The 68,886-nt window shown below is 40.3% G+C and overlaps 9 protein-coding genes and 2 pseudogenes across 12 annotated transcripts; 1 reads left to right on the top strand and 10 right to left on the bottom strand.

The window, feature by feature from the left end:
• Positions 1-13,046: 13,046 nt before the first annotated feature.
• LOC121797022 (uncharacterized mitochondrial protein AtMg00810-like) lies at positions 13,047-13,556 on the bottom strand. The gene has a single exon (XM_042195763.1). The coding sequence runs from the start codon at positions 13,554-13,556 to the stop codon at positions 13,047-13,049; it is 510 nt and encodes a 169-aa protein (XP_042051697.1).
• A 7,502-nt stretch (positions 13,557-21,058) lies between these two features.
• Positions 21,059-24,252, bottom strand: LOC121797457 (50S ribosomal protein L3-2, mitochondrial-like). The gene is made up of 5 exons (XM_042196219.1): positions 23,830-24,252; positions 23,021-23,230; positions 22,552-22,656; positions 21,560-21,673; positions 21,059-21,447 (listed from the first exon to the last, which is right to left on the bottom strand). The coding sequence occupies exons 1-5, from the start codon at positions 24,151-24,153 to the stop codon at positions 21,274-21,276; spliced, it is 927 nt and encodes a 308-aa protein (XP_042052153.1). The 5' UTR covers positions 24,154-24,252; the 3' UTR covers positions 21,059-21,273.
• Positions 24,253-29,075: 4,823 nt separating this feature from the next.
• Positions 29,076-30,363, bottom strand: LOC121795450 (late embryogenesis abundant protein, group 3-like). The gene is made up of 2 exons (XM_042193989.1): positions 29,454-30,363; positions 29,076-29,391 (listed from the first exon to the last, which is right to left on the bottom strand). Exons 1-2 carry the CDS (start codon positions 30,238-30,240, stop codon positions 29,201-29,203), a joined length of 978 nt encoding a protein of 325 aa, XP_042049923.1. The 5' UTR covers positions 30,241-30,363; the 3' UTR covers positions 29,076-29,200.
• A 471-nt stretch (positions 30,364-30,834) lies between these two features.
• LOC121796036 lies at positions 30,835-34,071 on the bottom strand. 2 transcript variants are annotated; one of them, XM_042194733.1, is made up of 4 exons: positions 33,930-34,071; positions 33,323-33,721; positions 31,349-33,205; positions 30,835-31,211 (listed from the first exon to the last, which is right to left on the bottom strand). In XM_042194733.1, exons 2-4 carry the CDS (start codon positions 33,676-33,678, stop codon positions 31,118-31,120), a joined length of 2,307 nt encoding a protein of 768 aa, XP_042050667.1. In that variant the 5' UTR covers positions 33,679-33,721; positions 33,930-34,071; the 3' UTR covers positions 30,835-31,117. The 2 variants fall into 2 exon arrangements, with proteins under 2 accessions (XP_042050667.1, XP_042050668.1); XM_042194734.1 differs by lacking the exon at positions 30,835-31,211 and having other exon boundaries at positions 31,345-33,205.
• A 538-nt stretch (positions 34,072-34,609) lies between these two features.
• Positions 34,610-37,373, bottom strand: LOC121796035 (protein TRIGALACTOSYLDIACYLGLYCEROL 4, chloroplastic-like). The gene is made up of 5 exons (XM_042194732.1): positions 36,888-37,373; positions 36,607-36,820; positions 35,986-36,337; positions 35,329-35,654; positions 34,610-34,989 (listed from the first exon to the last, which is right to left on the bottom strand). Exons 1-5 carry the CDS (start codon positions 37,157-37,159, stop codon positions 34,795-34,797), a joined length of 1,359 nt encoding a protein of 452 aa, XP_042050666.1. The 5' UTR covers positions 37,160-37,373; the 3' UTR covers positions 34,610-34,794.
• A 279-nt stretch (positions 37,374-37,652) lies between these two features.
• On the bottom strand, positions 37,653-44,185 carry LOC121796034 (cytosolic purine 5'-nucleotidase-like). Of its 2 annotated transcripts, XM_042194730.1 has the most exons (17): positions 43,818-44,185; positions 43,650-43,747; positions 41,864-41,983; positions 41,191-41,280; positions 41,011-41,126; positions 40,658-40,757; positions 40,154-40,225; positions 40,018-40,065; positions 39,865-39,942; positions 39,631-39,750; positions 39,352-39,457; positions 38,751-38,914; positions 38,535-38,669; positions 38,238-38,368; positions 38,102-38,164; positions 37,932-38,010; positions 37,653-37,857 (listed from the first exon to the last, which is right to left on the bottom strand). In XM_042194730.1, the coding sequence occupies exons 1-17, from the start codon at positions 44,068-44,070 to the stop codon at positions 37,813-37,815; spliced, it is 1,818 nt and encodes a 605-aa protein (XP_042050664.1). In that variant the 5' UTR covers positions 44,071-44,185; the 3' UTR covers positions 37,653-37,812. The 2 variants fall into 2 exon arrangements, with proteins under 2 accessions (XP_042050664.1, XP_042050665.1); XM_042194731.1 differs by lacking the exons at positions 43,650-43,747; positions 43,818-44,185 and adding an exon at positions 42,442-42,468.
• A 2,202-nt stretch (positions 44,186-46,387) lies between these two features.
• LOC121797456 (TITAN-like protein) lies at positions 46,388-49,478 on the bottom strand. The gene is made up of 7 exons (XM_042196218.1): positions 49,026-49,478; positions 48,786-48,912; positions 48,038-48,338; positions 47,827-47,903; positions 47,647-47,683; positions 47,124-47,542; positions 46,388-46,728 (listed from the first exon to the last, which is right to left on the bottom strand). Exons 1-7 carry the CDS (start codon positions 49,307-49,309, stop codon positions 46,687-46,689), a joined length of 1,287 nt encoding a protein of 428 aa, XP_042052152.1. The 5' UTR covers positions 49,310-49,478; the 3' UTR covers positions 46,388-46,686.
• Positions 49,479-49,898: 420 nt separating this feature from the next.
• On the bottom strand, positions 49,899-53,164 carry LOC121796032 (annotated as a pseudogene).
• Positions 53,165-53,872: 708 nt separating this feature from the next.
• Positions 53,873-55,859, top strand: LOC121796033 (ALA-interacting subunit 1-like). The gene is made up of 8 exons (XM_042194729.1): positions 53,873-53,946; positions 54,074-54,132; positions 54,237-54,311; positions 54,423-54,533; positions 54,612-54,682; positions 54,770-55,070; positions 55,415-55,704; positions 55,799-55,859. The coding sequence occupies exons 1-8, from the start codon at positions 53,892-53,894 to the stop codon at positions 55,848-55,850; spliced, it is 1,014 nt and encodes a 337-aa protein (XP_042050663.1). The 5' UTR covers positions 53,873-53,891; the 3' UTR covers positions 55,851-55,859.
• A 598-nt stretch (positions 55,860-56,457) lies between these two features.
• On the bottom strand, positions 56,458-58,358 carry LOC121796031 (annotated as a pseudogene).
• Positions 58,359-58,502: 144 nt separating this feature from the next.
• On the bottom strand, positions 58,503-64,109 carry LOC121796030 (mucin-17-like). Of its 2 annotated transcripts, none has more exons than XM_042194726.1 (5): positions 63,896-64,109; positions 63,027-63,233; positions 62,678-62,911; positions 59,451-61,865; positions 58,503-59,291 (listed from the first exon to the last, which is right to left on the bottom strand). In XM_042194726.1, exons 1-5 carry the CDS (start codon positions 63,933-63,935, stop codon positions 58,729-58,731), a joined length of 3,459 nt encoding a protein of 1,152 aa, XP_042050660.1. In that variant the 5' UTR covers positions 63,936-64,109; the 3' UTR covers positions 58,503-58,728. The 2 variants fall into 2 exon arrangements, with proteins under 2 accessions (XP_042050660.1, XP_042050661.1); XM_042194727.1 differs by having other exon boundaries at positions 62,678-62,905.
• Between the last annotated feature and the right edge of the window lie 4,777 nt (positions 64,110-68,886).

Genomic DNA, 68,886 nt, shown 5'->3' with positions numbered 1-68,886 from the left:
AGTTTTTTCTTTGCTCGTTTTTTCTACGCCGAAAGCGGACATTCTGAACAAACACGCCAGTCCCGTTGGCGTGTTTCAGCAATAACACGCCATTCACGTTGGCGTTTTAAAGTGAAAAGACGCCAATTAAGTAGGCGTCTCTTTAAACACGCCACTCACATCGGCGTGTCCTATAAAAAAACGCTCCCACAGTTAGAGTTTTTAATCATTTCATCATTATTCAATATATAAGTACATACAAATATTACCCTATACATTAGTCCAAATCTTGCTAAATACAGAAATCCAATATTACACAATGCATACGTTCAATTGTCTCGCCTTTTCCGCGTAAAAAAGCTACGGATCCCCTTCCCGATTCTGGCGGTTGAGAGTTTAGACGGAGGAGTCTCTCGCACAACGACATTCTCTAAATCAACCCCAAAATATTCGTCTCGCACAGAAGACCGAGGTGGAGAATGTGGGACATCACTGAGACCGATGTGTTCGCCTGTACCACCAGTGTGGCTGACAGAGTGACGACCTCGAACTGCAGATCTTGGTGGAGGTGGAGGCATAAAATTGTGATCGACATCATCAGTGTGACTGACAGAATGACGACCTCGAACTGCATATCTTGGTGGAGGTGGAGGCAAAGAATCGTCAGCGGCATCATCTATCAACTGAGTATCCATCCTTGGTGGAGGTGGATGCATAAAATCGTCAGCGGCATCATCTACCAACTGAGTATCCATCCTTGAATGAGCATTCGGGCAGTTGCGCCTGTCGTGACCTGGTTGACGGCAATGTTTACATCGGCGTCGGGCTCGTGGCTGGTCAGCTTCACGGACATCCATCTGATTAGGAATCCTAGTAGTACGGTATCGACCGCGACTTTTAGGCATTAACTGAGCTCGTGAACATTGCAAAGTCCATTCAGGCACGGCCCAATAATCTTGGTGTCTGGGTGGATTGAACACCGTAGAATATTGGTGTACCCAAACACTTGTGCGGTATACGGGATCAACAAGCGACAGCATGTTGTCGTTTCTAAAACGCGCAACTGCCGCTGCATGTGAACATGGAAGTCTCCACATCTGCCACTTTTGACATTTGCAGTGCGAGTCCAAGTACTTTACCTTCCACTTATTAGCGCCCTTTCCACCAATTCGACGCTTTGTTCGAACCACATAATGCCCTGCAATTGTGTTGGGTGCTCTCACATTATGCAATTGACCTTTTGCATCATTTTTGCACACCTTTTCATGCGCCCACGGGGTAAGTGGTGTGGCACACTGTGTTGATGCAATTGACCGGTCATTGAAACATTCTATTGTCCTCCAGAATATCATATCAATGCAAGCTTTAATTGGGAGTTGTCTTGCGCCTCTCAACACATTGTTGTAAGATTCCACCATATTTGTGGAAACCTCACCCCATCTTTTGTGTTTGTCATACGCCAGATTCCATTTTTCTAACTCCACGGCATCAAGGTACTGCAAAGCCTCGTTGTTGACGTTTCGAAGTAAACGACGTCTGATCTTAAACTTGCGCTTCTTGGTAGCAATACCAATTTTCCAAACAAGTCTTTTGACCATGATACCTTTGTGATTCTGCAAAACATTCTTTCTAACATGTACCAAGCAAAATCTGTGATGACCCACATTGGGTTCTTCTTTCCATATGAGAGAATTCATTGCATCTATGATTCCCACATGCCTATCAGATATGACACATATTTTATGCTTTGCTACATGAAGTCTAATGCGTTCCATAAACCAATTCCAACTTTCTTTGGTTTCCTCATCAACAATGGCATATGCAACAGGCAAACATTTCTTATTAGCATCAAATCCAACGGCAATAAGAATTTTACCTCGACATCGTCCACGTAGATGAGTTCCATCAACCGTTAAAACTGGTTTGCATAGTTGAAAAGCCTCCACAGCTGGTCCAAAAGCCCAGAATACGTACTTGAATACCTTGTTCATACCATTGCTTAATATGTCATCGTGCATCCATTCCACAATTGTGCCAGGATTTTGTCTTTGCACTTCATTCAAATAAGCTGGTAAAACTTTGAACGACCACTCCCATCCACCGTATACAAGCTCAATCGCTGTCCTCCGAGCATACCATGCTTTCTTGTAACTAACTTTGACATGAAATCTATTTTCAATATCCGCCACAATTGCTTTTACCTTGTAGCAAGGATCGTTTTCTATCTGATGGCGAACACTCAACGCTATCATACCCGATGAAAGATTAGCGTGGCCATTATAGTTACGATCCCCCATGCAAGTATGAGCAGTGCTGAACACTCTAATTTGCCAGTGTTCATCATGCTTCCTCAGTGTTGCTCGGCACTCCCACAAACATTTAGGTAAGGACGTATCTTTCGGATTTCCCTGTGGCCACTTACAAACTGCATGCCATCTCTTTCCTTTACTTTCAACAACTGTATATTGTCGGATTTTTTCCAAATGCCAATGAGTCACAGCTGCCTTCAATTCCAACTTCGTTCTAAATTTAGTATGCAAACCGACATTGGTAGGATCCTTTTCACTCCAATAATGCACACTGGGATCATCACGCTCAAAGTTTTTGGGATCAAAACTATCATATGGACCTGGTAAGGTGCGAAAGTAGTTGATTCCAGGCTGTGGGAACTGTGGAACTACTCTTCCTCCAACTGCCCTTCCACCAACTGATGTTTCTCCAACTGCTGTTTCTCCAAGTGGAATGGATGGTCTTGAAGCAACAAATTGTTCATCATCCGACGGATCACCATCTGAGTCTGTACTAACCGTGTCGGAATCTTCAGAATTATAAGGTGATTGTGGATCAAGAAAGTCGGCTTTATCAGGACCTATTATGTCCTCCACCACATCACAATTGTCACGATCCCCTAAATGCACGCCTCCAGCTTCAAAATCTTGTGTTGCAGCTAAATATGGTTCTTCGGCTCTCGTAGACGTACCAACATCAAAATCTTGTGTTGCAGCAAAATATGGTTCTTGGGCTCTCGTTGACGTACCAGCATCATAACTTATGACATGATGACTATGATGTTGAGTAATTGCCGAATACTCAACATATAATTCAATTACACCTCCAATAACCATACTCTCACTAAACATTAGTTGCATGCATACTTCTTCTAGTTGAACACCTATAAACGTGACTCCGGATCCAAAGCATATAGTACGTTTCCATATTATTTGAATATTGTTTTCATATATGCTTATCCCCATCCTTTCACAAATTTTTTCCACAAGGTCATCGTACGAAATTGTTTCATCCAACATAATGAATCCTTTAGCAAAAGGAGGATCATACGAAATAACTGCTCCGGGAATTATCTTTCCACCCCAATATAAATTGACACACCACGTCATACTATCTGCAATAATGTAAAACACAAATAAATATGTATTATTTTTACATTCATCATTATGTAGAGTCAGCCAAAAAATTGACAAAATAATTCTATTAAATACACTACAATATGTATTATCATAACAATCCATAAAATATACTATAACATATAATAGCATAACAATTGGTCAAAATATTTCCATTAAAATATATACTATCATAATAATCCATCAAAATATTAGTGTACCCATAATAATTGGTCAAACTATTATATTAATTACACTACAATATATATTATCACAACAATCAATCAAATATTGGAAGACTAATGTTTAGAAGAATGAGTCTAAAATTTGATAGACTAACCGATTAGAAGGACTAATGGTTGAAAGAATTAGCCAAATTCAAAATATCCACGCTTAAATCCACCACCGGGTCGACCCGAGCGAAAGGTTTTTATGCGTTTGGGAAGGGTTTTCGCGTTTTGGGGAGGGAAAGTGTTTAGGGTCGCGATGTTGGGGGAGATCTGATAAGGATATGGTTCAACAGAAACACGCCGCTCAAATTGGCGTTTTTAAGAATAACACGCCAACCTCAGTGGCGTTTTTATTAGTAAATACGCCTACTGCATTGGCGTTTTATTAATTAAACACGCCAACTACATTGGCGTTTTAGCTTAAAACACGCCAACTTCATTGGCGTTTTTTTCCGCCGCTGTATTTGGCGAAAATACACCTCCAATACGACGCGAAGATAAACGCCAATGAGGTTGGCGTTTGTACTAAAAGAAACGCCAATGTGGTTGGCGTTTTTCCCATTTTTGGAATAGATAACAAAATGGGTACATTTACGTAATCTTTAGTGTAAAGTGCCCCATAAACCCGATTTTCCCCTAATTCAATAGCATAACCTAAATCGAGCAAACTAAGGAACACTACAAACAGTAAAAATTCACATTTTTCAACAATTTATAGCAATTAAAGCATGAAAGAAACGCACCTTCACCCGACCATCACCGAGAGTGATGGCAAACAAGTCCAAATTCGGACTAAATGAAGTTAAAACATCTCTTATATTTGAATGAAGGAAATCAATAGCGGCTGCAACACACCACAGCGAGGTCTGCTATATTGGTGGGCGGAGAGACGGTGCGAAGGAGAGCCGGCGAGTGAGGCGGCGCGGTGGCGCCGGTAAGAGGGAGAGAGAAGGATTTTCAGGCGCCACGGGTTTGAGGGAATAGGGCCCCACCGTCCCTTAAACTACTATTTGAGGACCCCACTGTACTTTATTCCTTCATTCCTTAACTAAGACCATCCACAATAGCAATAGCCCAGCCATAGCCTAGCCAGTGCCACATCATCAACACTAAAAATCCTTCTGCCACATCATCAAAACAAGCAAATAGCCCAGCAATAGCCCAGCCATAGCCTAGCCACATAATATCCACATCACTATTAACAAATATATACAAAATGAAATAATTAACAATCACACAATATGCGAAATTTAATTTACGAGACATATACGAGAAAAGTTTAATAATAATATTAAAATTTAAAAAAGTACAATAATTTTAAAAAATACATTAATTTTAAAAAAAATACAATAATAAAAAGGAGTGTCAATTTAACGAGAGAGTACTCGTTAAAACAAGTGGTGCGAATGAAAATGACGAGCAAAGCGCGTATATATAGTGTTTCGGAAAAAATAATAATTAAATTTCGCGCTAGGCGGTGCGCTGGGCGATTCGGGCGCTGCAATAGCTCCGAGCGGACCGCCCAGCGCCACGCGACCGCCCAGCGCTGTGCGGTTTCTCTCTCCATTCGCCCGCTGGGCGACTGCAATAGACCGCCCCAGCGAACCGCTCAGCGCCGGCGCTCGGCTGGGCGGTCGGCTGGGCGGTCGGCTGGGCGGCATTGTGGATGGTCTAAAGGACGGAACCTGCAACCATCCATCCCTTAACCGTCCTATATTTCGTCCCTTAAATTACTATTCATTTAATTTAATTTTTTATTTTTTTTCCAACCCAATTCAATTAAAACAAACACACTTTATAAAAAAACACACAACATAAAAAACACACAACATAATTTAAAATACAAATTTAAAGAAAATAAAAAAACTACTCCGCCGGCTAATCATCCTCCGGAGGCGGTGGAGGTTGAGGGGGAGTCGGAAGGCCAAGTTGTGCTGCCATATGCACAATTCCGTTCCACCAGGCCGTGAATTGGGCGTGCGAGAAGCGGGAAGTGTCCGCCATTGTGGCGGTCATGTACGCCACCATAAGTGTGTCCAAGCCTCCCCGCGAGCCCGATCCCGAGGCCGCCTGGCTTGATTCGCCTCGGCCCTTCCTCGCTCTAGCCACTTTCGCCGCCTTCGTCCCTTGCGGCCGACGGCGCCCACGTCTGGATCCTCCAGCATCGCCGACCGTACCCGCAAATTCCTGCGATTCAGCCTCATGTGGGCTGATGCCCTCAACGGTGTCACCACCAGACGAGTATTGGCCACTCGCCGTATGCTTCGTGCTCTTCGAGTTTGAGCCCGAGCTGGAGCTGAAACCGCCGGCCCACCGTTCCTCCTCCTTCACGGCCTGACAAACATCAACAAATCTGAATTGTTGACGGGTGTCCTGGTAGTAGGCGCACAAAGCGGACGTCAAAATGTCGGTTCTCGTGGCGCCGCTTCGGCCGAGTAGAGGCCGCAGAATTTTTGACATGTCGGTCGACTCGGTCAAAGTGAGAGCGGAGCATTTTATATTTGCGCTTGCGGGAGCCTTTCGGCTTTATCTGGTGGTAGACCTCGCAGACCTTTTCCCAAAAACACTTCCGGGGTTGTTGATTCCCGACGATGGGATCGTACGAGACGGTGATCCAGGCTATGTACACCGCCAGCGTTTCGTGGTTGCTGTACGGATGCCGGCCTAGATCCTCTTCCTCTTCCTCTTCCTCTTCTTCCTCTTCCTCCTCCTCGCCCGACTGGGGTTGTACACCGCCTCGTCCACCTCCACCGCCTCGGCCTACTCCCGGCGTTGGATCAACGGGAAAAATCCTCCCGGATCTGGGATAATCCCTGAGAATACCGCTGGGCGGAGGGACGGGCATATGCATCAACGTCAAAGTTGGGTGGTTGGTACCCCCGGCGTCACCGAACCCTGGGTCCCCGGCGTCGACGCACTGTAACCGCCCAGTGTGTTGATCATGGTCTCCCAATCGCCGAAGGCGTTGAGATCCCACCCACCGGAGCCGGAGCCGCCGTAGTTGCCTTCGCCGGACATCTTGTGATGAGAGGAAATTTGAGAGGAAATTGAGATGATAGAAGAATAGATGTGTAGTTGTGTGTGAAATGAGGATGAGTGTATGAGTATTTATAGAGTAAAAAAATTAATTTAAAAATAAAAAAATTTAAAAAAAAACAAAAAAACAGTATTATTACCGTTAGAAATTTTTTTAAATTTTATTATATATTTTTTAAAAATTTGAATTTTTTAAAAAAAAAATATTTATTGCGTCAGCACGTGACGACTCCCACTCGCGGGCCGGCGAGTGGGCGTCACGCACGACGCCGGGTCGCGCCACGTTGCATAGGCGTGTGGCGAGACGGCCCGTCACTTGTCTCGTCGACACGGGATGCGGGACGGGACGCCGGCGCGCCGCGTAATGGATGCTCTCAGGACTTTAATTAGTTTGGGTTTGAGCCCAAAAATGGTTGGGCCATACATTTTAGAGGGAAAATTATGAATTATAGGAAAAAATGAATAAAGTTTTATTGTTAATTGGACACGTAAAAGATAAATAAAATTAATTTCAGGTGAATGGTTCTTCTTAATAAATTACTTATTTCTTAAATATGGTGGACCATTTACAAATTGTGGTTTAATGAAATAATTGGTTGACGGGAAAGTAAAGTAGCAAGGAAAATGATTCCCGAAAAAATGAATCATAGGAATATTATTCCTAACAACTTTAAGTTCTTGTGTTTAGAAAATATCAAAATTTTAAATTTTATATTTGATTTAATAATTCTTATTTTTATTAATATAATAAAATAATAATAGTATATTAAAATTTTCAAAATTATTAATTAAAAACATAGTGATAATAATTATATTATTATTATTTTTATTATTATGATTGATAATTTAATCATGAATTATCCATCATAATAACAATTAATATAATTATATAATTATAATTATAGTTATTTATTGATATTACAATCATAAATATGATTATTATTATTATAATTACACTATTAACTACATTTATTATTAACTAAAACTATGACTTTGTTAATTAGTTATTAATGTATAAAATAATACTCCTTCCGTTCTCTAAAAAGAACTTTTGAAACGACACCAGTTTAATAAAAAATTGGTAAAGAAGAGAGATAGAAAGAAAAATGTGTTGATGGAAAATGAGTCTCCCCTTATTAATGATAAAGAATTTCCTAAGAAAGACAATTTCCATTTTTAGAGACGGATTAAAAAGAAAAAAAATTCTATCTTTATAGGACGGAGGGATTAATAATTATTACTTATCATTATATTATTCATAATTTTATTAATTGTATTATCATTAATTTAAAAAATTATTAATTATTATTATGATAATAACCATTATGAATATAATAATAATAATAGTAAAATTAAACTATACTCCATTAAATAATTAAATATATAAGAATCCTGAAATTGAGAATACGAATACCTACTAAAAGTTAGGATTCAGAATCCTGAAATGTTGTACTACATTTCTTATTTTCAGGATTCTGATTACTTTCATAGTATGCTTAAAAATCTAAACAAACACAGAAATTTAAAATTTAAGGAATCAGATTACTTTTCCAACAAAATCCTGACAACCAACCATGGTCGTAAAGTTTTCATTTGATACACATGACAGGAAGCACCCGCACCATCAACAAAGGATAACCCCTCTGAAAACTCAGCGAATCGGGTATGCACGTTTGAAATGAAAATAAAGCGCAGATTGGTCAAGCAGACATTGACCAAATTGACACAGTACATACTTCAAACTGACATGCAATGACTCGTAGACTGATCAAGCAACAACAATCTAACTGGTCATGGTGACTCTCTAGAATCTATCCACGTGCCGTCGGGCGCGCAAACCGAAGCTGATTTCAAAACCTTAACCCACAATACTATTAGCTAGTAAAGAGAAGGTAATGATCGAATCCCACGAGGATGAAGGTGCAAGCACATGTATGATTGAATTCAATCATACATAGACTATAGTAAAGTGTATTTGAGACTTTGTGAAGTTTGGTTTTATAACCAAGATCATGACGAGAGGCAGACTATATAGTGATAAATTAAAACGAATTTAGTTAAAAGTAAATTACTAGTAATATTGAATTTTATATTACTATTATTTAATTATATAGATTAAATTTAAGATAATTTTAGTAGGGTCTGGTAAATAAGATTAAAACAATACTTATCTCATTTTATTAGTAAAAACTAAAAATAAGTAAAATTGATTAATTTTATTTTACGATGATTTATTAAATCATGAATAAATCAAATAATATTAAAATTGATTAATCATGTGTCCGCCCGACTTTGAGAATTTGCACGCAAGATTAATAAGCATGGTCTGAATTTGGTCAATTCGTACCATGCAAATCAAATTTGGTGTGTGCACGGTCATGACATTGCACACACACCGTTGGTACGTATGATATGAATAGCATCAATTATACTAACCATATTACACTATGTGCGTGCACAACCTTGGAGTGCATATGCAGAGTTTATGTTATGTATTGTACATTATTTGATACTATGCGTACCAAAATTGTGTGCGAATACGGTGATATGTGTGGTGTGAATTCAACCGATCCATCAACTTGTGTTTTTTTTAACTTAATTCTCGTTGATTCCATGATTGTTGGAATTTTTTTTAGATTGGTACTTCAAAATTTGAACCCATAAAACAAAAAAGTTTGTCTTGACAATAGTACAAAAATTACGGAGAAAAATACATAATAAATGTATTCAATTTTCGTGTACATTTCTTTAAAGAAAATTACATTTTATCTACAAATAAAAAATCAGAAAATTACAAATAAGTTATATGAATATAAATAGCATATGGGCTCTAAAAACTTGTTAATGACATTATCTCATACTTAATCTTCCTCCGTCCGCGAATAGGAGTTCTATTTTAGTCCGTCTGCGAATAGGAGTCATGGTTCACTTTTACCATAAATGATAATAGGATTCCACATTCCACTATATAATTCATTTCACTCACATTTCATTTAAAACTAATATATACAAATGAAACATATATTCCACTAACTGTTTTCAACCAAGAAATGAGATTCCTAATGGTGGACGGAGGGAGTACTTATTTGTTTCCTTATATATAGGGCACTTAGGCCATTAGCAATGGGGCGGCCTAAGGCGCACCCTATAGCGCGCCACGTTATCAGTTTTATCCTCCTACCCCCACCTGCAATGTGGCGCCTTAAGGCGCGTCCTATATGTTATACTATTGTTTTGTTAATTAATTTAAATGTTTTCAAATATGTAAAGCAAACTAAATTAAAAAACACAACGATTAACTAAAACCCGGCGAAGATTGAATTCATTAAACAAAAGTTACACGATTCGAGTTGGCTAATCTACGCAATTCCCAACCTCCGGCGCAGCTCATCGATCAACCCCCGGAGATATTCGGCTTCAGCGGGGTCCGTGCACTTCTTGAACATTTTGTGCGTCTGCAACAACGTCTTCGCCATCGAGGCTGTTGCCAACTGCTCGTACGCGGCGGCCGTCGGGTTCGGGGTCGGGACCGGGATCGGCAATGGGGCGGCGGCGGTCGAGGATGATGTCGCCGCCGCCTTCCCCTTGGCCTTCGCAGCCTTGACGCCTATGGGACGCAGGGAGGACATCGGTGTGCCAGAACTCTCAATGTCCTTGTACGTCAGGTTGAGGTCCACCGGACGAGTTCCTCTTTCGCTGCTCGTGTAACCACCAGCTTCGGTGGTCTTCGTCCTCTTTGTCGCCCCGGTATGCAGAATCCCGCCTTGGAACTTCTGCTTGTCCCTCAAGAGCGCCCAGATGGCCTCGTGCTTGAACTCACTGTACAGGGACCGGAACGACATCAGTGCTTTGGAGCGCACGTCGCTCAAGCTCTCGCCGCTCCCCTGCGCCCTCGCGCACTTCTCGTACTCCGACGAGAACAGGTTGATTTTCTTCTTCACCTGGTCACAGTGCTTGCGGAGCTGCTCCCGTTGGCGCTTGTACGCGCTGGGCGATGCGCTCCCAGTACGCCACATGCTTCTGGTTGTTCGCGAATATCGGGTCCTCCGATATATCCACCCAACACCTCGCCAATACGAGGGTTTCATCCGGCTGGTAGTTCGTACGGCCGGGGGCGTACTCTTCACAAGTTCCCGGAGGTGGCAACTTGTACGCGCGTTGCCAGTTCCGCTTCTTTTTGGCGGGGCCGGAAACAGCGGCGGCGGTCTCGGCGGTGGGAGGGCGCGACGGGTCGGTTTGGAGACGGCTCCATGTCATCCAAACCGTACGATTCCGTGCTGAATTCGGGATCGTACTACGTGTTGGCGTCGAATGGTCGATAATCGTCGGGTTTTGTACCCGGCCAACGCGCCTCCCCAAACATCGGACTCTTGGGACTTGAATCCATTTCGTAGTAATAATAAAAATGTGAGTTTCGAGAGTGAAATCGTGAAATGAAACGTTACAAATGAAGGTGGGGGTAGGTGTATTTATACAAAAAAACAAAAACGCGTGCCATCGTCCGCCGAGCCCACAATGGCGCGGACGATAGTGCGGATGATAGGCCATCGTCCGCGATGTAGGACGCACCCTATGCATCGGCTACGGACGTAGGGCGCGGACGATGGCGGCCACCCACAATGTGGGCATCGTCCGCGCCCGAGGACGATGGACGCCATCGGGCGCCCCATTGCGGGTGGCCTTAGGCTTAAAAAATTTGTAGATATATTGGAGTCGACAGTTATGGGTCCGCGACTATGATGTTGACTGTTGAAGAACAAAATAAGCTTGAGAGGGAAATTGGAAATAAAAGTAGGGTATATTATACTGAAAGCGAGTATTAGGATCAAAGTTTTATCAGATTCTGAGGGTTGAAAGTTGGCTATATATATAATTCAAATTTTGGTATGTGATATTCTAGAAAATAAGACAAAAACTGAACCAAACAAAACACAGATTTACAAAGTACAATCCAATTGTCTAGTTAGACTAATAGTAGTTATATTCAATAATATTCATATATTATTGCAGATTCATATTATGGTGGTAGTAGACCATCATTTCATTCTATAACATCAATGTAATTCCAATGTGGTTGAATATATAGATTGCAATTGCAAGTACTACGAAAAAATACTCATCCCTATCTTAATTCATACTACTACTACTATAGTACAAAGAAATATGATCAAGGCTTGCACACATCAAAACCATGCATGCATCTTGCACCAGTCCAAGCTTGAATCTTTCAAGAAAATGGGCATCGGTTGACTTATTTGGATCGTGGTAACAATATTTTCTGAATAAATTTTAGGGGGATATCTACTAAAATTAGCCCCCTTAATGTAAAATTTATCTATTGCCATGTTTAAATTAATTAGTAGTAGTACTAAATTAAGAATGTACGTAGGTACTAGAATTACACACCTCCTCATTTTAACTATCCGCAGCGCCACTAATAATTTGCAATCATATACATCTTTATATAGAGATTTTGAAGGATCAATAACACGAGTAATTAGTAAAATACAATTATCTCTTACTTAAAACAATATTCCAACATGAATTGGCGCAAGTTGATAATCATATGCGCGGTTGCAGCCTTCCACCTCGCCGCAGCTGCCGAAGGCGAAGGCGGCAACATCGACGTGGGCGCAGCGCTGCAGTCGCTGGGGACAGTCCCGGTGGAGAAAATCTGCTCGTTCACGAGCAACGCCGAGTCCTGCAGCGCGGCCCTGACCCCGGTGGCGAGCAACAAATCCGCGGGGCTGGCGGACTACCTGCTGGCGGCGATCAAGGTGGCGAAGCAGGAGGTAGATCTTGAATGGTGTATTAGGCATAATTTGGGAATAGAGAAATAATGAGAGGAATTATAGAATCGATAATTTGATGATATCTTATTACTGCAGAACTATCCCTTTATATAGGGTTGATACATGTGTAATTATGGTATAATATCAATCAAATATCAATCATCCTATTTTATTCTTGGAGTATAATTGTGGAGCATAATTGGAATTATTCTTTGGTATCTTTTCCTTTCTTAACACGCCCCCTCAAGTTGAGTGGTGGGATCTCCAAAGCTCAACTTGCCAAGTACGTTCATGAGGCTTCTTGAATTGACTACTTTGGTGAGGATATCGGCTAACTGTTCTTCGGACCGGACAAATGGTAGCTCCACAACTCCACTTTCCAACTTCTCCTTGATGAAGTGTCTGTCGACTTCAACATGTTTTGTTCTATCATGCTGGACCGGGTTCTCGGATGTACAGATTGCTGCCTTGTTGTCACAGTATAGTTGACTCTTGTCTTGTGTGAACCTGATTTCATCCATCAGCCTTCTAAGCCATAAAATCTCCATTAATCCACTTCTTATCCCTCGAAATTCAGCTTCAGCGCTTGATAATGCCATCACCTTTTATTTCTTACTCCTCCATGTTACCAGATTATATTCGACAAACGTGAAGTATCCGGCTGTTGATTTTCGATCGACTGGATTACTTGCCCAATCAGCATCGGTGAACCCATAAATTCCTAGTTGTTCATTCTTTCTGAACATTATCCCATGTACGGCCATTTCTTTGAGATACCACATGATCCTCAATGCAGCTTCATAGTGATCTTTTTGTGGTCGATGCATGAATTGACTTACTATTCCTACTGCATAAGCAATGTCTGGTCTAGTGAGAGAGAGATAGATGAGCTTCCCCACTAGGCGTTGGTACTTGCCTTGATCTGCTAACTCATCTCCATCAGAGATCTGCAGCCCGTGGTTCACTAGAATTGGTGTATCGGCGGGTTTGCAATCAATCAAACCCGTCTCTGCCAGAATGTCCAAGGTATACTTCTTCTGTCTCAAGAAGATTCCTCCCTCAGAGCGCAACACTTCTATTCCCAAGAAATATTTAAGGTTCCCTAAGTCTTTCATCTCGAACTCCTAGAATAAGCTCCCTTTTAGCCTCTCTATTTCGTCTGTATCGTCTCCAGTGATGATCATATCATCTACATAGATGATCAGGCATGTGATTTTGTCGTCTCTCTTTTTCAAGAATAGAGTATGATCCGAGTTACTTTGTCGGAATCCATACTTGGTCATGGCTTCTTTGAACCTCCCAAACCAAACCCACGGTGACTGTTTGAGTCCATAGAGAGTCTTCTTCAGTCGACACCCTTCTCCCTTTTCAAATCCCTCGGAGAATCACGGGGGAGCTTCCATGTGTACTTCTCTTTTCAGTTCCCCATGCATAAATGGGTTTGTTACATCAAATTGGTGAAGTGGCCAGTTCCTGTTTGTAGCAACTGAGAGTAATACTCGAATGGTGTTCATTTTCGCTACGGGTGAGAAAGTCTCATCGTAATCAACTCCGTAAGTCTGTGTGTAGCCTTTGGCAACTAGTCATGCTTTGTATCTCTCTATAGATCCATCTGGCCTTCGTTTGATGGTGAACACCCACTTGCATCCAACTGCCCTTTTTCCGTCTGGTATTTTGCATTTCTCCCATGTACCGTTTCTTTCAAAGGCTCCCATTTCTTTCAATATTGCCTCTCGCCAGTGTTTGTGTTTCCGAGCTTCTTCCACAGTACAAGGGATTTCCTCTTCTTCATACAAGGCGGCCTCGAATGCGTGCGCCATCTCGGAGAGGTGACCCTTGGCCAAGTTCACAACGGAGTACTTGGCTTTCCTGCCGATGATCTCAGGACTATATCTCTTCGGTGGGACTCCTCTATTAGGTCTCGGTGGTAGTTTATATCCTCCAAGTCCTTCATTAATCTGTTCTTCCAATAGCTCACAAACTTCTAATTCATTTTGTGAGTCCGAATCGGGCTCAATATCTGTCTCAGGGTCAGTCTCACCAAATATAGGCAAATGAATATTGTTATCAGGAGGACTTACATCAGATACTAGTAGGGGGGTCTTCTTGGATGGTGTCACTGTTTGGTGCGGGTTGTACTTCTTCAGAATCTTGTTCTGGGTGGCAGTGCTTTGGAAGGCCTGCTGGAGGGCCTGTGGCTGGTAACCGGCTTAGTGGGTCACTATGACTCTCCTCCCCTGACCACTAAGGTGATTGAAGAAATATTCCGTTTCAAGGAAGTCGCAGTTCATGGTAATGAGCATGTGATTGGTCTTTGGGTCAAAGCACCTATATCCCTTTTGTGAGTTCCCATAACCCACGAAGACACACTTTGTAGCACACAAAGAGAGTTTGGTTTGCTCATGTTTCGGAATATGGACAAAAACTGAGCATCCGAATACTCGAGGCTGGAGAGTCAACGGTAATGGTATGTGGGCTAGTGTCGAGAGGACTTGCAGGGGTGTTTGAAGATCAAGGGTCCTAGAGGTTAAGCGGTTTGTCAAATAGACAGACGCAGCGATAGCTTCGGGCCAGAAGTGTCTGGGGGTGTTAGATTCAATAAGCATGGCTCGAGAAATTTCTAGGAGAGTACGGTTCTTCCTTTCTGATACCCCATTTTGTTCCGGTGTGTATGTGCATGTAGTTTGATGGACACAGCAGATCCTGCAGAGACACTGTCTCTTCACTGTCTCAGACCAATCTCAAACCTTTTAGCTAAAACCCGGCAGATCCTGCAGAGACAAAAACATGTCAGACAACGACGAACCACCAAAACCAACGGAAACAGAGCAATTCACTCGAATGTTTGCCGAATTTATGCGTGCAAGTATCGCACAAAGTCAGAACCAAATAATACCCACCAAACCTCCAGAACCAACACCAGAAACCTACAGAATTAATTCTTCACCATTAGTTATTGCAGGGAAACTAAATGGTGACAATTACCCCCAGTGGTCTATCCTCATGAAAGCGGCAATGGGTGGGAGGGGGATGATGTCTCACATCACTGGAGTCCCACCCCCCGGCAAAGACCGACCAAGCTTTCGGAAAGTGGCAGCAGGCTGACCATTATGTATTCACATGGCTGACCTAGAATGTGGAACAGAGGCTAGTGAGTCGATTGACTCAATATCCGACGGCCAGAGACATTTGGGTTAGCATCGAAGTCACCTATGCCAGCGGGAGTGACAAAATCTAAGTATACAATCTGTATGCAAAAGCAATCACATTAAAACAAAAGGAGGAGCCACTGGAGGAAATATGGACCCAATTGAACGATTTATGGATCTCCATAGATCGGAGACATCCAAACCCGATGAAATATGCAGAAGATATCGACATATACAATACCGAGAAGCAAGAACAGGGATTGTTCCAATTACTTATAGCTCTAAATAGCAAGTATGAGAGCATCAAGAAGGAGATACTAAGAACAGAACCACTTCCCTCGGCTAAAGCGGCATAAGTCATCCTCCGACGAGAAGACGCCAGATCAAGCGTCCTCCAGACAGAGGACTCCGGCGCACAGGGAGTCGGGGCCGGTCTGGCCGTGACTCACCAATGGCAAAACCATCGGCCCCATCCTCAATGGAACGTCAGCGGAAAACGGATCGAAGAGGATAAATCGAAACTCATCTGCTCCCATTGTGGGAACAAAAAGCACACACGTGAATCCTGCTTCGAAATCCATGGCTACCCAGAGTGGTGGCAAGAGAGAAAGGCCAAACCACCACCGACATCGTTTAAAAATAGTGGCCAAGCAGCGGCGGCAGTAGGAAGAGGAGAATCGGTCGCCCCCATCGTGAGCAACAAGGGAGCCGCTAACAACCGAGGCGGCAACCCGGGGATGGAAGCTACAACGGCCGGAGTCGCAACAGTCGCCAAAGGAGAAGGCGGCGCCGCTTTGTCGGATAAGAGAGGTAATGAAATGGAAGCACCGAACTTGGGAGGTAATTTAGGGTTTGGAAATTTATTCCCAAACCCCCACACTTTCTCACTCCCTAATAAGGACCCCCCCTGACCCTGGAAAATTGCTAATTGGACCCCTAAAATTGCAAACCCACTCCATACTTCCGAAAAATCCCAAACCGGACACCACATAGCAGAAACTCACTAAAAATGCCCCTAGAGTGAGTAAAAAATTCAAAACAGCCCCAGTACTGTGTGAAAATCGGTTTCAGATACTTGAACATTTGCCTGCATCTTATGCCTTGTCCGTTACCTCTATTACATATGATATCCTGATATATCCAATATGCATAGGGCACCAAAAAGTCATATCCAAACTGCCAGTGGAGAATTTACATCTGTTGAAGGAGCGGGAACTGTCAGAATTTCATCTGCTCTGATATTATCTAATTGTTTATATGTTCCTTCTATGTCGCATAAACTGTTATCAATCAGCCATGTGACGAAAGAATTAAACTGTACTCTGCTGATGCAACCAAACTTCTGTCTATTGCAGGATATCAGGACAGGGAAAATTATTGGACGTGGCACTGAGCGGGACGAGCTGTATTATGTAGACGAAATAGCACAACAAGGAATCGCTTTGCTGACTCATGGGTCTACTGTTAGAGAAACATGGCTCTGATACCATCTTGAATGGTGTATTAGGCATAATTTGGGAATAGAGAAACAATGATAGGAATTATAAAATCGATAATCTGACAATATCTTATTACTGCAGAGACTATCCCTTTATATAGGGTTGATACATGTGTAATTATAGTATAATATCAATCAAATATCAATCTTCCTATTCTATTCTTGGAGTATAAATGGGGAGCATAATTGGAATTATTCTTTGGTAGCTTTTCCTTTAACAGTGGAGTTGGGGAAGACGCGGCCGGAGGAGATCGGGAAGGCGGCCACCAAGCCGCAGGAGAAGATGGCGGTGGACTACTGCACGGAGCTCCTCCAGTTCGCGGTGGAGGAGCTGCAGGACTCCATGGCGGCGGTCGGGGAGAGCACCGTCCACACCATCACCGAGAGGGAGGCCGAGCTCAAGAACTGGCTCAGCGCCGTCGTCTCCTACCACGAGACCTGCAAAGACGGCTTCGACACGCCCGAGCTCAAGGATGGGATTTCAAAGGGGCTGTTGAAGGCGACCAAGCTCACGGATAATGCGCTCTTGATTGTTGCGTCGATATCGAACATTACGAAGTCGTTGGAAGGGAAGTGTTTTCCCGAGGCCGCGAAGACGCTGCTGGACGTGTTCCCCTCGTGGATGAAGTCTGGGGACCAGAAGCTTCTCGCCATGGGAGGGGAGCCCGAGCCCAACACCGTGGTGGGTCAGGACGGGAGCGGACATTATAAGACCATTTAGGCAGCGCGCGACACGTATCCTAAAGGCGGCGTTAAGGGAAGGTAATATATACGCCAAATATCTCGAGTTCGAGTCTTTTAAATTTTCTATTTACTACCCCCCGTCCCACAATAAATGTCACATTTTGCCATTTCGGTCCGTGCCACAATAAGAGTCACATTCATTTTTACCATAGATGGTAAGTAGAACTCACATTCCACCGACTATTCTACTCACATTTTATTATAAAACTAATATATATATATATATATATATATATATATATATATATATATATATATATATATATAAGTGGGATCCATAATCCACTAACTTATTCAACCCACTTTTCTTTATATTTCTTAAAACCCGTGTCCACACTAAATATAACACTTAATGTGAGACGGAGGTAGTATTTATTAATAATATAATTAGAGCTCCGGTGAACGGGAGTAAGGCGGGGGCAGAGCTTCGACGAGAAGATTATGCAGAGAGGGAGAGAGCGTGTATGCAAGAATGCTTGAGTTTGTTGTGTGTTCAATCGTATGCAATGCATGGAGTGTCTGCCTATTTATAGTCCAAGTCCACCCATGGGGCATTGATGGAGTCAACCGCCATTATGTGTGCCATGATGGCTTGACTGTAACCGCCGGGGGTTACTGACTGGTGCACTAGCCATTGGGAGCTGAAGAGGCACGATGCATCTGGACACACTACACGACGGGATACAACATGGACCGTCAGGGTCCATCGGGGACCTTTTGTCTCCCGTTATGCGTCGGGGTCCAGCGGGGACATGACGTGGACCAGGACCACCATGAGTCGGGGTCCGTCGGAGATAGCGTGGAGTTTGAGGTGGTCTGAAAAGAACAAGCGGGGCTTGAACCACGCTCAACGACCAGCTCTAAAGAGCAGCCCAAAGACCACTCAAAGACCAATTGCCAAGATCCACGGCACACGGCGCCCGGTGCAAGGGGCACGGGTCACGGGCGGCGGTGCGCGCGTGTGGGCTCTGTCACCCATCTTATTCCACGATAATTATTACACATAATAATTCATCTTATTAAATACTTCATCAAAGAAGTTTATCATCCCCGATGTGGGATAATTAACACTCAGTTAATTAATCTCTTAGTTTTTCTCATAGCTCATTTTTAGCTTTATTGTGACCAACTTTAATATATTATTTCTCACTCACCGGGAATCGGATTTAAGAAAATGAATATACTACGGTCATCTACTCGGAACGTAGATCGACGCTATTGCATTTAATTTCACAAAATTAAATGTCTTGTAACATTTATTATTAGTCAAAGTCGTTTGACCAAGCACGATTCCAACACAGACGCATCGCCAGTTCTACCGCAACTGCATCGTCTCGGGCACGGTGGACTTCATCTTCGGGGATTCGGCCACCATCCTGCAGAATTGCCTTATCATAGTGAGGAAGCCGATGGACAAGCAGAAGAACACGGTGACTGCCCAAGGGAGGATCAAGAAGAACGAGCCGACGGGCATTGTGATCCAGAACTGTAAGATCGTCCCGGAGAAGAAGCTGGAGCCGGTCGGGATGCAGATCCCGACCTATCTAGGGAGGCTGTGGAAGGAGAACTCAATGACATTGGTAATGGAGTCTTGGTTGGCTGATTTCATTCAACCGGAAGGGTGGCTGCCGTGGGTTGGCACCTTCGCTCTTGACACATTATTTTAGCGGGAGTATAACAATCGTGGGCCAGGGAGCCCCATAGATAAGAGGGTGAACTGGAAGGGCTACGCCGTGATGACTAATAAGGATGAAGCTCAGAGGTACACCGTTGGACCCTTCCTACAAGGAGACCAGTGGCTGCCGGCAACCACCGTCCCCTTCTCCGTCGGCCTTGCTTACTAGATGTTCATTGCATATTCATAGCCAAAAGATGCAGAGGAAGATGAATAATGTCATCCCACATGTATTCAAATAATGCACTCTATTTATCTTTTTTCCATCAATAAATAAATGTAAACAATTTCAAGACTCTGACTAGAACTAATTCAAGATTCAAATCAGTCGGCGATTTCTGCATAGGAGTATTTCGATGCCTGGTTTCCTTCCTCGCACACACCGATTTACACGAGCACCGATATTGCACTTAGACTAGGTCATTGGCGGATGTCCTCTTTCCAGAGGGCTCCCGCCATGCATATTAGTTTTCTTGTTCCTTTTTTTATTGTTTGGTTTCTTTGGACGGAGAGGAACGGCTGCAAGCATGGCGGTCGTCCTTTTCTTCATTCACATATTATTTGGCAGGTCACTCATCATCTGCATGTGCTAGTTCTGGCCAGCAGGATCACCTCGACTCATTGAAGGGGATGCTCGTCGTCGGTTGATTTCATGCCTCTCTCCCCCAGACAGCGTGTTCTGCGGTCGCTCATGGTCCTATGGCATCCCCCTGATGCACCTTGGGTGAAGCTGAACACAGGCGGTGCCTTCTCTACATCGACACTAGCGGCGGGGGAGGGAGGATTGGTTCGTGGTTCTGATTGATGCCTTCTGCGGGCTTTTTGTGCTCCGATAGTTGCATCATCGAGCTTTGAAGCGGAGCTTTTGGCTCTGATTTGGGGTTTGGAGATGGCTATGGATCTTTCTACTCACATTTGGATAGAGCTGGACTCAGCGGCTCTGGTTAGGTTGTTGTCATCTAGACACTTTGGCTCCGCGGATTTTAGACACCATATGGCTTTGATCCGGAGCATGACAACTCAACAGCATGTTCGATTCTCACACATCTACAGAGAAGGAAACCGGGCTGCTGATTTTCTGGCAGGTAGGGGGGTCCAGACCCCTGTCCTTACATATTTTGATCCAATCTCTGCGCCTCGGTACCTGAAGGCGTTAGTTCAGATGGACCAGCTGGGATATCCTAACTTCCGTTTCCGACGTAGAGATGTGGGTTGATCTAGCTCTTCTGGTGGTTGGCTTTGGTCTTTTTTCGTTTCCCCCTTTAGTGTATTTAGTCATCTTTTTTCCACTTGATAGAATGGAGGATCCCAGCTTGTGGGACCTCTACTCTGCTTCTTCATGTTCTTGTTTAGATCTTAGTCACTTTTGGGCTAAGATCACGTTTTTGAAACACTACATTTTGATTTTATTTACGGGTTGGGGGTCTGCCTAACCCCCGCCCACAAAGGAAGGGCGTTTTTTATTTTAAAAAAAAAACATAAGGGAAAAGGCAGGCAATAACTTTTACATAAAAAAAAAATGGGGATTAAAACAGGAAACAAACTTCTTAATTTTGGCATAAACCTTGTGTATTTATTAGAGAAACATGAAAACAAGACAATCAAGGATTGAGTTCTAATCAGCTATCACACCCCTTGGATCTCCTATTTTAACCTCGTATCCTTAAACCAAATACAATTCATAAAACCACCATTTCAAAACAGCCCTTCTGATTGGCACTTGCTCTAATGCCTCAAACCGAATTAAAAAAAATAGCGTTCAGCACTCAATCTGCTGCCATGAAGGGGTCTATATCACCATGATCAGCTACTATAGGTTCCAATTGTGACGGGTCCTCGTCTTCTGTTGCAAAATAAGTAGGAAATGGAAGCAAAGTGACGTCTGGCTTCTTGTACACAGCATCTTTTATGAAGACAAAATTTCCTGTTGCGCCTGGGACCTGAAAAGTAGGACATTTATTCAAGATAGTCTGAAAGGAAAAGATGAAAATAGCGTAACAAGCTAACTTATCTGCTGCTTCGAACATTGGACGACGGAAAAGAAAGCAGTACCTGGCCTCTCACCCACACCAGGTTCCTTGCCGGGTCAATTTTGTAAACCCAAACATTTTTAACTGTTCTCTGTTCAACACCCATGTGCCCAGGCATCTTCTTTCCCTTGAAAACCTGTTAGCAAAGATATAATAGCAAACTTACAATATGCAAAAACCAACATATCCATCTGTTGATTTTACATGGATAGTCATTAAAAAGGCTTACACAAACAGAGCAATGTGAAAGTCTAAAACCGTATCTATAGATTCTCAAAGCCTAAGATGCATAATCTCCTTACTGTAATGGATACTCAACTTTTACAATCGGGCTATGCCAATAAAACATGATATATAGGCACTAATATCGTATATACTAGTAATATATACCTCTCTTTGGCCACCTCTTTATTAAAGTCAGACCTAAGTTTGCTGGTCGCCACATATATACGTATACTTCCAGCAATACATATGCAAATAGATCAGTGCGTAAAAAATACAATCAACAAGAAAAATGTTGCAAACGGCTCGCAAGTGATCAACTAGTGCATCAACGTTACCAAAAGATCAGCTTGAACCTTTTAAAACATGTATAAAGGAACTCCAAACATGCCAAATTACTGAGTGAAAGTCTGCAACTATGAACTATAACCAGTTCTCCAATTCCCACCAACCTAAGGCATTAGCAAATCCTCAACAATCTCTTTCCATTTTTTCTAAACATCTCTGTATATTGCACGTTTACCAAGGATAGTTATCAATTTCAAATCCATTAAAGTCAGTTTTCGACGTTCTTACAGTTCGGTAATAGTATCTCAAATGTATGATGCAACAAAGCATCCCAGTGAATTGTAGTGATTTTGATCCAATGATAGAAAGAGTAAGATGACCCAAATACAATCTAAAAGTTCAGTATAATAAGTAATGAAAGGGATTAAGGAGCAGCAGTATGCTGCTAAAATGTGACATTTCACAAGGCTACAAGCGTAACATTTCATAACTGACAATCCATACCTTTCCTGGCGCATCCCTTTGACCAGTAGAGCCAATACTCCGATGTGACAATGATGCACCATGTGATGCAGGCATACCTTTAAATCCCCACCTTTTCATACCACCCTATAGACAGAATAATTTAGTGTTGTTCAGGCCATGGAGAAAGGTTATTTTTCAAAAGACTGACATGCATTTCTCAACATACTCTACTTAAGCAAACTAGGAGAAAGACGAGGAAAAAACTGAACTTCAAGACAGATTCCAGTACATGAGAAGTATTTAAGTAATCTTTCTTTTCAGTAGAGATGCTACAAGTTAATTAGTTTATACAGATAGTTGAGCACATTACATAAGTCTACTGTCAACCATTAGATCACCTCTTAAGTTTCTAATAATATTCTATCAATCAAATGAAACAAACTGCAGAGAGGAAGTACTATGAATGAAGCAGATAGCGGTTATAGATATAAAAAGAATTCACTGTCACCTGAAACCCCTTCCCTTTTGTAATTCCGGTTACATCAACATATTGCCCCGGAACAAAATGGCGGACATCTAGTGTTGTTCCGACAGGAAGAAGAGCATCCTCAGTCACTGGAAACTCCCTGAGCTTCCTTTTCATGGGCACACCTTGAGCTCTGAAATGACCTACTTCAGGCTTTCTCAAATGTTTCTCCTTTTTTTGTCCACATCCAATCTAGCTACCACCATACAACTAAATGTTAAACCCATTGAGGAGTTGAAATCAAATAAGAATAAAAAAACTTTCCAAGAGACTACAAAATAAATTAAACAAATTCCGAATGATCATATCTGCACATTCCACATCATAAGAGTTCCCACACACTAAGCGAGGATCGAGCCCCTAAAGAGAAGTTCCAAACATCAATTTTATCAACTTAGCACTCACTCAGGAATTGGAAATGCAAAACCACTCGGCTGATGTTCAAAATAGAAATAATTTAAAGGCCAACATTTGTTCTTGTGTACCAACCATCAATAGGAAGACTTGATTTTTCTCTTCATTTAAACAGACAATCAGTTAAATTAAACCATTTATTGAACTCAGCACCTCATGATCTACAATTTTCCCTAAACAGAAGTTCCAACCCTCAATTTGACCATATTAAGCACCGCAAGAAAACAAACTATTCAAGCTGATGTTCAAGACCGAAATAGTGTAAACCCTAAATCTTATGCCCTAAGGCCGAGAAACAACTAGTTGAAGGAAATTATTGTGTTGAACAAGGAAGGTATGGCAACAAAGAAAAGGGAAATGCTAGTGCAAAAATGAACCTGAAGCGCACAAAACCCTTCGGTTTCGGGGAGTTTGACTTGGGAGACGATGTTATCATCCATCCAGAGAATGGTAATAGGAACCCTGGCGCCCCACTTGTCCCAGAGCGCCGTCATTCCACATTTAACGGCGATGGTGCCAGTTCGCCTGGAATCGGGAGTCATGACGCAGGGTTTGGGTTCGATGATTCGGGATGTGGTGGTTTCGAATTCTGGCTCGGCGGTGAAACTCCGCAGCTGGGCAAATGATAGGGATCTAAGAGAGGGGCCGGCGGAGAGGAGGTGCCTGACACGAGAAACGAGGCCTCTCGACGCGGCCGCCATTGTCGATTGGATTGATTGATTTGTTATTGTGGAGGTTGGGGATTCTGGGGTTTAAGCTCCGCCGGTGTCATGAGAGAGAGAGAATCGGGATTCATTTTCACTGACACGGTGGAGGGTTTTAGAGCATCCGCAATACGTCTCGCGGGCGTCTCGGTCTCGTCTCTAGGTTTTAGAGCATCCGCAACGCGTCTCGCGGGCGTCTCGGAGAGAAGAGACGGCCGCGAGATAGCGTTGCAGCCTTCCGTCCCGGTCTCGTCTCGAGGAGCGTCTTGTCTCTGAGAGACGAGACGGGCGCTAGGTGTGACGCCCACTCGCCGGCCCACGAGTGGGCATCGTCACAATAAAGCAATAAATATTTTTTTAAAAGAAAATCGATTTTAATAAAATAAAAATAAAAAAACGGTAATATTACCGTTGAACGGTAAAAAAAATATTATTTATTTTTTCTTTTTTTACTCTGTAAATACTACTATTTCATCCTCATTATACACACAAACACACATCTATTATTCTCAAATCATCTCCATTTGCTCTCTAATTTTCATCACAAAATGTCCGGCGACGGAAACTCTGGCGGCTCCGGTGGCTTTGACCTAAACGCGTTTGGCGACTGGGGGCATGTACAATGTCTTTGGTGGTTCCGGTTTTCGTCGACGCCGGGCACCCAAGGCTCGTCGACGCCGGCGGCGTGCCAACCAACCCATTTTGATGTGGATGCATACGCTCGTCCCTCCGCCCCAAGGTATTTGCAGGGATTATCCCAAATTAGGGAGGATTATCCGGATGAACCCAATCCCGAAGGAGGACGAGGCGGTGGAAGCTCCAAGGATCGCGCATTCGACGCCGTGGAGGAGGAGGATGAGGCGGCCGAGGAGGAGGAGGATATAGTTTTTATAATTTCTATAAAATTGTATTTTAAATTATGTCTTTTTTTATTTATTTTTCCACGAATTTAATTATGTATTTTTTTAGGATTTTAAATTGTAATTTTATTTTATTTAATGAAGTGTGTTTTTATTAATTGAATTTGTTGGAAATAAAAATAAAAAATGAAATTGACTGAATAGTTAAAGGATGAGATGGTTAAGAGACGGAGGGTTGCAGGTGATGTCTCTTAGTTAAGAGATGGAGTGAAAAGTACAGTTGGGCCCATGAATAGTTAAGAGATGAGACGGTTAAGAGACGGATAAGAGACAGCGTTGCGGATGGCCTTGGTGCTCACGGGTTATATTCCTCTACTTCGCCCACTATCATTCTATTCGTGAAATCGACTCTTTATTTATTTACTCCATCTTTTTACCAACTAGTGTCAACACCCGAGACAAATGATTTTCAAATAATGAAAAAAAATTATGAAGTAAATAAATTAAAGAAAAAGGATAATAAAAATATAATTAGATTTATGATTAAGAATATGTGTTAATTACATTAAGTACTCATAAGCGTCCTAAGGGATGCCCTAAAGCTCGTCATATGCATCGCCACGTCAGCATTTTATCCTCCTACCCTTCCACCTGCAGTGGGACGCCCTATAAGCCGCCCCAAAAGGCCGCCCTTCCTCCTACCCTTTCACTATCGTCCGGTTGAGGTCCACCGGATATGCGCCGCTTTCGCTGCTTGTGTAAGCACCGACTTCGGTGGTCCTCATCCTCTTTGGTGCAGCCGATGGCAGAATCCCGCCCTGAAACTTCTGCTTGTCCTTCAAGAGCGCCCAGATGTTGAAATGCTTGAAGTCGCCGTACATTGACTGGTACGACAACAACGCTCTATCGCGCACATCGCTCAAGCTCTCGCCGCTTCCTTTCTCCCTCGAGCACTTCTCGTACTCCGCCGAAAACAGGTTGACTTGCTTCTTCACCTGATCCTAGTGCTTGCGGAGCTGCTCCATATGGCGCTTGTACGCGCTCGGCGACTTTGTCTCATTGTAGCGCTCGGCGATGCGCTCCTAGTACGCAACCTGCTTTTGGTTGTTCGCAAATACCGGGTCCTTCGAAATATCCACCCAACACCTCGCCAAGACGAGGGTTTCATCCGGTTGGTAGTTCGTCCTCCCGGGGGCATACTCTTCATTCGTTTCCGGAGGTGGCACCTTGTACGCCCGGTGCGGGGGAGGAGGCGGCGGCGGAGGGCGCGGCTCCATGTCAGACAGATATTTGTAAATTATAATAATAATCATATTTGTAAATTATTGGATTAAACAGATATTGAGCAAATTTCATGATTTATTTTTACACTTTTTTTCTTTTTAATTTTTTCTATAATAAATAGATTGAGAGTATGATTTCATTTCTTTAACTTCATAGCTGGCTTAATATTCATTTGCCTTTATTTATCGATCAGATCCGGCCTATCATTTGAATAAGTATCTGGCTCTCGGCCGAGGCTCTTGGGCGAGAGCCGCGACACCCTATTGTGACGGCCAAGAGCCACAGCTCTGCCCAAATTCGATTTTTTTTCTTTTCAAAAATTCTTTATAAATACCTCATTCCACACATTTTACATCCTTAATTTTCATTCTCTATAATATTTATAATCTCCTTAATTTTCATTCTCTATAATTTTTATAATCTCAAAATTCAATGTGAAGATTTGGTTTCAATTTTTTTTATTAAATTATGCATTTTTTTATAATTATTATAGTCCGATAATTTTTATTCTAGTTAAATTAAAATATATAAAAAATAAAAAAAAATAATTAATTTGTAGCTTGTACTTGTCCACTATTAGTGTGGACAAGTTTTTTTTGTAGCCTGGGCCGCCTGGCCAAGTTTTTGTGGCCTGGGTACCTCCATGGGCTTAACTATTGTGGATGCTCTTACTCCTAGATAATTAGGAGCAAAAGATTTAATTTGATTGTGGATGCTCTTAGAGCATTCACCATAGGCGGACGTCCCCAATAGCCCCGCCCGTTTTTTACCCACAATCCCAAATTTTTGTTTCCGCCACCATAGGCGGACACTTCCAATAGCCCCGATTTTTTTCGTTTATTTTAATTCAACTATAAGTAATTAAATTTATCGGACTATACGTAATTATAAAAAAAAACGGCTATAAGTGAAGAAATAGAAATTGAAATTGAAATTGAAATTGAAATTGAAATTGAAATTGAAATTGAAATTGAAATTAAAATTAAAATTAAAATTAAAAATAAAAAACGAAAAATTAATCTATTGAACATCATAATAGTATTCACATTGCGCTGCCACCTCCCCTACGTGTCCAAACTTCTTCAACCAAATCGGCCTGGAGTGTGGTATATGCTGTGCTCCTGCGCATATCACTGAAACGTTGGATCAAATATTCATTGCTCCGTGGTACGTCCATCTAGATCGGCGCGGAGGCAACACCGTTACTTGTACTTGCGCCCTCTTTCGGTGCCTAGCGCTCTGCCGCAAATCCTTCACCTTCTATTATCATATTATGCAATATGATACATGTTAACATAATATTCGCGACATCATCTTCGTGTCAAACTTGTGCCGGGCATCGTATAATGGTCCACCGCTGTTGGAGGACACCAAAAGCTTACTCAACATCCTTCCTAGCACCCTCTTGTTTCCGCGCACAGTATTGTTTCTTCGGTCCCACCGGTTGACGAATTGTCTTGGTGAATACGGGCCACCGAGGATATATCCCACCTGCCAAATAGTATCCCCTACTGTACTGCGTGCCGTTGGCTACGAAGTTAATTTCTGGACACTCCCCCCGGCACTCGTCATTGAAGAGCGGCGATGACTGAAGAACATTGATGTCGTTGTTCGAACCTGCATCACCGAAATACGCATGCCAGATCCGCAAGCGGTAGTCAGCAACGGCTTCCAGAATCATCGATGGGTGTTTGCTTTTGAATCCAGTTGTGAACTGGCCTTTCCACGCCACCGGGCAGTTCTTCAACTCTCAATGCATGCAATCGATGTTTCCTAACATTCCTGGGAAACCATGGATCGAACCGTGCATATCCAGCAGTCTCTGACACTCATCAGAAGTGGGCTTTCGTAGGAACTCCCCACCAAATATTTCTCGAATCCCCTTACAAAACTGCCTACGCACCATGAGGCTAGTCGTCTCACCCATCTGTAGGTATTCGTCGAACATATCAGCTGGTCCGGCGTACGCAAGCTGCCGGATTATAGCGGTGCACTTCTGAAGCGTAGACAGCCCGATCCGGCCAGTGCAATCACTCCGGAGGGTGAAGCACCGGTGACGCTCCGCCAAATTCATCGCTATATGGTTCAAGAGCCGTTGCGACATTCTGAATCGTCGGCGGAAAATCTTGGCTGGATAACAGGGGTTATCCACAAAGTAGTCCACCATTAGACGTTAGTGTGCTCCGCTATGGTCTCGTTAGATGGTCCGCCGACGACTAATCGCACGAGGGATCGCGCCCTCCGCCACTTCCGCCGTGCGCGCCGCTTCACCTCTTAAATCAGAGAATTCCACGCGTCGTTCCATAAATCGTCCATTTCAGTCCACAAATTCTAGTGAGAGAAAATATGAGTGATGAAGAGGTGGAATGGTGTGAAAATCATGAAAGGAAGAGATGTATTTATAGGTAAAAATTGAATTTAAAAAAAAAATCAATCGTCCGCCCGGGAGAGGCGGCCCGGGCACCGCCCCGCTATAGGCCGGCACCGCCCCGCTATAGGCCGGCACTATCACCCCGCCGCCGATGCATCGCCGCGTCCTCGCCCGCCGATCGTCCGTCCCACTATAGGTCGCCCCGCCGTCGCCCCCTCCCGGGGTTATAGCCGTGCCGGGGCTATAATGGATGGGATGCTCTTACTCCTAGATAATTAGGACCAAAAGATTTAATTTGATTTCTGTACGATGCAGTATTGATGTAGGCCGATTCTTAAGCAAGGCAAGCTGGGGATAGATAGCAATGTTGTGGAAACCAATTCTTGATTTTGCAATCTATAACATAATAAGTGAAACTATATTTATTGGTACTATGAAATACTAGTAGTGATAAACGTAGAACAAAAGGTTTGGAATCTATAAATACACAAACAAACAAGGCACAACAACTACAAGTGTTACTAGATGATTAGAGCTCCTCGTCCTTGATCTTATTTGATTTGGTTGATTTGAGATTTGATGCAATCGCATCTTTAGCTGCCTCAGCCTTCAATCTGGCCGCCTCAAATGCCTCCTTCGCCTTCTCCTTCGTCCAACTCACTTCTTCCTCCGCCATCTTCTTCATATCCCCGGCCTTCTCCGAAGCATACTGCCCGCTTCCTATACAAAAATCAAGTTAGAAACAGTTTATAGGTATGCATGTGCAATAACCTAGACCATACCGGAGGCCGCATCGATAGTGGCATCGGAGCCGTATTTGGCAGCGTTTGCAGCCTTGTCTTTGGCGTACTTAGCACCTTCGATTGTTGCATCGGAGCCGTGTTTGGCCGCGTCGGCAGCCTCGTCTTTAGCGTACTTAACGGCGTCGTAGCCGTGCTCGGCCGCGTCGCCAGCCTTCTCGGTGGCGTACTTAGCGGCATCTATTGTGGCATCAGATCCGTGTTTGGCCGCACTGGCAGCCTTGTCCTTGATGTACTCGGCCGCGTTGCCAGCCTTGTCCTTGGCGTACTCGGCCGCGTCTATTGTGGCATCGTAGCCGTGCTTGACCGCGTTGACAGCCTTGTCTTTAGCGGACTTGGCAGCATCGAAGCCGTGCTCGGCTGTGTTAGCAGCCTTGTCTTTGGCGGACTTGGAAGCATCGTAGCCGTGCTCGGCCGTGCTGGCAGCCTTGTCTTTGGCGGACTTGGTGGCGTAGTAGCCGCGCTCGGCTGTGTTGGCAGCCTTGTCCTTGGTGTACTTGGCGGCGTCGATTGTGGCGTCATAGCCGTGCTCGGCCGTGTTGGCAGCCTTGTCTTTGGCGTCGTCGACTGTAGCATCATAACCGTGACTGGACTTGTCGGCGACCTTGTCCTTAGCGTCGTCGGCGCTGAAGCCGAGGCCCTCAGAGATCTTGTCTTTGGCCCATTCGGTCCATGACTCGTCCTTGATGGTTGTTGCGGTGCTGCTACCCACGCCCACTAGCACCACCACCGCCAACAAGAACAACACTAGCTTTGTTGTGGCCTTCATGATTTTACTGAGTTCGTGTTGCTACCACTGCTAGCACAAGCACAAATAATACTAGCGTCACTAGAAGCAATACCCACATATGCGGCATCAACAGCCTCTCCCTCTCTCTCTCTTACAATCGCAAACAAATCAAGTTCAATGATGATAGATTTATAGATGAAGATGATGTTGAATGTGGATGATCATGTTGTAAGCTTATATATATGTATATAAGAAATAAAATAAAATAAAATGCATGAAAACCTCTGCGTGCATTGTGGGAGGGACAAGTGGCACACTGCCTCCAAACGTGGCCACCGGTTACAACCCTCACTTTCCACCTATTCGATATCCATTTTCTTCTAATACTCTCTTGCTTCTTAACCGCCTCATTCTTTATCATTTCAAAATTTCAACTCGTTTCATAAATATCATTCTAATTTATTAATTTAAGTTATCATCTCATTTTCGTACATTTAAATATGTACTCTTAATTTAACTATCTTATTAATCAATTTATCATTCTTCTCCCCAATATACTTAATTGGTTTTTTACAATAGAGAGAATGATCAAATTAGTGCTACATAACCTGTGCATTGCAACTGCAAACACAATGAATCAATGAAGAAACTTTCAACTGCAAAATTGATTATAATACATCATCTAAGTACATGTACATCAACATCACTAACATCGAGTCCAGTCCAGCCTCAAATTTTAACACCATTTTGCTCAACAAGAAAGAAAAACAATCAATTCTCCTACAATCATCTTCAATTCGTATTAACTTACTCTCTCTCTTCTGTCTCTCTCACTTGTCTTTATGGAATGGAACACAAACTAAACTAAACTAAACTAAAACTAAGCTATAGCTAGCTTGCTACACATGCATGCCTTTTAATTAACAAGTGTGTTTCCTTCCGGTTCTTCTTCCAACAGCCCAGCCAACACTGGATGTTGTACCGCCACTTCCTCAATTCCATTCACCTTACTGCATTTGCAACAACGATACACCAATTATGTCAATTAACAAACAACCAACACCAAAATAAGAATAAGATTTTAACCAAAAAAGGAAATTATGCATGAAACTAGTATATGATTATGATACTCATTCAATCTTCTTACTTGCAAGTCTTCTTATTGTGGCCCAAGCCCTTGCACTTGCTGCATTGCAGCTGCCGTTTAATGATATCCACAGATTCCACCAGTTTCAACTTCGGCCTGCCTGGTGGCCGTTTTGTAGGAGGCGGTGTCACAAGCGCAGCCTCACTTGTCTCCGGTTTCTCCACATTTGGCATCGGGTTTATAGACTCTGCGTAGCTTCCGCGGTAACAGTCTGCTGTGAAGAATCTTGAGCAATAATCATACACGTTATTCCCAAGAACTGCTACAGCATGGCAGCAAGGCAATCCACTCAGCTGCCACCCTTTGCAACTACAATCCCAGTTCCCAATATCAACTGCCTCGACCGAGTTATCACCACGCACCTCAAATGTACTGCCATGTGATAGCAGTACTTGGAGGTTTCTTGCTTTCAAATTCTCTTGCGCAAGTTTCTCCTCCATACAAGGTGTTAACCTAGTCACCCATTGGCTTGATTCAAGTCGTCTTCTGTATATTAATTCCATGATCTTCCCACGCAGCACGTCAACCATCTGCGTTATAGGCAGCTCATCAACCTCAGACACCCAATTGTAGAACTCTCGCCCAAAATTGGATGTCATGTGGTTATACCTAGCCCCGCCAAAAAACGCATTAGCCCAGTGGTGTGGCTCACTGCTAATAACCCAATTATATGCCTCAACCGAGATAGCCTTTATGTTCTCAACACATCTCTCAAACTCGTCATGTTTCCGTGCAGATGCAGCAGCGTGGAAATCTTGGATCAGGAGGCGCCTTGCATCGTGAGAAAACTGTCCTTTCAGATCTTTGTTGAGCTTCTCAGCAAGACAACGTACACAATACCCGTGATAGCATTCCTTGCCAAATACATCAAGCAATGACTCCCTTATGCCTTTCTGGAAGTCAGAGACAAAAGTGATCTGTTCTGATGTTGACAGAGCAGATTTAAGTTGCAACAGAAACCAATGCCAGTTATCCTCTGTTTCTTCATCAACAACAGCAAATGCAACAGGAAAGAAATCGTCATTCCCATCTGCAGCTGTTGCAGCTAATAAGGTTCCTTGATACTTTGAGTAGAGTAGAGTGCTATCAAGAAAAAGAAGAGGACGACACTGATGAAACCCAGCTATTGAGGCACGAAATGATACAAAAAAACGACAGAAGCTGGAATCCTCCTTAGTGCTGAATGCAGCTAGACTACCGGGATTAGTCTCCATTATCTTCTCACAAAAATATGGCAACTGTGAGTATGCCTCTTTGTATGAACCCTGAAGCTGCTCTCTTGCAATTTCCTTAGCACGCCAAGCTTGCGTGTAGTTCAACTGAATGCCATAGTCACGCTTGATATCACTAGCAATGTCCTTTGGCTTATAATTTGGAGAAACTTTCAATTTCTCCTTGATAATGCTTCCAATCCACCCCCTAGTTGCTCTGTATCCAGCTTTCACAGTTGCTCCTCCACAAGTATGTTCAGGATTCATCTTTTTAATGCATATCAACTGAGTGGTTGCCAACCTTGATGCATATATGCGCCACGGGCAACCTTCTGTCTTGCACTTGGCAGTCACCCTATGGCTGTCATTTTTCTTATATTTGTAGGTGAACCCATGGGCAATTGAGTATTTATGAAGAGCCTCGCGAAACTCAGCAAAAGTGTTGAATCTTTGGTCCACACCAGTGATAATATTCTCCCACTGAGTTGCTGCTCTCCGATGCTTATCTTCATTGCTAAAAGAGCATGCAGCAAGCGGCACAGTTTCAATAGGCTCATCTAAAACAATTGCATCATCGGTTTGCATTAGATTCAAAGGAACATCAGAAGGAATTACTGCAGTCTCAGACACAGTTGTCCTGCTTGACCTGCACAATTTCAGGAAAACGAAAAAAGCAGAGCTAGCTGTTTATTAAAATACAGCAAAAACCACATACGGTAGTACTATAATTAGGTAATAGTTCATAGTTGAAGAGTAGAATTACCTACTGGCAGTGGCAGGCATGTTGGAAACATTCCGACCAGCGGCTTCTTCAGCAATTACAAAGACCTCAACTTGATCAGCATCCTTAAAGAAGTTAACCATACGCTTGAGATCCTTGTCTTTAGATATGGTGATCAAGGTCTTTCGATTACCGGGGAGAAAATATTTAATTGCCATGCCATCAGCAGAGCACTGAAAAGTTTCAGCTAGTTCATGCTTAAAATCCCTCAATTGAGTTTGCTGGTCAAGGTCCAGGGCATAAGCTTCACCTCCAGTATAAAATAAGGACCCATCATCTTTGTTTGTTACAAATTCCCCACCAGATTGGCATATGCCTATGATTTTCTTAGTGGCCATAAGCACAACCCCAGCGAATAATAATCGATTTCAACCACAAATTCTACACAAAATAAAATCACATAAACACAACAGAGAACAGATTCATGGAATTGGCAGTGAAGAAACAATCATAGTAAAACAAAATCATAAAAGGACGGTCCACGGAGCAGCGAGAAATTGAGAATTCAGCAAAATCAGCGGAGAAAGAAGAGAGAAGTAGCAAATTAACCCTAGAAAACTACTCATGAAATCGGGGAAGCAAGCTTTACCTGCAACGAAATTGATGTATGCAAAGATACAATGTTGATGCCACCACAGAGGGAAAGGGTTTCCGGAGAGAGAGAAGGCCCTCTTCCGAGTCTGGTGGAGAAGTAGCCCGTTTAAACCAATATCGCCTACCACAAATCTGAGCCGCTCATTATTTCATCCTACGCTCCCCTATTATCATTGATTACTGAATAATGTGTGATAATTATTTTTTTTATATTTAGGTTTGTCCTTCAAAAAAGCAACAGATTTATGATTTCATTTAGTCAAATAGTATTGAATACTCATTTGGGGGATATCAAATAAAATCTAAGAAATCCAAATATATCGAATACAAATTTGATGACCTAATTAAGCTATAGATACTGAAAATATTTTTCTTATTAAATAATAAAAAAGATAATTTGACTAAATCGAAGAAAAAAATTCTTCATGTAAAATTAAATTATTCATCTGGTCAAAGATGGATTAAGAAAGTGATTTTTTTAGTTGGAACTCAGAAATATATTTTATATAAGTTTTTGTTTGATAAATTTTCATCAAACTTCAATGTAGGATTACAAGTTTTTATTAAAATAAAACCTAATGCATGTAGGATAGAAAATTGATATGGTGTATTATTCGCTAATCATAGGTTGAAATGATGGAAATATTATAGTTGTTGGATTCAATAAAAGAGAAGTAAAACAATAGGTTGTGAAGAAACCCAACCCAAATCAAAGCCTCCCTTCATTCTTTACAAGAAAGAACACTTTGAAGCTGCAAGTGAATCCCTTGTACAAAAAATATCAAAAGCTACTACCAAAATATGAGAATGTCAAAGTCGTCTATCAAAATACAAGAAACTATAAGCATCTTCCTGTCTCCTCAAGTCTCAAAAAATCTGAGTTCTATCATGAATTCTCTTTGCTTTGGGGAATACCAAGCAACAGCTTTCGCCGACCCAAGAACGTGCAACGCGTACTCGACAGCAAATACAGGATCATTCACATTCAAGTACCACTCTTTCTTCAGATCAACACTCACTCCACTATCAACTCTCAAGCTGAAAGGTCCAGCCATCTGCATTTACCAAGAGAGAGGCCAACATAAGCTTCACATATAGGAATACACACAGATATTGCAAGTCTACTTCATGAGATGAAAATTGAATTAAATCCAACTATGCCTTAATGACTTCACTAAATAAACAAGCACTGAAACTTTTCAATGCCTGCTACCCTTAGGCACATCGGCCTCAGATATGAAAATGATACTGCCTATGTGCTTGGAAATAAAATCAATAATAATAAGCCGAGAAATGTAATTTCAAAGCACATGTATAAGAGTGAGATGCAGTTTGCAATATAATAAGCGGTAAGCAGTCTGTATCCTATCTCAAGAATCAAAACCTAAGGTTACCTGCTGCTGAAATGAGAGGGTGGCAGAAGGGGTAATGGTCTGAAGTGCTTCTGCAGTTGGTGCTTCAGAATTGTAAAGTGCCCGAGCAACCTTATAGGCTCTATTTATGAATTTGGAGCCTGAAGGTATATCTAGTCGTGCATGAAAGCGGGTAAGATCTAAAAAATTCTTTTGAAAATTTCCAAGCTGAGCAGAAAGGGATGCAGATGCAAAGAGATCGGCTGAAGCGGCATAATTTTCTCCTTTGGCGTAAAGCCTGAATGTATCATCATCTTGTCCACGGGGTGTCATTGAATTTTCACCAAGAGATGCAGTAATTACACTACCTAATGTGAAAAACGCCAAATGTTACTAAGCAAAGACAAAATAAGAATGTTGAACAAATCAAAAGGTCCAAGCAATTGGTTTGGTTGGTTCAAGTTCAAGATAAGCAGCAATGCTCAACATATAACCTAAGGGGCAGTTTGATAGAGAAGATAAATTAACAAAACGTGATAAGAACACACATTTTAGGTCATTCTTTATCTAATATCTACAAGATAGATAAGTTATCTATCCTACCAAACTTTCAAGATAAGCAGCAACGCTCAGCATATAACTAGTGAGTACAAATGTGTATGCTTTAACCTTGAAACAAGAGAAATAAGTATTGATTACCTAGGATTGTTGATGCTGATACATGAGGATTAGAGAGCAGTATATCATATGGTTGCACCATTCTTGCCTTTGGAGCCTCACTCTTCCAAATGTCAAAGTGTTTGTTGAATGAAAAGGCAGATTTAGCAGAGAGACCAGGAAGTAAAGTGGGAGGAGGAGGTATTTGGTTTGGGGTGAGAGGGCGAGGAGAACCTGCATTGTGGCTGATGCAGAAATGAAAGCTAGTGTCCGAATGAGGAGCTATTGAACCCACATCCATAGCCAATGTGAATGGCACATCCCAGTAATTACCATCATCATCAACAAAAAGTGATGGAGAAGATGCCTCCACAGTTAGGTTATGATTTGGAAACTGCAACAAGAAACATCACATTAACCTCATTACTAGGATTTCTCCAATCCTTTTTCTTTTCAATGGGATATGAATTCACCAAAATTAGCTCAAATGATAGGAGTTATCAAGGGCATTAGGATATCCACAAATTTCCAATCCATCTAAGTAAACAAGATTAACCTATAGTACTAATTTTATCTATCAAGGTCAACCTCAAAAGTATAATCGTCATCATTTCTTGTTGGTTGTTATCGATCAAGATGAATATCAATAAATAAGTTGCTTGCCTTGTGATGAAAAATTGCCTTTTTCCTTGGAGTTTTGTGGTCAGCTTGTGCTTCTGAAGTGAGCAGCAGAGTATCTCGAGGCGTAATCAACCACTCCCAACACAGATTTAGGCTGTAAAATTGGGGGTCGGAAAAGTGTTTCCAAATGCTCTCCGATTTTTTGAGAGAAGCTGCAAACTTTTGAACATTGAATTGCCCTAGCAATGTGGTAAAACTGCAAGAGAGATGAATTATTTGATTTTGATGAATGAGAGAACGAGAAGGGGAGCTAATTAACCAACCAGGCATCGCGGGCAAAGGAGGGGAGGGAGAGGAGGCGTTGCAGGGAGAATCCAACTCCATCGGAAAACGAAGGGACGAACGGCGCCGCCATGAAGCGCTGCATGAAATCAATTTGTTTGGGGCGCGACAGCCTCGCTCCGCGGCTTAACCCCAGGGGAAGAGGAAGATCCCCCGCCACCGGCCGCGCCACTCCGTCCAATGTCGCCGGCGTCGAGGAGTCCAGCTCCCAGAACTCTCCTTCCATCGCCCATCTTAGCTTCTTCATCGTCATCTCAATTATCTTCCATCAACATCACTCTATTCTCCACTTCTTGCTAAAATCCTAACTCCTAATCCCTAATTCCTTAGTCCATAGTCTTCTTTCTTTTTTATTTTTTTCATTTATTTTTTTTGCATTTTCCATTTCATTGTATTCTCAGAAATCCACCAGATAAATCAAAATCAAAATTCATTGGCAAATTTGAATCCTGTGATAGGTTTTATGTTCTCAAACACATTTTATTCTTTCTTTATTTTGTAAATATTTAATGGTAGTAAGTACTCCACTTAAAAAATTAATAGATATACAATTTATTCTTATTATTCTCTCTCTTACTTATTCCATCTTCTTTTCCATTTTTATTCTCATTTCACTTAATTTATCAAACATCATTTTTTTTAATTGTTGTGTCCAAAATAAAAGATTTACATAAGTTGGACGGTACGAGTAGTATAAGTCTTTTTAGGCATATTTAGGGGGACTTTTCTTAGAATGGATGAATAGATTGCGAGTTAAATGTGAAAAAAGAATAAATACTCCACTACATTGCATTATACTACACAATTAAGAGACCGTTTGATGGAATAATTAAATAAGGCAAAACATGATAAGATAACAAACAATGGAGAGCAACATCTCACTCAGCTGAAGCTGATTCATCATCATTATACTTGTTGTTGAGGGAATGAATAAGAATCATGAGCAAGAGACTGCATCCAACAATTCAAAACAAGTTAGAATGTGATAATTTAATCTTCAAGATAGCAAAGAAAATAGACATTACCTGTTCTTGGGCTCTGAAATACATAAAAGGGGTATAGTGGAGGAAATTAGAAACCCTTGAGGTATATATATCAGCATACCTGAAGTTTTACCCAAAAAAAACATCTTTTAATACCATTGATGAACGATGATGATATACAAGAAAAAACCAAACAAAAGAGCTTCCCATACTTCTCAATCTGCCTCATTATGTGGCTTTTGTCCCATAGGCCTGCTCGCGAGAGAAAACCCCACCTGAAACGAGATAAATAGGCATCGTTTCAGATTTTGAAATAATGATTTAACCCGGAGCAAGCAAATACAGAACCTTGTATTAAAGAGCTCCCCATCTGATTCCATCAGCGGAGCGATTTTTTGATCCAGTCTCTGCATCACAATGAGTAGCTTCTGAATGCTCTCAGCGAGTTCTTTGTTTTCCATGTGAGTAGCAGCAATGGTCTGAAGGAAAATTATGTATGAGATAATCACATAATTATATCTCATAGCAGATCAGTATTAATACCAGAATAGACAAAAGAAACATCTTTAAATGTGCATGTGCCAAAAGATCATGTGTTTGGAATTGGATTGCCTGTGATTCCCCGCAAACAGGTGGTCAAATTACCTGAGCAGGACGCCCTTTACTTCGTCTTTGCAGAGCAAGGCGGAGTTGGTTGAAGAGGTCTCCTACAACCTCCTTCTGATTTATAAGATCTATCAGTGTGGCGCGGTGACCACGACTACGGATCAGAGCACTATACTGCAATGAGGGTCAAAACTGGGGATCAGTATGGTGGTGGTACATGAAGCATTTCATTAAAAGATATGGGGAGTTACAAACCTCGTCTTCCAGTTCTCGACAAATTAGTGCTGTACGCCACCGAAGATGAACTTTGGATTGACTAACATCTGTATATATATGATCACCAACATACAAAATTTCATCTCCATGAATGTCAAGTGAGTTCTCAATCATCTGAGCACTTCCCCCTGAGTATACTCCCCCTGATATGCAAGATAAATAGGTAAAAGTTGTTCCAAGACTTCAATATGAAGCAGAAAGAAGAGAACAAACACATCCCAATAAAAAAAGAAGTTATTATAAGCAAGTCTCATACAATCAATTAGTCTACTAAAAACTAGATAACCCTCCTATTGAAGAGTTTGAGCTAGCCATTGCGTCCAAGAAAGTCATTCCTATATATGACAAAATTCCTAGCCATGCTACTAGCTATAATGAATGGGTAGCTCGTCATAAATACTGATCAATGGACTCTAACATGACTCCTGACCAAAACAAATATCCACACCTATCCAGCTTGATAGCAGTGCACCAAGCATGCAAATAGTTAAGGAGTTCATGACTTAATTAAAGAAACAGTGTAAGAATGACATCAACGAGCAATATAAATTTGAAGGTTTAAGACATCATTTGCAATCACCTGTTTGAGCCTTAAAACATGGACGCATAAGACCTTCATCAGTCACCACTTCATACATTGGCTGTGACAGCTGAAAAAACTCTGGCTTCCTTGCCGAGACTATTACCTATAGAAATAATAGGTCATTTATGTATTTCAGGCCACAAGAAATCAATACTTACTTCCTAGTTACAATCGCTGCAACCAACAACAAACAACTTCCGATCAACCATTTGAAAGTAGATAGTCCAGAGAGTCCAGGCACATCATGGATATAGCTACTCAACAGGGTCCACTTACCATGTCAAACAGATCTCTCCAGCTCATGTCATTTGGGAGAAATCTATTGAAAGAATGTTGCATCATCTTTTCAGTGTAGTGGTAATCTGAGTTGGTAATAAGCAAGAGCCGCTTGCCAGCCTGTTACATGCTAGTTTAGTCTGCTAAGAAGCAATTCTTCACAAATCACAAGTATAGAAATCATTGACTAAGAACCAAGCATTGCTTGAACTCTTGTGAGATGTGGATATATACCTCTTTCTGGTCCAATAAGGCCAAAGGTAACTCGGGATCAGGTTCAACAAAAAGTTCAGGTTTGGACATAATCTCACTCTGCAATGAATCCTTTTATTAGATGATGCATGTGAAACTGGTTATTGAAAAGACAAAATCATAAAAGGTAAAAACCTTCAATTGGCCTTCAACATGTGCCCTAAAGAGTGCTTTTCCAACAGCCTGAATCCAATACATAAAGTTTAAGGAATTATTTATAACATGTATAATGTATTAAGTCAAGTCCCATTTAATGCTTCCAACATTAAACCTTGTAAAGCCCTTTATAGTCAAGTGGACCAAGGTCTGCGACTATAGCACCTTCATCCAATCTATCCACCATCTGCAAGGTAAGAACAACTTTGCACTGAGCTATTTGGAAGTGTAATAGGTGTCTGACTACATAACTTTTTGTTTTGTAAATCCTAAGTAGTGAGACTTCAAATGGAAAGGTCTGATTATATCATACTCAAAAGCAGCAAGAAATCAACATGCAAGTTTAAGGTACAACGTTAAATAGCCCGCAATCTGACTTCTTCTTTGCACATTAAAAGCAAATAGAAGCTTATCATTGCATTATTGCAGGTAATCATCCTTGGCAATATTAAAGGTTTAAAAGAGTTCAAGGAGCCTTCAGCCTAGGCACAGGACTTATGCAGGTGCCTTCCCAAAGTGAGAAAAATAACTATAAAGTGGATGACACACCAATCACTGATATAGGAAGCTGAAAGTGCTATACATTCTAACATTGACACAAAATCTGGAAGCTGAGTACCTGCATGAAGGCAACTGCCTCAGAAACCGAGAACAATGTATTCAGGAATTCCCACCGGCCCTCCTTGCGTAGATCGACAAGTTCTCTCCCATATATCTCACTTCCATTCAAAGAAATTCAATAGGGTAAATATGAGTTTCTACTTTAGTTCCACCAAAAACAAATATAATAACCCAGTACAATAGAAACTTTAAATGGTGAATACTATAATAGTTCATTAGTTCTTCAAAAATATGTTTTTTGGATCTCTACCTGATTGATAATTTGTCACCTTTACTCAGATTGGTTTGGAAAGATGTTTTACCATTCACAACAAATATTGAATAAGCAGGGAAGAAAAGATTGGGACAAACCTCACTTTTTGAGTAGATAACATTCTAGTGCCATGCATTGCTCTCTTAACATACCCAAATCGATCTGCTTTAACTAAATTCCCTTTCTCCTTATCTATAACTAGGCCTCGAATGACCTACAAACACAAAATAGGTAAAGGAAATACTAAGAAAAGAAGATGACACAAATATGCAGCATACCAGATCTGGGTCAAATGCAAGTCCATCAACTGGAAAACCCATATTTCTAAGATTTTCCATACAGTAGTCATAAGCCCTTCCCTCCCATGCCTGCAAAGACACAATCGTTCTGATCATTCAATATTTTAACTCAAATAGCACACATTGATAAAAACCAACTAATGCATGATTAAATAATTATTGTGCTGGAGTATTTATAAATTTATGAAGTTAATTTATAAGGAGACCAACCTATGTTTTACCCCATTAGCTAGCAGTGGTTGATGGATGATATGTTTTTTGGTAATAACTATAGAAATTGTAAAAGAAAAGATGAAGCATTAGAAAGGGAAGGTTCATCCCTTGAATGTAAATTATACCACATCCAAAAGATACAGCTTAAACTCTAGTCGAATCATATAAAAGAAAGCTTTTACTCGTTGTGACTTTAGCTATTGCTGATCTATGCTTATCATTATGACAATGAAGGTCAGGAAGGATAACTATGCCATAGTCGAGAATGATATTCATGATAAACATATGCATACATTCATCATGATGCAGTTGCAAGTTTCATATCACTAAACACAATTATTTGGTCATACAATTCATAGAAAAATAATCATAGAACACATGAAATGAAGGACATACAATTAGCTTTAATTAAGGACACCAGTAGCAGAAGAATGATTACCGCCACATTATAATGGATCAATGTGTAGTCCATGTCATAGCCAATGGCACTAATAGAACGCAGATTAAGAGTCCTGCTGCAAAAAATGCCACGGGCAGAATGTCTAGCAGAAAATGGATCCTGTAGAATGGCCATTAACTAAAATTCAGCAGATTCCAGCATCATTAGAAAGAAAATAGCTTGTGTGAACAAAGTGTGGAGCTTTGTGACTTTTTATTTTGAAAAGATTGCACAAGCTTAATGCTTTAATAAAGTCTCCTAAGCTAGTAAGCTTAGTACATGGTAAATGTTAATATTTTTATAAGCTGTGGCAATTTATTCAGCAACTGTCACGAGCAGAAAGTAATAAAACACTAAGTAGTTTATATTCTTACGTAGTGTTAACCCATAGTTGCTGCAAGTTTGAGAATTCTAATTTCTAACTAGGTATTAAAAATACAGGTGACAACCTGACTTTGAAACAGCTACTTATCTGAACTTATAGCATTGACAAAGGTTTCAAAACTCATAAAACTGGGTAATCAACTTATTACTTTAGTATAGGGTGAGAAAAAAAAAACATAAATGCTGGTATATACCACATCTATCATTACCGAAAATTCGGTATACCATAATTTTCGGTACAATATGATACCTGCAGCAATGGTATGAATTATTAATGTACCGTGGTACACTGAACATTCAATATATACCAAAAATTTCGTATATACCTAATATATACAATTATATTATCCCCCCATTTCCTAAAAATAGAAATTCTTTCCTTTTTAGTCCGTTTCTTAAAAATAGAAAATCTCCATTTTAGGACAAATGGACCCCACATTCCCCTAACACTAATCCCACTACTTTTTCTCTTCCTCTCCCTTACTTTACCAATTTTGCATTCAAACTCATGCCATTTCCAAAGTTCCTATTTTTAGAAAACGGAGGGAGTATTAAATATAATTATAGTATTATAAAATACACTCCCTTTCTCTACAACCAAAAGTCTTGTTTTTCCATTTTGATTCGTCCATAAAAATTAGTCCTTCACCAATTTTGGTAACATAGCCCACAACTTTTTTCTCTTTTTATCTTAATTATTCACATTCAACTTCCAATCATTTTCTTCCCTCTCATATGTACCTAATTTTACATTATAACTCGTGTCGTCCACTATTGGTTGTGGACAGAGGGAGTGTCAAATTCTAATATTATGTCATTTCTAAAAGTAAAACCCTAACCTAAAAGTTCAACCTTCACTCTTCACGACACAACTCGCATCCTCAGCTCCTCTAACCTCTCCTCTTCAGCCTTCACTTTTCGTGTCGCCCCCTTCCGCCCAGACTCCAGCCACCGTTCCTCGTTTGCCTCTTGATTTCCCTATCGTGACTTACACGTTAGTTCTTTCCTTTATCTCTTAAACTGAGTTTTTTACTGACTGCGCTCTTTTAATACTCATGAGTTAGCTCTACTTTTGTCCCATCTTTATGCATTTGCTGCATGTGCCTGAACATTCTCATCTTTTTATGCATACCAGTCAGTCAATATCCGGGAAAATTGATTTGAATTTGAGGTTTTTATCGCCGGTTGTTAATGTAGGGATATGATCACTTCTCATCAGGATCTATACGATATGAGTATACCGACCCAGCCCTACTTTAATACCATAAAAGAACTTATTCCTTGATCAATGTTTTTGAAGCTCGACGATGTTATATCACCCAAAGATAAACAGAAAAAGAATGCAAGCGGAATTATCTGAAGAATGAATGGGCATTGATAAAGAGTAGAGGAAAAGGGAAACCGGAATGCCCAAGTGATTAAGCAAATGCTCGGCTTCTTGAGCTTCCATTTTGGCCACGTCCTCAATAGGTCCGTCCAAACCCGCCTCTCCATTAATTGCTACAAATATAATTCGTAAAGCTTAGTGGAATGAAAAATGAGTGGATACAGAGGCTTAAATCAGAAGTACCGGAATTGAGATTGAGGTCGCCCTTGGTGCTCTCGCCGAGGTAGTCAAAATCTGCGGCGGTGGATGGTGTTACAGAGAAGATGTCAGTGTTCCCCGCCGCCGCCTCCTCCGTAGTGGCGGAGCGACACCTCAATTTTGTGTTAATCGCAGCCCTAGTTGAAGGGTGAGAGGAGAATTGCGTTGGGCGGGAAGTCGCAATATTCATACAGCTCACCTTCCACCCCAAGATCACACTATTGTGTGCAGCCGCCATTGTTCGAAATTGAATTCAATCAACTGAATTATAGAATTTGATTCAACCTTTGATTTTAATGCACAATTTATATCTTAATACTATACTACTTTTATATGCTGCATATGGAAGCTAGATTTGGGGATTTAATTTGGTGATATATATGATTATATGATGAGTAGGATTTAGATTTGATGAGATATTTAATTATAAAGATTAAAGTTTCTTTATGATATACTACTATAAATTACTCCTAATAAGAGATAATTTAGTAAGTAGGAGTAATTAATAAAATAGTGAACTACAAAAATGGTCCCTGAATTATGAGTTTATCTCACTCATAGTTCTTGGACTTTAAAAATATCGTCAGACATCCCTAAACTAAGGGTTTATCTCAAATTTGGTCATTTTTCCATTTTTTTTATACGAAAATACCCTTTTGAGCATTTTTGCAATTTGGTCTTTTTACACTTGAAACATTTTAAATCTTATATTATTTCAGTAATAAACTAAATCTGATATTATTTCAAAATTATCATTCTTCTTCCCTTTTGTCATATTTCACTTTGTTTCTTTATTTATATCAGATTTAATTTTATAAAATTAAATTTTAAATTTTGATTTTTAAATATCAATAAATTTTTATTAATTATTAAATTATTAAATAACAAAAACTAATAGTTTTAATCAATATTTGATAGTGTCTAATATTTAATCAATAAGGTATGCTGACGCCAACTTAGTTTTAATCAATATTTAATAGTTTTAATCATAAATATATCATATAACACGATTTATTCTGAAATAAATATGCATATAATGTAAGACTAATATAATTTTCGTTTATTTATTTGAAAACAATCAAAACTAACTAGAAAATTTCAATAAAAATACTCCTATATAAAATTTCTAGTAGTATCAAATTTTTAGTCAACTTCATAATATTTAATCACAAGCAATTATAACAACCGAAAGAAGGCTAAATAGAATAGCTCTTATTTTTCCATCATGATTAATATTATTTTTCTGTACTTCTTCAATTCATATGAATATTATATTAAATAACAAAAATTAATAGTTTTAATCAATATTTATAGTGTCCATGAATTAATAGTTTTAATTTAAAAAATTTATTGGTATTTAAAAATCTAAATTTAAAATTTAATTTTATAAAATTAAATTTAATATTGAAATAAATAAACAAAATGAAGGATGACAAAAGGGAATAAGAATGATAATTTTGAAATAATATTAGATTTAGTACATCAATGAAATAATATCAAATTTAAAATGTTAAAAGTGTAAAAAGACCAAATTGAATAAATGCTCAAAAGGGTATTTTGTATCAATAAATAATAAAAGGACCAGATTTGAAATAAATATTTACCCCAGGGATGTCTGATGAAATAAAGTCCATGGACTATAGGCGAGATAAACACATAGTCCAGAGACCATTTTTGTAGTTCACTTTTAATAAAAACAATCTAGATATATGATGGAAGCTAGATTTTATGTTGATATATAACATGCATATATCAAAGAACATATATACGATGGCATAGGAGTATTAGATTTGGAGATTTAATTTGATGACATATTTAAATATCAAGATTAACGTTTGTTTTTACCATGCCCGAGTTTATATGAGGCGAGATCATCAACAATTTCATCGCATTATGTTTCTAAAAAATCATTTAAGTTATAATAACTAATCTAATTATAAATACTTTTATCACGGAACCATAATAAGACTTCATATTTTATTTTATTTTTATTTAATTCATTCTATATAGTTTCTTAATTTTGGTGCGTAATTATTTTTATTAGCTAAGTAATTATCTCAGACAAGTGAAACTATTTCTAAGAACTACAGTAGTATTTTTTTAGAAATCGGGACTATTTAAATAAAAGAGATAACCCCCCAAATAAAACCACAAATACAAAGCTTTTAAAAGCAAAACCCAAATTCCAAAGGAACGCATACCCAAACTGAAACCACAATTTATGAAGGTCTTTTTTTGGTTCAAATAATAAGTTTATTTTAACGAATATTACTACATGTATATTTGAAGCATGAAGAACTACATGATTAGTTGATTATATGAATAATGCGTGAAAAGAATTTTTTAAGAAGAATAATACCAGTATGTGTTTTAATTTGATTGATAGTGCATATATGAAGTTCAAGCTATGGTGTGCTTTTCTGGAAATGTTATTGAACATTGGTCTTTATTTACTGTACGATCCTCGAGCTTCTTCAAATCGACAACAAAACTACTACTACATTTTTCGAACAATTATTACACTTCTTATTCACATGTATATATTTCAAAACAAATTAGATAAACAATTCTCAGAATACCTAAATTGATAAATCATGTCACAGTATGATACATCTTCAATGAAAGGATACACACTCCATAGTGAGTGAGTGCTAAAATGCTTGATTGAAATGGCAGAATTAAATCTATATTGACAAAATTTAACAAGAGCCAAGGAGAGAGAACCATTCTCCTGGCCGTATGCTTCAGCATCATACAGGCTTTTCGGGAAGATCATTCACTGCATATCTTGGTGGTACACTTCAGCATCGTACAGGATGATCAGTCGCGCATATTTTGGCAGTATGCTTCAGCTTCATATAGACTTGTCGACAGTATCATGCGTTGCATCCTTACGCTGCAGATCAAAGATTGGATGAGTAGGCTCTAGGAGTTCACAGATGATAGGAATTCAATGGTAAAATGTCCACAAGAGAGTCGACATCGATTTCATAGCTTAGTATGCACATTGCAAAAGAATGAGACTCTCAGGTGAACATAAACTGAGAGGAGCAAAAACACTGAAAATAGAACAAAATCTCAAAATGGATGTAACTACTGTGAAAATTTGGCAGGAAGAAGTAGTAGAAAGATCCACTTCATAGCCTCATCAGGTGCATATAAAAAGCGCTCAACATATGAGATGTGTAACTACTGTGAAAATTTGGCAGGAAGAAGTAGTAGAAGATCCACTTCATAGCCCCATCAGGTGCATATAAAAAGCGCTCAACATATGAGATGTGCATAACTTACCATTCGTTTGCTGATGTAAGGCTGTATTGGCATTAGTGCCTCCAAATGATTATCCGGCTCCCGGATTGCATCACTCTCAATCTGAAATTGTTTCCTAGATTCTTTTCTTGTGCCAGACTGCCACACTCTACCGAAATTGGGGAGCCAATTTGCATCGAAGTTGTTATTAACACGTTCCCCTCTCCTTTCCATCTCCAACTCAAGTTTCCTTCTCTCTGCCCATGCAGCTCCAACACGTTTTGGGTTCAACTTTGACTTCCCTGCTCTGGATGAAACAGCGTCCCTCGATTCTGGTTTCAATGCAGGATCAAGGTAATCTCCTTTTGTTCCATCAAGCCATGGCGGAGGTGCTCCAGTGTGGACATTTCCTTCTAAAGCAACTTTAGATGTAGAACTAATATGAGTCAAATTCACCAAACCTGTCCAAGAAAAGGGAGTGAAGAAAATCTGTTCATGCAGTAAGACAAAGTGGTAGTCTGTAGAAAAACAACAAAGGCAAGAAAAATAAACTTGGGGCAGTTACCTGGATAAACCTCACTGGTACCTGCTCCTGAATATACCTGCAGTAGAAACACTTATAGTAACACATAATAATACTACTAGCTAATCCAAAGGAAAAGAATGAAGAGTAACGACCACGAATCTGTCAATGAATCTAGAGGAACAAAGGCAAGTGATAGGTTATGCTAAACAGTAAACTTACAGATCCATTACTAGCATCACCATAAGATGAGTATTCCCTAGCAAGAGAGTTGGGGAAATGCTGATTATCAACATAACCTAGTAAACACATAAAGAAAATATCAAAAACACTATCATCGGTTTTACAGCAAACTTGTGGTAACAGGAATTATACATTTAAAACTTAGTAACCATTTTACTACTAAGTAAAACAAAACTGCATGTGGGTATACCTGTTGAATTCTTCAAGTAATGCGCATCTTGTACATGGCTGCCTCCAGGTATATTATACAATGAAGGGCCAGTCTCAGAGACAGAAGATGATAACACCGAACTGGAAAATGGAGTTCTCTCATTCGTATAGATATGTAAAGGTACAACACAATTTGGAATGCAAGAATTAAGAGCATCGAAGTTATTGTTGCAAGAACTATTAACAAATTCAGCATTATGTTTATTGTGGATATCTTTCGATGTTCCAACTGATTCTGTTTTAGCAGCTTCCGTCTTCAATGACTTGCACTTCTTCTCCCACTGCAATAAAAAACAAAAAAAGACACATAAGCTATACATCACTTGAGAATTAAACAAATTTAGACACAACAGCTCCGCTAAAATGTTAACAGGCGTAACAATTACCTGAATAACACCCAAAATATATTAATGGGATATCTAAATAACTAAACAACTCAAACAATATCAAAGGTATATCACTGGTACTAGACGACAGAGCTACATCATCCAACAGAATAATAGTACTCCGTAGCACATAACATAGGCATAATTAGAAGATGATAGTCACACTAATTCAAACTGCATTCTTAGATATCATAGGATGCATCATGTTCCAAAACCATAGGGTTAAACATAATGCATTCTTCAAGTAAGTCAAGGTTGCAAAAAAAAATCCAATTCATCAAAAACGAATAAGGAACCAGTGCACAAACGTCAAACCATAATCTCAATATTTTTCAGAAGTACCTTAGCAAAATCAGCCTCAGTAATGCGAAACAAATCAACATGGTCCATTCCACCTCCATATTTCCACATAAACCCCTTCACTCTCTTCCAGTGTTCCTCACTGGCCAAATGACCGACTGCATTGCTACTGATAACCTCAAGCACAATGAAGAAACAACATAAATGACAGCAAGAATATCAACATAAATGGCAGCAAGAATATCAAAGCGGCGAACGATGCAAAACTCTAGAGTTACCGACCAAGCGAATTGGCTATTAAGCTCGAGAATGTCGCAGTTGCAGAACACGCACCAGAGGCGATTCTGGTGCGCGTGCTCCGGAAGGATCAGCATCGGAGATTTGAGGAAGAATTTGACGTCGGAAAGCTTCGATTGGAAGCGCGCGAGGAGGCTGGAGAGTGAATTTTTGTGGCATGGAAAGAAATTGTGGCGGCGGCCGTGGTTGTGGTTCAATCTGCAAACCTCGCAGAACTCGAATTCTCGCTGTTCGTTTTTGCTCTTTTTCTTCTTGTTGTTGTGATTCATCTCGGTTAGGGCTCGTGGATATGAAACTCCGATGCGAATTAAGCTTACGCCTTGTTATAGGGTAAAATAAAGCCGCAACACCACATGCGGTCGTCGGCGTCGGAGCTCCGCCGTCGAAGAATTTAAGCGTTTTGGAATTTTGCTTTTGACGTTGAATTTTATGGTCCTTGCTTTTATATTTTCGTTTTTCCCAGCCAATTCAGTTTATAGTAGTAATAAACAATAATAATTAATACTAATGATTTAGAAATTAGAATCATTATTACAAATTCTGCTTATTTTTTAACAATCTTAACCCTTTTAAATTGAAATTAATATTTTGGAAGAGATCAGTTATAATAGACAATAATAATGGTTTAGAAATTAGAATCAATATTACAAAAATATGCTTATTCTTTAATAATCTTAACCCTTAAAAATTAAAATTAATATTGTGGAAAAAATCCATTTGTACAACGTCAAACTAAGTTTAAAAATCAGCCTTAAAATTCATGAATTTTAACACATTTTTTTCAATTTTGTCTAATTTGGATGAATATGTATTTAAGTCACATCTGAAAAATTGTAGGGACAAGACCACCATAAAATATGTGTGTCAAATCAACAGCATATTACTAAAAAATCAGAATATTTCATCACGAAAAAGTTGAGAAAAATGTAAAAAAGTTTTAATGGCTGATTTTTATAATTACAACCGAAATTCTCAACATCTATTCTAAGGCTATGTATTCCACCAAAATCATATTGTGTGCTTGGAAAAGCTCCAATCATCAGAAACAGGGCTGCCTCTCTTCTCTCAAACCAAACAAATCAATCTCCACTAACAAATGCCACTCTTGTTCTCATCACATTTACCTTCCTTTCCCTTCTTCCTGTGCATCAAAGAAGATCGATTTCACCAGCTCTGCAGCTCAACGTCTCGATAAGTATGCCACTTCTGGTATCTTTGGTACCCCGGTAGCACAGGCCTCAGACGAGAAGCACCAGTGCACTTCACGCAGCAGCATCCTCTCAAACCATCCACACACTCTGAACAGCATCTGCACATGACGACGTGCATCAGATTGTATGATTATTCGACTTCATCAAGATCACCAATCTGAGCACTAGGTACCAACAAGAAACAGAACTTACAGGAAGAGCAGGTTGCAATCAAGATTCGCACAGTTTCGGTGCCTCAACTCAGAGACTTGAGACGAGCATATGTAACATTTTGCAAATGAGTGAGACACTTGTTGCTGTGAACCGGCTTCTGGCTTGTATGTGGAAGGTGGCAGAGAGAGACGGGAGTCAAAAACAAATAGATTCCCCTCCCATCCAACAGGACCTTCGTTCTCGAGATAATGAGAGACGCCTCCCTTTAGAGTATACAATCTTTTGAAGCCCTGTTGTCTGTCATAGCCAACAATTTCAGGCAAATCCAAGAAACCAAGAATGTGTAATAACCAGTGGCGTTATGTTAATGTGGTTGACCTAAGAATTGTGGAGTATACATCGCAGCGAATGCCACCGGTACAGTACATCAATACATCTGTCTTCTCTTTATCAGCATCAGCTAAAGGGTCTGAAGGTCTAACCTGATTAAAGAATTAAGTGCTAAACAAAATTAGTAGCAATATAATAGAAATTCGAAGAAGCAAAGGCAAGAAACTCAGTTTTTGTTCTCATCAAACATGCAACATGAAATATTCAGCAAGTGGTTTAATTTTAATAGCAAGTTGGAGGTGGGCTTGCCTCTGTCTCCGTTTCGGATAAGCCAAATGAAGTGCTCCTGAAGCAATCAACATCGGGACGATGAGCCCCCTTGAAGTGACCAACGTCCCATTCATAACCTAATACCACAGAAAGTCTTAACTAATTGCTAAACTAATCAAATGGGGAATGTAAGTGAAACAATAATAAAACTAGCTAAAATTTAAAGGAAAGCAAACTTGTGGAATCACATAAATCAAACAACATAGGATGAGAACAAGTGCTACTGTTATTCGTTAAAGATTATGACAATTACAAATAAGGACACCTCAAGAACATGGTTAGCTCTACAGTTTATGTTAATTGACTAAAGCACGTAGCTTTTTCTGTAACGACAAGGAAAACCTGAGGTACACATTGAGCAGAAGGCCTTAATTATGACTGGAAAAGGACGGTACCATTTCTCACATCTAGTAGCACAAGTTGGAGTTTGAGGTATCCAATGAATTTTCAATCTTATTTGCTTCCTCCAGCTTGCTCCTCCATTCAGAAGGTGTAAGAGGTGTAGCCCGCATTGATGGGTCGAGCAAAGGGAGATGTGAAATGCCCTCTTCCAACTATCATGAGAAACAGATCTAAAGATGACTATTCTGCATCATAAATACAATGAAAATCCTACTACTTCAGCTCCACTCAAAGAATGTACAGAGCATACTACATTTGCAAAATGAAGACAATGTGTGAGTGTCTATGTGTGTGAGAAAGAGACAGGGAGAGAGGGGGGGGGGGGATTGGTTCAGCTAGTGGAACTTACTTGAGAGGACTATATTTGGTGTCAAAAGGTATCTCAATCAAAAGTAAGAAATTTAACAACAATGAGGCATATTATATTCAGCTTGCCTGCACAAGTGATGGCTTGTAACGCAATTTCAGTTTTGGGAAAGCATGGCCGTTTATGGCCGGAGAGATCTGCACCAATATGTCAGAGAACTTGGGATCTTCCTTAACCCATTCAACATATGCAAGAGCATCTTTTGATGGTCCACTGTACTGCAATAGAGAGAGATTCAGCCAACAACAGCTCAACATATATGCTAAAAAAGAATCACTCGAAGACATATTAACTCTCATATAACCTCAGAGCAGCTAGCTTCAATTCAATACTCTATGATCAGAAAATCTTGCATTTTAATTGGAACTAACTAATATTGAGGACAACACACACATGGTGAAATAACTGAGGAAAGGAAGATAAACAGAATACCTGCGCATTAATCCCTTGTTCGTTCAAGTATATGCGACCATGTATGTTGCGATCCTATATTGAGCATCAAAGGCACATAGTTCTTTATTGATATGGCAATGGTTCCAGCAGAAGTACGAGAAAAAAACAAAAGTTGAACTCATCATGTGTCAAATTAAACAGATCTAATTCAACAAATAAACAATGTTTATCAGAAATCTTTAATCCCCCAACAAAGAGCTGATCTTACATAATGAAAGCACCCCCATCCCCCTCAACTCACACAAGGGGAAAAAATGAGAAGAGAAGAAGCAACGATGCACATTGGAATTTCTTGATAAGGCCAATTTTTTGGCCAAAAAAACTACAAGAGATCAATGTTTCTGGCAATTAAATTATACTACTACTTGTAATCTCTTACATTTTCTCTGCATATATTCTATTTACTCTACAATTGGGCAAAGCTGCAGCAGATAATAATCTCAAGAACATAAGTGAACTAACATTGCAGAAAATGGCAAAGCAAGATTCACCTAAAAATGAATAACAGAGAGAGAGGAAACACCTTCATAAAAAGGTGGTGCTTAGAGAGCTCCTCTTCAGGGTCTTTGACAAACACAAAACGGTAAAATTAACCACAATAAATTCTTTATCCTCGTATTCTTTATCAGCCGCAGCAACTGCTGCTGCCTCCAGTCTGTAGCCATTGGAAGAAGAAGGCGCAAAAAGATCGAAACTTTTTCCATAATTCCAATCAAATCTGCACCCACCATGAATTTTACAACTGAACGAATGGGTTCCAATCCCATTGTTGAAATTAAAAATAGTACTAGTAATATTTCTATTAGTGGTAGTGGGTGTAGAATTGGGTCTGAATAATGGATTCCAAGGGATTAGGGCGTGGAAAGAAGCCATTTTTATGGCCACCAAATTTTTCTTGAGTTGTAGAAATGTTGATTGGTATTTATAGCTCAAAATGTCACTCAGCCACTCTCACTATTTTCCAGTGTTCAATGAAATAATTTGTTTTATTTTAAAAAATAAAAATTACAAAAGGACTCGAATTCGATTACCAATTTGGGTAATTAATTTTGAGGCAAGATGTTTTCCAAAAGTTTAAACTTTTGCATAATACCAGTTACTCCACATTTATATAACTGAAAGTATGTTATTTTAAAGTGATAAAATGTTCTTAAATATAATTGTATGTTATTTTAAAGTGATAAAATGATCTAAAAAATTATAATTGTAATGTCAAAGAAATTACTAGTGTAAAAATTAATCTTAATATTGAATGATCCAAATTTAAATACAAAATTGGTAAAATAATCCATCATCCTTATTAAAGAGGAACTTATTATAAATAAATAAAAACTAATTAAGTGAACCGATCAAAATGAAAAAATAAAATTATTTTTTATGAATGAATAAACTACTAATATAATTTATACTAGTGTGTCATTTTATGTTGTCCGTTTTGTTTGATGAATACTAGTAATAATATAAGCATGAGTTATAACAAACATATCATTTCATGACTTGATCTTCTTCCTTTCAAAGAAAAAGCACAAATTTAAGGATTTCAGATTATGTTATTTGTCTGAAAAAGGGACATCTTTCCGCCTAAATAAATTTTCATTTCTTCAAATGATTTCTGATGGATCCTCTCAAGCATCTAAAAAGGTTTCCAAGAAGCCCACATGTAAAATTTCCTAATTTCCCCTGCATTTATTTTCCAATTGAATCTTGTATTATTTGTGTCATGCATGTTATATATATTTTTGATATCTTTTCATGGTTGTTTGTCAAAAAAATATTGTCTTTTGCAGATTCAAGATTTACTCAGCAAGATCTCCCCGCCTGGAAACCGATTCTTACTCCTGCATTGGTATGTTTTCTCAACCATTGATTCTTCATCATAGATTTGTTGGTGTGTCCCAAACAATGCTAAATTGTCTGTGATCACTTTTTTCTTTTACTATTCTTGTTAAGGTCATTGCAACTCTCACATGCCTTGCCATAATCTTCATTCCGATCGGTTTGCTCTCTCTTTCCGCATCAAAAAATGTAATCATCTTCTCTCTTTTTGTTCATCATCTGCAAGATTGTCTTATTCTTCCAATTGTCATGAATATATGCATACATATCTTATTCAGACACTTATATGTATGTGTGCAGGTAGTTGAGGTGGTGGACCGTTATGACGACGTGTGCATCCCATCGACTAACCAGAAGGTTGGCTACATCAAAGATCCTGCAACAAACAAAACCTGCATCAGGAGCATCACTGTAATCTCCTCTCATTTCATTTTTCAACATTTATTATTTCATAAACTCATGTTACATGACCTATTTCTCACCTTATAGATTCCAAAGAAGATGAGAAAACCAATCTATGTGTATTACCAGCTTGACAACTTCTATCAGAACCATAGGAGGTCAGTGAAATCAGCGCATTTCAATTAGAATTAGATCAATCTGGAATAGTTGAAAGAGAAGGAAAACTAACCTCTTGCTCGCTGCAGATATGTGAAAAGTAGAAGTGATCGTCAGCTATGGAACCCCAAAGCCGAGTCTAGAACCAGTCAGTGTGATCCAGAGGGGCAGACAGGTGACGGTAAGCCCATTGTTCCATGTGGACTCGTTGCTTGGAGTTTATTCAACGACACCTACATGTTGTCCAAGAACGATGCTGCTTTACCAATTAACAAGAAGGACATCTCTTGGAGAAGCGATAGAACTCATAAATTCGGCGCCAATATCTACCCCAAGAACTTCCAGAATGGCATCTTGATTGGGGGTGGAAAACTTGATGAGAGTATACCTGTTAGTATGCCTAATCCAACTTTTTTTTTGCTTCTTTTCTTGCAAATATTGATTTATTTGTCTATGTTCTGTTGTCTGAATATTTAGTCAAATGGGATTATCACTATCTGCCTCCTTCTTGCAAGAACCATCAATTTGCATATATAACTTCCAAAACAGCACCTAAATCAGAAAATACACTTTTTATTTGTGCCTATTTTTCTTTGCAACTTTGAATCTGCTGTCATATGTTATTTTTCTTCATTTTCTTGCAATTGATTTTCCGTCACATGTTTGAGCAGTAATGATGAATCTTTCCATAACTGTGTTCTGATCTTTGGCTATATATATGTATACACAAACAGATGAACCAGCAAGAGGATCTGATGGTGTGGATGCGAACTGCAGCGCTGCCTACATTCAGAAAACTATACGGGAAGATTGAGACAGACCTCGAAGCCAACGAGAAGATTACAGTGACAATACAGAACAACTACAACACATACTCCTTCAATGGGAAGAAGAAGCTGGTGGTCTCAACTGCGACGTGGATTGGTGGGAAGAATGACTTCATTGGCAGAATGTACATGGCTGTTGGAGGAACCAGCCTTGTTTTTGCTATCATTTTCTCACTTCTTTATGTTTTCAAGCCAAGGTAACTAATTCACTCATCACTTCTGCTCTCTCTCTTCATTTCAAATTTTTTTCATGAATTTCTTAGATCCTTGTTGTTGATCATCTTTGTACAGGCCTTTGGGGAATCCCTCTTATCTGTCATGGAACAAGAATAATACAACCTAGGATTGACTGCTTTGTTACTTACGATGAAGTACTGTGATTCTCTCTCTTGTTTAGAGAGATAGGGGTATAAAGCACTTCTTGTAACATTTTCATCATGGGATTGCTATTTTTCCTTTCTTTTTAACAGACTTTATCAGCGGTCTTATTAATGCTATGAGAGGTGTGTTAGGATGAAGAAAGATTAGTTCAGTACCAATACATTTCTAAAGCAGTTACCTGCGGAAAAACCTCATCAAAATGTCAGAAACTCAGCCACCTCCAGCCAATCAAATTAAAGTGTTATAACTTAACAGATCTGAAGCATGATGCGCAATACAGAAAACATCAAGCTACGATTCAAACTCGATGGAAAAAATTATCCGTTGTGGTCGAGACTTATGCGACTCGTGATCAGAAGCCAAGGCAAATCCAGCCATAACACATGTGGTAAGAGATCGATGATCCAACCTTCACGGAGCTCTCATGGATAATACAAAACATGGAACATAAATTGGTTTAAACTGTTGAAGTATAAATGAGAGATTTTGTTTATGTATTGGTTTATTATTCCAAAGACAGAAACTATACAAATCTGGGAAGAAAGGATTATATGGTGATATGAATCATATGATCAAGAAAATAATGAAAAGGCTGAAGAAGGAAAAACTAACTTACAAAGAATCAAATGTAAAATCACTAAAGTATTCAAACCTCATAAAATAGAACATTCACTTGTCATTTTTAGCACAAACTTTCTTAATAATCTCTTGCAATTTCTCATCTTTAAATTCTTCTCCTCTTAATTCATGAAGCAAAACAGACATGTTAGCTGGATGAGCCTCGAAGCCTCTCCTACACATCTCCTCCAAGAACGGAATCGCCTCTTGCACCTCATTCCTCTTCATCAGATTCCACACTACAATGTTGTATGTCACGCCATCAGGCCGGCAGCCGCTCCTCTCCATCTCCTCCATCAACCTCCTCGCCTCCCCTCTCCGCCCTTGCTGGTAGAGGGAGTCGAGCATCATGTTGTAGATTGCTGTGTTTGGACGCAACCCCTTGGAGGGAAGCTGGTCGAAGAGTCTCCTAGCTTCATCCAGTCTCCCGCACTTGCACAAGCCGTTGATCAGGACACCATACGTTACTACATTAGGAGTGGCACCTTTCTCCTCATCCACCACCCTCAGAAACTCGAGCGCCTCATCAATCCGATCACTCCTGCACAAGCCATCCAACAAGATGTTGTAGGTGTGGAGATTCGGATGTAGCTTCTGAGCTTCCATATCTTTGTAAAGCTTCCATCCGTCTTCAAACCTACCCTCGCGTATCAGCCCCTGCATCATGGTAGAGTATGAAACAGTCGAGTGCTTGAGGCCAACGCGCGGGATCTCATCAAAGAAACGCCACGCTTCATCAAGGCTCCCCTTCTTACAATATCCCTTAATCAAGCTACTATACGTGAATATATCATGCTTGATCCCCGTCTTCGCCATTGTATCGAAGAGCTCTGTGGCTCTAGCCATCTCCCCCCGCGAGCAATATCCATCTATCAACGCATTACAGGTAACCACGCTAGGGGAGACACCCTTCTCCACCATGTGAGACAGCAGAAGCAGAGAGTCATCAACCATCCCACGCTTCGACAAGCCATCAATCACAGTGTTGTAAGCTCGAACATTAGGCTCGTACCCAGCTTCGTCCAACGCCAGAAGCAGATCATGCGCAGTGAGCGGCTTCCCGGCCTTCGACAACCCATTCACAACGGTGAGAATCATGACATCGTTGATCTCACATAGCTTGAAGCTCAGAATCTTCTTGAACAGAAGCTCCGCCTCGCCAATCTGGCCGGCTAGGAACAGCCCTTTAAGCAGAGTGTTGAACGTCGTCCCATTGGGGACGCATCCGTTCTTGATGAAGACGCTGAGAACGGAGAATCCGACGTCCACGCGCTTCAGGAGGCAGCAGCAGTTGACGACGATGTTCATGGTGTACCAATCCGCCGCGACGCCCAACTGGCGCATTTCGTCGAACACGTGGAGTGCAACTGAGAAAAGCTCCTTCTTGGCGATGTCGCTCAGCAGATTGTTGTAGACGCGGATGGAGGGCTCCGGAGACATCGCGGCGAGCTCCCGAAGCGAGCGGATCGCGTCGCGCGAGCTGCGGATGCCGCTGAAATCCACTCTGTTTCGGGGCTTCTGCGGGGAAGGCGGCATCTTTTCGCCATTGAAGCCGGATTTCACCGCGAATCCACCGGTGGAGAGGTGAATTGCACAACCTGTGACGTTTAGACTCATCATTTTTGCTATATTTGTATTTTCGTTAAAGAAGCGATTTTGAATTTAGCCGTCAGAATCTCAATCTACTCATCTAGTTAACAAAATTTTACCTTTTTACCCTATTTTTGGGAAATATGGATATAAGATTTACACGAAAATTTGGGATGCTGTTACAAGACTTTGCTAAGTAATTAATCAATTTGAATTTAGATATTAGATGGATCTACTCTCTAGATCTCATCTTCAAATTCCAAAAAGAAAGACTTGTCAAACATACCACAAATTGAAAGGACGAGTATTTATTGAAATAATTTAAAAGTTTGATTACAACAAGATCAATTAGAATGCAATCAACTCAATTAAGAAATATAATTTGCAAGCAAGAAAAACCCTTATATTTGGTCTCCATCAATAGACTACCAACAAACATTTCTCAACTCCAAGGCAAAAAAAACATAAATTTCGAGTTACATACAACAAAGCCATCTCAAATGCAGGCTTACACAATAAATCACAGCCACAGTTATATACCACACTGATCATCACACCACAGTTTGGATAACTACAATCAATACATAATTGTAAAAACACACACTCATCAACATAAAGAAAGGATCAAGGGATCATAGGTCCCTATGTGCAGAAGAGCAGCATACAAATGGAACCCAAAACGGCCGTCCTTTCTTCTTTTCTTTCTTGATCTCAATCGGGTATCTTGCAGGAGAGTTCCACTCCTCAAGGTGCTTGTTGGTATCTGAATCCTTGGTTTTGTGTGTTTCTGAAGTAACAACTTTACCCACATTGCCATCTTCAGTCTCAGCCTCGACTTTCTGATTTGCAAGGGGCACTTGTTTCGTGTTTGGCGACTTGACTTCGTTTAGAAGGCTTTTCAGAGGACTGGACTGCTGCTTTACTGGGCTCCAGTTTGTAACTTTGGCTATCATTTCCTCATTTTTCTTTCTGCCTTCGGATTCATTGACTACATTTGTTAGAGAAGGGAACCAGACGGCTTCAAGAGCATCAGATCTCTGTTGCTGATTGTTCTGCACCGTCTCAATCTCTGTAGCTGCAGTACCCTGATCTACTTCACTCCCAGATTGAACCAAAGTCATGAAAGATGGAGGCTCAAATGTATCTGATTTGCTGGAACGGGTTTTGTGCTTCTGAGAATTTGTTTCGAATGTATCTATCAATTGAGAGAAAAGCGTTGATCAGATAAAATGAGCACAGTATCATGGAGAATATGAAAAAGTATAACACAAAAAAATTAAATTTGTGCTATGCAAACCAGTAAAAAGAAAACTAGTTTTAAGCAAACTGATACAATAGAGATGAGTTGGCGTACCTGAAACTACTGATCCACAGTTCGCTTCCAGACTGTCAGACGGGCTAGCTAAACTACTGGATACATCAACTGCAGATGCATCATCCGTTTGCTTAGCAGGCTTGCATTCAGCTTCAGTATTCACATACTTTGCATCGACCCTAGTGACATCTTCAACAATAACAACAGACTTATCATCAACTGTATCAGAAATTCCATGAAATTCTTCAACATCTGAAGCTGAAGCTACTGGTTGTTTTAAACTTGGAGCTTCAGAAGACCCGAAACATTCCTCTGATTTTAAAACCTTGTCATCAAAAGAATGTTCTGCGCCAGGAATAGTGTTAACAGACTTCAATGTGCTAAGATCATCACTTGAATGCATCTGCTTAACATCCGATGAAGTAACCTTCAAACATGTGCTTACGGGGAAAGTTCCTTGCACACTTGGGGTAGGGCTTTCTGAAGTTTCCCTCGATCCAGCATCAGAAGTTACTTCAGTGTTGGTGATGGATTCTGATGCCTTAAAGTCTTCTTCGTCACAGGTACCATCTTTGGCAGAGAGTGGCAGTGTAGATTCTGTTGAAATGGAGTGTTCGGGGGTCTCCGCTGATACTGAAAATGCATCATCATCTTCTACTTTGCTAACAGTTTCAGTAACATCTAAAGGCTCAACTTTAACAACATTCGTTAATGCATGAACATTATTCTGCAGCACTGAAGTTAATAGGGGCACCGGGTGTTCCACCGAGGAATTCAGTGAGGAATTCCTGTCACCAATTTCCCTCAACGAAACTGAATCAGAGAGTGGCAGTGTAGATTCTGTTGAAATGGAGTGTTCGGGGGTTTCTGCTGATACTGAAACTGCATTATCATCTAATTTGCTAACAGTTTCAGCAACATCTACAGGCTCAACTTGAACAACATTTGTTGCAGCATGAACATTATTCTGCAGCTCTGAAGTTAATAGTGACACAGGGTGTTCCACCGAGGAAATTAGTAAGGAACTCCTGTCGCCAATTTCATTTGCCTCGGAACCTGACACTAAAACTGCATTACCATCTTCTATTTTGGTAACAGATTCAGAAACATCTAGAGGTTCAACTTCAACAACATTCGTCGCCACATGAACAGTATTCTGCATCTCTGAACTTACTGGCAACACTGGGTGTTCAACGGAGGAACTCATGTCACCAATTTCATTAGCCTCAGAATCTGCTCCAGCAGGACCATCTGCACCATCTCCTCTAATGGAATTCTCAAAACCATCATCCTTGAATTCCAATGAACTGGAATTGTTTTCAGATAGTTCTTGTGAACTTTTTGCATAACCATCAGCTACACATGAACTTGGAAGGTCAGCCAATTTTTCTGAAGGCAGTGTAGAATCAGGGATCACTTCTACTTCTGCAGAAACTCCTTCATCCTTTTCATTCCCAGTTTCCAAATTTGTGATGTTAGTGCTTTCTACACAATGATCCATACCTTTCTTTCCCATTGTAATGTTAGTATCTTCACATGGAATGGCATTAACTGTGGAACCAGGGGCGGAATTTGCTTCAAGAGAATTCAAGTGCTTAGATTCCAGGCTTCGGTTTTGACATTTATAACCACTGGTCATGTCAGACTTCTCTCCATCACTTGCATCTGAGGTGGTTTTCGGCATCTCTTCTTTGTCAATCGAGGAGACAGTACAAGCCACGTCAGAGTGCTCAGTAACATCTAAAGCTAATGTGCTCTCGTTAGGCTCAACCAAAGACGTATTCAATAGACTTTCCTCAGGTAAAGTACTTCCATAAACAGATTTACTGGACCCAATGTCTTCAGTAGAATGAGAGAGCTCTTTCTCCACAGCAGAAGCATCTATGCTTTTACGAGTCTCATCCACAAGGGCAGCCTCAGTAGAATGAGAGAGCACTTTCTCCACCTCACTAGAATGAGAGAGCTCTTTCTCCAAAGCAGAAGCATCTACGCTTTTACAAGTCTCATCCACAAGGGCAACCTCGGATGTTTTGATGGAGGTACCTTTTTCGACAGAATGGACCACACTATTAACCGCATCAGGAGCATCCATTTGAAGAGATTCAGATATAGGGGGGGAATCATTTTTGGCCCCTTCAGAAATAAACTTATCACACGATTCATCTTGACTTTTACCTGCTGCTATTGTTTGATCCAGAACATTACGTTCTTCAGGGTCCAAAGAAACAGAAGCTGAGTCATGTTCTTGTACTTGAATATTGGTATCAGGTCCATGTAGTACATCACCTTGAAGACCACGTTCAGGGTGTGAATCATATGATGGTCCAACAGAAACCGTTTCTGCAGCAGTATCTTTTATTGGCATGGCATTGTCTAGGAGGCTACTTCCGTTTGAGAGGGGTCTGGGTTTACTTATTTCCTCACTTGTTGCATCATTGGGTTGTTCAATTGTTTCTGCATTCATTAGGACAAATTTTCAAGAGTAAAGCGGTTGGCATAAATATGACAAACTATTAAAATCAACTTGAAATCAGATATCTGATAGAAGTCGTAATTCTTGAACTCAAGACTTTGAAATAATTCAACAGAGATGTAACGAATACATCAAAAAGATTATCCCTACCAACAAGCAGACTAACAAGTTGAAGTGATTTCTAAGCCAGAGTGCTTCAATATCATAATGCTAAAGAACGATGGTGTGCAGAACTTAGCTACTAATACTAATAATGTTTTTGGAAAGTAAAGCATCACAAAGGGGACAAAGGGGTCAGAAATAATGAATTGTGATATTTCTGACAAATCATTGTAGCAGAAATTTCCTGATTTCAGATTTCACATGTCAAAAACAAAACTAACATCACAAAGCTTCACCAGTTTGTTCCTCGAAGCTATACCTAACATTACATGCATATAAATAAACAGGAGGATACAAAGATGAACAGTAACCTCTTAACAAAACTGAAATTGCTCTTTTTTAGTTACATGTAAGAGCCATATTGAATCATCAGCATTCCTTATCTCACTATTTTCAATAGAGAAGGCTTGCTACTAATCAATCAGATCATATCATTTTGAAACACACTCAATAAAATATAGGCAATGAACTCTTTGTGTGCATGAAGAAAATTTTCAGTTTCTAACATATCCAGAAATTTTCCATTTTAGAATTCTTGATACTACGTGCCAGTTCATCTTAACATTACATTCATCAACAATCAAATTGTCTGGAAATCTAAAATATAGAGCATAGTCTTGCATATGCTTACCAGCAGCTTCCTTGATCCCCAAAACTCCACTCCCGTAAACATCACCTTCCAAACCCTTATGCTCCAAACTCTTGCCCATTTCTCCCACGTTCTCAACGGGTGCCTCTAACTGAGGACTAATACCACTGTCTGAAAACTCCATTGGTGCATCAGAAAACACGTCATCTTCTGATTTGTTCGACTTCGCACCTACTCCGCCACTGATGAAAGCATTTCTCTTCACAATATCTGGACCTTCAATGAACAAAGAAATCATAAACATATAGTACAACATACATTCAGTTCAGAACAAAACCCCCCAACAATTTAGAACCCACAGCATATGTTATATCAAATCATATGTCCTCACCTGGGCTCTGATGCTCATCATCATCAGAGGCATGGTCATCATCTGAAAAGGCCAAATACTTATCATGTTCTTCTGAGTGAATGATTTTGTAGCCTTCAATTGTTCCACAAACCCTTTTGTGAGCTCTTCTGTGTTTAGAACTAGGATGTGGATTTGGAAAAGGCCATCCACATTTGTGGCAATGGTGCACCCCGTGGCCCTCATGCCCTTAAACAATCAAAATTATTTAAATTAATAATTGGTAACGAAAATGAAAGGATCCAAAAACAGTCGTTGCTATCAGTTCATGTATAAAACATGAAACGGCAAAAAAAAAAGTTTGAGCAAACATCAGACGCTTATGCGAAATTGCAAAAACAGAATAAACAATTCACAGTAGTTGGTGCAACAATTGAAAGGATTACAAACCGTCGTTATCAGTTCATATATACTAAAACATTAAATGGTCAAATAATTTAAGCAAACAACAGACACTTATGTGAAACCGCAAAACAGAAAAAACAAATGCCTGCAAATATACAATTGTTGGTGCAAAAATTGAAAGGAATACAAAACCGTCGTTGTTATCGGTTTGTGAATATAAAATTAATGTGAAATCAAGAAACAGAATCAACAGGACTAGTACTTTGTCTCTTTGTAGCAGAAAAAGTCCACGCAGAAATCTGCTCAATTGTGGAGAAATGATCGATGAATGTGTGTGAGACTGAAACGACATTCAAATGAAGAAACTAAATCCAAGCAAAATTCGAGCAAGAAAAGGAAACATCTACCAAAAATCTTGACAGAATTGAATAAATATGATTAAAAATAGAGGAGACTGTGTTCAGGAAAACATGGCTAACAAGATTTTCTCGGGAAAAACTGATTACCGGCAGAAGTGACAGTGATCTTGTAGCCTTGAACATCCATATTCTCAGGAAATTAACTTTATTGAGAGAGGGAGGGAGAGAGAGAGACTATAGGAGATCAAATTCAATAACCGCAACCTAGAGAGAGAGAGGGGGGGAAGAAAAGGGCAGGACTTTTGTGAGAGAGAGAGAGAGAGAGAGTTATGATAGAGAGAAAGTATTAATGCAGTGGCACCATGTGCGCATGTTATCAACAGCCCCAGACTTTTCTATGCATAGATGACTAAGAGCATCCGCAACGATGGCGACGGTCGCCACCGCCATCCGCGCCGCTGGCAAGGTGAAGCACCGCCGCCGCTGTGCTCGCGCCGCGCCAGCGAGCAGTTGACGGGATTGGGCAACGGCATAGCCGTTGCCTTCAAAAAAAAAATTTTTATTTAAAATCGGTTTTTAATTAAAAAAAATGATAAAAAATAAAAAAAATTCACTTCCCAAAAAAATTATAACCGTTTATTACCGTTTTTTACACTTTTTTTATTATTTTTTTATTTTTCCCCCCAAAAATACACACTTTCATCTATAAATACCCTCACTTTCACACCCAAAAATTCACATCAAACTACACAATTCTCATCTTCATTCTCCAATATTCATTCTCATCTTCATTCTCCCATATCCATTTTCATCTTCATTCTCTCATACCCTAACAATGTCCGGCCAAGGCGATGACAACCCGCCCTCTCACGGTTGGAACCCCAATGGTTAGGGGGACAACTGTTTCCTAGTCCGGAAACGGAATATTCGGCCCCTCCTCTCACCCAAGATTCGGCCGTTCCGGGTGGCTACCGGCCATACCCAATCGACGACCAAGGTGCCTCCGCAGGGCGATACGGGTGGACACCGGAGCCTAGGTCGACCGCCCCTTCCCAAACTCCGACTCCTCCTACTCGCGCCGGTGTCCGCACACCGTACACTCCGGCGGAGATGGATAAATTGTTCAAGGCGTACTTCGAAATCTCCGAAGATGCGGCGGTTGGCACGAACCAATCCGGCGATCACTTTTGGTGGCGCGTCTCTCGCCGGTACAATGCAAACCGGCCGCCGGGAACGATCGAGCGCAACGAGAGTATGGTGCGCAACTGCATCGGTCGAGCCAAAGAAGAAATTGGCAAGTTCAATGGCTATTTTCTCCAGGAGTCGCGGAATGCCGGGAGCGGCCGGAGCGAGGTCGACATCATCACTGCCGCGCTGAGCACCTACCAATCCTTGAACGGTAAGTCGTTCAAGTACCTCAACGTTTGGCAGGAAACGCGGTTCCACCCGAGGTATATGGGAGGCGTAACATCCTCCTCTAGCGGCTCCTCCAAACGGTCAAGGTCGGTATCCCTAGCCGACTCCGGCTCCGAAGAAGTGGCTAGCCAACTCGCCGGAGCTAACTTGGGTAGCCCGACGCCGGACCAAGCGGTTCCCAACGCCGACCGCAAGGAAGGAAGAAGGCGGCGGCCGACCGCCGGCGCTCCGCGACTCCATCGGCCCCCGCCCCCGAACCCGCACCCTATGTTCCACCTCCACCCCCGAACAACTAGTTGTGGGCCCTTTTGGCCCAACTCAATATGGCCGATAGGTCAACTATGACCCCCACGCAACTTCAAACGCACGAGGACATGATATTGGGTCTCAAAAAACAATTGGGGTTGGTGCCGCCGGATGCGTAATCTTCCTCGGGTAATATTAGCCAATAATCATGTAATTTTTTACTTTTTAGGAGTTTAATTATGTAATTTTTAATTTTTAGGATTTTAATTATGTAATTTTTAATTTTTAGGATTTTAATTATATCTTTTTTTTATTTTATTTGTAATTTGTAATATTTATTGTGGTTTTTTAATGAATTTTAGTATTATGGAAATGTTTTTGTGTAATTGAATTTTAAATTAATTGTGCTCGTCCTTGCGGAAGAGCACAGCTGTGGGTGTTGTGCTCTTGCCAGAGAACAGACAGAAAAAGTGGGGTCGGACCCACAACCGTGCCGCTGGCAAGAGCACTGTTGTGGATGCTCTGAAGGGACTCATGTTTCCCTGCGGTAGGGTGAAGGATTTGCCTAAACACAAAAAGATTTACAGTGCTTGTACCTTGTTCCAATTTCAACTTATGGATAGACTTTCTTCTTTGGGTTACTAAATGTACATGTCATTCTAGGAGTAAGTAGGAACTACCCAAACAATCAATTCGTTAGCAATATTAGTAATTTGTTATTTGTAAGGTCACATTTCTGCGTCATTCAATATTGGCTAATAATTTACTAAACTAATAAAACTTATACAGTTATTACACTATATTAATTACTAAATATAAATTGAATTAATATTAATAAAATTCGTATATTTAATTATCCATTTATGAATTTAATGTTGGAAACATGTGAAAAATATGGGAGACCTTTGATGTGGCCAAGACTTATGGTCTTTCATCTTAGGTAACCCCCAAATACATAAAGAGATAACTTGATTGCAAGGCCTTTCAAGTGTTTTCTCTAGCCTATAAATAGGCTTGCTCTTAGAGTGGAAACACACCAACAAATCATTCTCTCTTCTCTCTAGCTCTCAAGCATTCTAGTTCGCATCATTAGGAGCACTGCATTGCTCGGTTCTCGCCTCCAATTCAAGTTCGCCGGAGCCTACAAGTTTGAGGTGCTTCAACTCGGTATGTGGAAAGTCGTTTCATCTTTGGGGACGTTGCGTCAATCAGTGAGCACTAGCCGGAGCGTATCTCATCTTGCGAAGAGATGGATACCTCGACTCGACTTAAAGAAGACTATAGTTTGCATCTTGTTCATTTTATTGTATTTACTTTGTTTTATTTACCTTCTAGTTTTTTTGTTCTTTTGTTATAGCAAGAGTTTGCCCGTGTAAAAGGCTACAATATTTCCAACAATCGCAAGACGAGATATTGTACTCTTGCTAAAATCATGTCGATGCGCTATGGAGTGGTTAATTACTTGAGATCTATTCTCTTGAGAATGGTGTTTATCGTTTGTCATCTGACAAGCAAGGTCAATTTAGACTTGGTAATAGTAATTGGGATGCATAGGTTATTGAATATACCAATGCACATATGGTTCAATATAATTGTGTACTTATTAATGCAGACAATATTGTGCAAATTATTTGAACGTGTTGTTATAAACAATAAAGATTATGAGGTGGTCGCAATGGTCTCCGACGTGAACCATGGTAACAATCCAAATGAATGGTTTGTTGATACTGGTGCCACATGTCATGTGTGCTCCGAGAGAAGCGTTTTTCCTACTTACAAATCTGTTGGAGGTAGAAAAGTACGTATGGGAAACCAAGCCTCTTCTAAGGTGGTTGGTATGGGTAATATGTTCCTAAAATTAGGATCATGAAAGGTTCTTACCCTTAAGGATGTGATGCATGTCCCAGACATCCGAAATAATTTGGTGTCAGGCTCACTTCTAGTAAATTATGGATTTTCACTAGAATTTGAGTGTGAAAAGGTTATTATTGACCAAGTATGAAAAGTTCATAGGTGAAGGTCACCTAGTGAATGGGCTTTTGAGCTAAATGTTACGGTCATTCACCATGGAAAAGGAATAAGCAATAAGGAAGATGACACATCCTCTTATTTGCTTGAAAGCTCTGATTTATGGCATAATAGATTGGGACATGTAAATCTAAATGCTATAAAAAGATTAGTGAATCTTGATTTACTAAAAGTTCACGAGTTTAACTCACAAAAGAAATGTGAAGTCTGTGTTGAAGCAAATATGACCAAGCTACCGTTTCGCTCGGTAGAACGGAGCACAAAACCTCTAGAGTTAATCCATACAAACGTATGTGATTTAAAATTTGTGCAAACTAGAGGTGGTAAAAAGTACTTCATCACATTTATAGATGATTGCACAAGGTATTGTTACCTTTACTTATTAAGAAGTAAAGATGAGGCAATTAAAGCATTTAAAGACTTCAAAAATGAAGCCGAAAATCAACTTAATTGTCGAATTAAGTGTGTTCGAAGTGATAGAGGTGGTGAGTATGTAGCCCCGTTTACATAATTATGTCATGCAAGTGGTATAATTCACCAAACAACGGCTCCATATTCTCCCTAGTCAAATGGAGTTGCTGAACGAAAAAATTGAACACTTAAAGAGATGATGAATGCTCTGTTGATTAATTCTGGTTTATCCCAGAACATGTGGGAGGAGGTTGTGTTAACAGCGAATTATATCCTGAACAAAATTCCACTAAAAAATAGGGATGTGACTCCTTATGAATTGTGGAAGGGAAAGAAACCTTCATATACATACCTCAAAGTGTTTAGCGAATGTAGAAGTGTCTTCTCCGAAACAAGTTGCAATAGGCCCTAAAACAGTCGATTGCATCTTTATTGGTCATGCACTTAATAGTAGTGCATATCGTTTCCTAGTCCATAGGTCAGTTGTGCCTGGCGTGGCTGAAAGAACAACAATTGAGTCAATAAATGTTATATTCTTTGAGAATGTGTACCCTTGCAAGAAGCAGAATGATCGTTTTAGTGAAAGAATGATGGATGAATTCACTAGTTCTAATCCTCCAAAAAGGACGAGGTCAAGTCCTGAGGATATAGAACCAAGACGTGGTAAAAGAGTTAAAATTGCTAAGACTTTTGGTCCAGACTTCATAACTTTCATGTTGGATGGTGAACCAAAGTCATTGGCGGAAGCTTTGTCTGGCCCAGACGCAGCGTGGTGGCAAGAAGCTATCAACAGTGAAATTGAATCCATCATGAGAAATAACACTTGGGTGTTAGTAGACTTGCCTGAAGGCTGTAAGGCTTTAGGGTGCAAGTAGATTCTGAAAAGGAAATATAAGCCCGATGGTACTATAGATAAGTACAAAGCTCGCCTAGTTGTCCAAGGCTTTAAGCATAAAGAAGGGTATAACTTTTTTGATACCTATTCACCTGTTACGAGAATCACTTCCATTCGGGTGCTTCTAGCGATTGTTGCTTTG

Source organism: Salvia splendens, chromosome 3 (assembly GCF_004379255.2).
Source record: "Salvia splendens isolate huo1 chromosome 3, SspV2, whole genome shotgun sequence".
Lineage (NCBI taxonomy): Eukaryota > Viridiplantae > Streptophyta > Magnoliopsida > Lamiales > Lamiaceae > Salvia > Salvia splendens.
Note: the sequence above shows the minus strand (reverse complement) of the source record. Positions and strands in the feature narration are given on the sequence as shown.

What these genes read in the sequence shown, in the direction of transcription:
- LOC121797457 (XM_042196219.1), bottom strand. Translation starts at nt 24,153, where the DNA reads ATGGCGGCCGCGTCGAGAGGCCTCGTTTCTCGTGTCAGGCACCTCCTC. An exon ending in AAGGGTTTTGTGCGCTTCAG is followed by an intron (nt 23,231 to 23,829) that starts GTTCATTTTTGC and finishes GGTGGTAGCTAG; the next exon opens with ATTGGATGTGGACAAAAAAA. An exon ending in TGGTGTGGGTGAGAGGCCAG is followed by an intron (nt 21,448 to 21,559) that starts GTACTGCTTTCT and finishes CCTACTTTTCAG; the next exon opens with GTCCCAGGCGCAACAGGAAA.
- LOC121796036 (XM_042194733.1), bottom strand. Translation starts at nt 33,678, where the DNA reads ATGGCCACTAAGAAAATCATAGGCATATGCCAATCTGGTGGGGAATTT. An exon ending in ATGCCTGCCACTGCCAGTAG is followed by an intron (nt 33,206 to 33,322) that starts GTAATTCTACTC and finishes GAAATTGTGCAG; the next exon opens with GTCAAGCAGGACAACTGTGT. An exon ending in CACAATAAGAAGACTTGCAA is followed by an intron (nt 31,212 to 31,348) that starts GTAAGAAGATTG and finishes TTGCAAATGCAG; the next exon opens with TAAGGTGAATGGAATTGAGG.
- LOC121796034 (XM_042194730.1), bottom strand. Translation starts at nt 44,070, where the DNA reads ATGGCGGCTGCACACAATAGTGTGATCTTGGGGTGGAAGGTGAGCTGT. An exon ending in CGACCTCAATCTCAATTCCG is followed by an intron (nt 43,748 to 43,817) that starts GTACTTCTGATT and finishes TTATATTTGTAG; the next exon opens with CAATTAATGGAGAGGCGGGT. An exon ending in ATGTTTTAAGGCTCAAACAG is followed by an intron (nt 38,915 to 39,351) that starts GTGATTGCAAAT and finishes CTTGCATATCAG; the next exon opens with GGGGAGTATACTCAGGGGGA.
- LOC121795450 (XM_042193989.1), bottom strand. Translation starts at nt 30,240, where the DNA reads ATGAAGGCCACAACAAAGCTAGTGTTGTTCTTGTTGGCGGTGGTGGTG. An exon ending in CACTATCGATGCGGCCTCCG is followed by an intron (nt 29,392 to 29,453) that starts GTATGGTCTAGG and finishes ATTTTTGTATAG; the next exon opens with GAAGCGGGCAGTATGCTTCG.
- LOC121797022 (XM_042195763.1), bottom strand. Translation starts at nt 13,556, where the DNA reads ATGAAAGACTTAGGGAACCTTAAATATTTCTTGGGAATAGAAGTGTTG.
- LOC121796030 (XM_042194726.1), bottom strand. Translation starts at nt 63,935, where the DNA reads ATGGATGTTCAAGGCTACAAGATCACTGTCACTTCTGCCG. An exon ending in TGATGAGCATCAGAGCCCAG is followed by an intron (nt 62,912 to 63,026) that starts GTGAGGACATAT and finishes TGTTCATTGAAG; the next exon opens with GTCCAGATATTGTGAAGAGA. An exon ending in GGGGATCAAGGAAGCTGCTG is followed by an intron (nt 61,866 to 62,677) that starts GTAAGCATATGC and finishes TAATGAATGCAG; the next exon opens with AAACAATTGAACAACCCAAT.
- LOC121796035 (XM_042194732.1), bottom strand. Translation starts at nt 37,159, where the DNA reads ATGACGATGAAGAAGCTAAGATGGGCGATGGAAGGAGAGTTCTGGGAG. An exon ending in AGGCAATTTTTCATCACAAG is followed by an intron (nt 36,338 to 36,606) that starts GCAAGCAACTTA and finishes TTCTTGTTGCAG; the next exon opens with TTTCCAAATCATAACCTAAC. An exon ending in CCCTCTCATTTCAGCAGCAG is followed by an intron (nt 34,990 to 35,328) that starts GTAACCTTAGGT and finishes TGGTAAATGCAG; the next exon opens with ATGGCTGGACCTTTCAGCTT.
- LOC121796033 (XM_042194729.1), top strand. Translation starts at nt 53,892, where the DNA reads ATGATTTCTGATGGATCCTCTCAAGCATCTAAAAAGGTTTCCAAGAAG. An exon ending in CGATTCTTACTCCTGCATTG is followed by an intron (nt 54,133 to 54,236) that starts GTATGTTTTCTC and finishes ATTCTTGTTAAG; the next exon opens with GTCATTGCAACTCTCACATG. An exon ending in CTCTTTCCGCATCAAAAAAT is followed by an intron (nt 54,312 to 54,422) that starts GTAATCATCTTC and finishes GTATGTGTGCAG; the next exon opens with GTAGTTGAGGTGGTGGACCG.
- LOC121797456 (XM_042196218.1), bottom strand. Translation starts at nt 49,309, where the DNA reads ATGAATCACAACAACAAGAAGAAAAAGAGCAAAAACGAACAGCGAGAA. An exon ending in CTGAGGCTGATTTTGCTAAG is followed by an intron (nt 48,339 to 48,785) that starts GTACTTCTGAAA and finishes TTTTTATTGCAG; the next exon opens with TGGGAGAAGAAGTGCAAGTC. An exon ending in GTGATGCTAGTAATGGATCT is followed by an intron (nt 47,684 to 47,826) that starts GTAAGTTTACTG and finishes TTTCTACTGCAG; the next exon opens with GTATATTCAGGAGCAGGTAC.